This window comes from Neolamprologus multifasciatus, chromosome 9, assembly GCF_963576455.1.
Source record: "Neolamprologus multifasciatus chromosome 9, fNeoMul1.2, whole genome shotgun sequence".
Classification (NCBI taxonomy): domain Eukaryota; kingdom Metazoa; phylum Chordata; class Actinopteri; order Cichliformes; family Cichlidae; genus Neolamprologus; species Neolamprologus multifasciatus.
In genome coordinates this window covers 11,758,073-11,830,161 of record NC_140447.1, presented here as the reverse complement: position 1 = coordinate 11,830,161, position 72,089 = coordinate 11,758,073, and the positions used below count along the sequence as shown (strand labels likewise).

Genomic DNA, 72,089 nt, shown 5'->3' with positions numbered 1-72,089 from the left:
ACCCAGTTTGCACTTTTGTTTAAAGGGAGTTACACACCACGGTGTAAGAAGTCTTCAGTTTGCGTTCCAGTTTCATACATAAACACCCTCATCCTTATACAAAATATTATACTCGCTCCAAAAATAGTAAATCTAGCAACATCTGTGTCTGAAACACAACAGTTCTAATATGATTAGATCAAATTTGCACTGTTCTGAAAAGAGAGTGACACGTCCAGTTGTATAAAACCTTTTTCTATAGACATTAGCACAAACTCCAGCAGCTTTTCATCCCTTTGAACCCAAAAAGTAATTGCTCAGGACCCTAAACTTTCTAAATGTAATGCTTCCTTTGATGAGAACAATGTTTTTCAGTTTCTGAAATGCAGTTGCAGAAAACCTGAGCTATGCTATTTTCATCTGGAATGGCTTATTCTTTGTAGAAAGGTTTTTCTACTCATATATTATCCATCTGACCTGATAAACTTGGACACAGAATCACAATCTGAGATTACAACATACAGGAGTGATTGTTAGTAAAAGTGGGTTTCTGCATACCTGTGTAGATATTTCCTTAAACATCAGAAGTAATTTACAATGAATGATTCTGGTGGGTTTAAGTCAACCCTGCTGGTAAACAGAAACTGTTACTGAAAGCAGCCACACAGACACCTCAGTACGTTTTACTTGCAAGGGGAGCGTCGGAGAGCAGTGCTGCCGCTCGCCTGTCCAAGCAACTCCAACTCCTCTGCGTCCGCCTCACTCTTTTATTGACAACAGAGGTTACACACAATTCACTTAACCACCAAGACAAGCATATGTATGTGTGTGTGTCACTTCCTGACACCATACAAGGCATGATATCAATCAACGACCTAGCGTGTGTCATGCTGAAACAGCAGAAGTGAGCGTCTCGCTAAACTATAAAAACAGGAACTTGCCAAAGGTCACAGAAGTGTGAAATCGAAGTGTGTAATGGGGAATTATAGCATGTCTGCACAAAGCTGAAAATATAGCTTGTAATCGTCTAGCTCTTTCTGCACAATGACAACCATATTAGGACACATAAAAGCAATGGTTGTATATATCTTAGCACAAATGACAATCTTAAATGATCAATTCTGACATTCCCTCCTGTTTGTCGTTTGTGCAAGGCACTTCTATCGTTGGTGATCCACATCTGTTTTTCTGCTCTAGGGTTAGGGGCAGAGCACGTCCTACACCCCCGTAGTCTTCCTCAATGTCACCGCAGGATCACTTTCCACCTTTTTCGGATTTCACTGTTGTTCACAATCTCCTCATGACGATCTGTAGCAAGCCGAGTGGTACAGCCCTCTGCCTTAACTCCTCTCTGGATTGTTGGCTGTGCTGGAAATGGTCCCTGCTTCCCACTGGTCCTCTTGGAGCTTCCTCTCCTGGTCTCAGTCTGCACCTGCACCTCAGTCTCTCCTTTCATAACACTCACGTCATGGTACCTGCAATTTAAAAAAAAAAGCTCCCCCACAAAAGCCTCTTTTGCCACATGGTTGTTGCAATGTGTCAACTCAACACAATTAGAGATACACAATAAAGTTGCACATTCTCTATTAAAAGTTTCAGGACTTCTCCCCTGGAGTAGCTCTGCTCCAGGCCTGTAAACCTGCGTTAGGAGATGTTAGTGTGGTTTTCATGTTAAGTCTGTTTAACTTCTAGCTTCACCTGGAGCCTGCATCCTAGAAAACAAAATCTATAAGTTAATACAACTTCACATTTGCAAGCAACTGTAGGCCATAAGAGTAATAATGCATCCAACACCACAGACACCAGTGTGCCGTTTATTTCCCCAAATCATTAAAAACACTACTGTTGCCATAATTTCCCCAAATCATGGATCATCCCATTTATTCATTCCAAACTACTGTAACCAGTGACTTTTCTTAAGTAATGTCACTCACTTATTTTAACACTATGAGCTCAATAGTGGTGTGATAATGAGCCCAACACTAAAGTGTTCTGTAATCACTGCACATCTTGCACTCATGTCTGTCTGTGTCTGTGCCGAATCCTCCACAAGCACTCTTAGAGAGAAACAAAACATTAGCAGTGGAGCGTCCTGGAAGTCAGGCCTGGATTAACAGATTCCAGAGGTGCTGCTGTGAAAGGAGTGACACTGATTTTAACACAGTATGTATTTCACATTGCACACACATTTTTCCCACTGTGACATTTAACATTTTCCAACAATACAGTGTGATACTATAACCAACAAGCAGCCAGTGAAACAGTTTCCTTCACATGAAAATCACAGAAAAGTGGCAGTTAAAGGGTTACGTCTGCAGGGCCCACACACACTCATGTGAACCTACAGTCTTCCCCTCCTCTGGTCTCTGTCATCCTCCCGCTCCTGCAAAACCAAACAAACAACAAACAAACACATACATCCACCTTTTTTTTTTACTGTTTGGTGTGGATTAGGCATTAGAAGTGACTGATCCTAAAATGGTTACTGTCCTTAATCTCAATTTCAAGTCAGTCACACTTAGTCCACATCATCAGTCCAGTCACACGCATTCATACCAGTTATTGCTGAGAGTGGAAAACCGCACACTACTTTGAGCATCCACCCACAGCAATATGACATCATTACAAAAATAAAAACAGTTCACTATGATTTAGGAATAGACTCAATCGCTACAATCCTTTTAGACACTTACCATCTAATATGGTCAGCGTCCTAGGCAGGTGAATTTGCTCCGAAGCCCTTTGAAATCTGGAGAAGCTCACAGTATATTTGCTCTCAATGACAGATTTTATAGCGCTTTTAATTCCAATCTTGCAGGCCTGATAAAAGAGAGCTGACTATTAAATCATCAAACACACAAAACATCATCACCAGAGGGCTGACACCTGACAGGTTTTCTCTAAGTGCACTGTTACACAAATATTAGGCCCAATTCCAGACATCTCCACCTATAGAAACACTCTCTCTCTCAAAAAAACCCAGCCCAAACCTAACTGGCAGAATCACTCTATCACTAAAACAAAAACCTCAAATCTGCCAGATTAATCACAGAAAAGTTTTTGCTTCCTAGTACAACAATATGTTTGTACTAGGAAGCAAGGAACAATTGACTTATCTCACAAACGGACGGCTTATTGGAGCAGGACTCCAACAGGGTTGGAAATCAAGTCATGTTGAGCCATAAACAACATTCCTATAACAAGGTAGAAGACGCAATGAGTTTTTGGTATTGACTTTTATATGTGCTTTATTTATCTAGTTCCAAAAATGTGGTTGACATTAAAAAAAGTGTTTTTGAAGAGTAATGTGGGCAAGAGGACAGCAGGTTTTGCAAGAAATATAAGAATAGTTGTGTAAAGATATTTTAAGTGGACAAAGAGGATAAGGCGTTTGTAAACCCTGTTCAGTGAAGTCTATCTAGCAAGATATGCAAAGATATTGGAGAGAAAAAAAATAAAATAAAAAAATAAAAAAAACACAGGGAAACATAGGAAACATTTTTTGTCAGGCAATGACTTGTTGGCGCGAGAAGAGTGGTCCTTGGTAGCCATGACAACAAGGGGGTCCCATAAATCGGGCTGGGCTGTTTGTTGCTGGTAGGAAAAAGAAAACACACACAAAAACAAAGTCAGGGGAAGCCCAGGCTGAACAAGGTTCATCCCTTGGAATTTTCGCTCCAAGATCACCTGCCTGGATCTCTTTGTTACATCCTCTTAGCTAGCATCGATGACTGGACAAAAGAGCAACCCAGTGTTTTTCTCATCATTTCTTTAGTCACGCTCAATTCATTCACCTCTACGGATTAGCTAAACCAACTTTACAAAACAAGTTTCCCCGAAGAGCCCACTTCTCATCTTAGCTGCCTAGATTTCAGGACCTAGCTAAGGACAGTAGTTACTGACACAAACACATTTAACTTACCGAAAAATAGCGGCGGGGCCTCGGTCCGTCTGTGGGGTAGTCCAGTTTACTGAAGACACCCCAGGCTGTCCAATAAATATAAATATCATGCTTTATTGCAGCTTGAAAAACTCCATGCCCTTGGCTACAAACCAGCGCTGCTTCTTGGGAAGAAGAGCAAAAAAGGAGAAATCGGATGTGAAATATTAACTCCTGGCTGCAGACTAACAGCTTTGTGAAGGTAAGATTCAGATCCTGCAGTTTTAAAGTTATGATTTATGTTAGTGTCTAAAAATATTTTCTTATGTTTACCTGTTAGAAGACCATTTTACTGTAAAAACAGAAATTCAATCATCACTCCTTCTCCCATTTTCACAAAAGCAGCACATAATTTATACAGTGGGGCAAAAAAGTATTTAGTCAGCCACCGATTGTGCAAGTTCCCCCACTTAAAATGATGACAGAGGTCAGTAATTTGCACCAGAGGTACACTTCAACTGTGAGAGACAGAATGTGAAAAAGAAATCCATGAATTCACATGGTAGGATTTGTAAAGAATTTATTCGTAAATCAGGGTGGAAAATAAGTATTTGGTCACCTCAAACAAGGAAAATCCCTGGCTCTCACAGACCTGTAACGTCTTCTGTAAGAAGCTTTTCTGTCCCCCACTCGTTACCTGTATGAATGGCACCTGTTTGACCTCATCATCTGTATAAAAGACACCTGTCCACAGCCTCAACCAGTCAGACTCCAAACTCCGCCATGGCCAAGACCAAAGAGCTTTCGAAGGACACCAGGAAAAGAATTGTAGACCTGCACCAGACTGGGAAGAGTGAATCTACAATAGGCAAGCAGCTTGGTGTGAAAAAATCAACTGTGGGAGCAATCATCAGAAAATGGAAGACATACAAGACCACTGATAATCTCCCTCGATCTGGGGCTCCACGCAAGATCTCATCCCGTGGGGTCAAAATGATCATGAGAACGGTGAGCAAAGATCCCAGAACCACACGGGGGGACCTGGTGAATGACCTGCAGAGAGCTGGGACCAAAGTAACAAAGGTCACCATCAGTAACACACTACAACGGCAGGGAATCAAATCCCGCAGTGCCAGACGTGTTCCGCTGCTGAAGCCAGTGCATGTCCAGGCCCGTCTGAAGTTTGCCAGAGAGCACATGGATGATACAGCAGAGGATTGGGAGAATGTCATGTGGTCAGATGAAACCAAAGTAGAACTTTTTGGTATAAACTCAACTCGTCGTGTTTGGAGGAAGAAGAATACTGAGTTGCATCCCAAGAACACCATACCTACTGTGAAGCATGGGGGTGGAAACATCATGCTATGGGGCTGTTTTTCTGCCAAGGGGACAGGACGACTGATCCGTGTTAAGGACAGAATGAATGGGGCCAAGTATCGTGAGATTTTGAGCCAAAACCTCCTTCCATCAGTGAGAACTTTGAAGATGAAACGAGGCTGGGTCTTCCAACATGACAATGATCCAAAACACACCGCCCGGGCAACAAAGGAGTGGCTCCGTAAGAAGCATTTGAAAGTCCTGGAGTGGCCTAGCCAGTCTCCAGACCTCAACCCCATAGAAAATCTGTGGCGGGAGTTGAAAGTCCGTGTTGCTCGGCGACAGCCCCAAAACATCACTGCTCTTGAGAAGATCTGCATGGAGGAATGGGCCAAAATACCAGCTACTGTGTGTGCAAACCTGGTAAAGACCTATAGTAAACGTTTGACCTCTGTTATTGCCAACAAAGGTTATGTTACAAAGTATTGAGTTGTATTTTTGTTATTGACCAAATACTTATTTTCCACCCTGATTTACGAATAAATTCTTTACAAATCCTACCATGTGAATTCATGGATTTTTTTTTCACATTCTGTCTCTCACAGTTGAAGTGTACCTCTGGTGCAAATTACTGACCTCTGTCATCATTTTAAGTGGGGGAACTTGCACAATCGGTGGCTGACTAAATACTTTTTTGCCCCACTGTAAGTGTTGGTTCCTTCCTCAGCAGTAGTTAACAACATATGGTGGCTTATTTTTCCTTTCCAAATCTTGAGTGACAGCCACTTTTGCTGCTATCACGCTTAAAGATAGAAAGAAAGCAAAGTTATCAAAAGAATGATTTGCAGATTGCAGCTACTTAGACAACTGACAATCTGTTTGTGCCTGTTTTCTTCCTTCATTGATATATGTGTAACTGATACACGTGATGTGTAACTGATACACGTGATGTGTAACTGATACACGTGATGTGTAACTGATGTGTAACTGATACATGTGATGTGTAACTGATGTGTAACTGATACATGTGATGTGTAACTGATACATGTGATGTGTAACTGATACATGTGATGTGTAACTGATACACGTGATGTGTAACTGATGTGTAACTGATACATGTGATGTGTAACTGATGTGTAACTGACACATGTGATGTGTAACTGATGCATGTGATGTGTAACTGATACACGTGATGTGTAACTGATGTGTAACTGATACATGTGATGTGTAACTGACACATGTGATGTGTAACTGATACATGTGATGTGTAACTGATGTGTAACTGACACATGTGATCTGTAACTGATACATGTGATGTGTAACTGATACATGTGATGTGTAACTGACACATGTGATGTGTAACTGATACATGTGATGTGTAACTGATGTGTAACTGACACATGTGATGTGTAACTGATACATGTGATGTGTAACTGACACATGTGATGTGTAACTGATACACGTGATGTGTTACTGATGCATGTGATGTGTAACTGACACATGTGATGTGTTACTGATACATGTGATGTGTAACTGATACACGTGATGTGTAACTGATGTGTAACTGATACATGTGATGTGTAACTGACACATGTGATGTGTAACTGATACACGTGATGTGTTACTGATGCATGTGATGTGTAACTGATACATGTGATGTGTAACTGATACACGTGATGTGTAACTGATGTGTAACTGATACATGTGATGTGTAACTGACACATGTGATGTGTAACTGATACACGTGATGTGTTACTGATGCATGTGATGTGTTACTGATAATCTATGTTAATTAAAGTATTAAAGTACTTACACACTGTAAATGGTGTAAAATCAAGTGATGGTGTAGCTTAATAAAATAGTGATGGGTATAGATAATGTTGCATCAGAACCTTTGTGGATATTTAAATGTTAATAATCTGGGCAGAAATGATCACATTTTACTTTAGTTTGTTTAAAGGTTTAAGTAATGTTTTAAATATTTTATTGGATCTATAGCTACTTTTAGTTGCTCCCTTGTGACAAAGGATCGCTCCGCGTGTTTAATTCGGGACCTTTTTACACTGATGCTCTTCCTGTGGGCAGTTGTGTTCCTGACTGGGATCACACCAGTGACCCTTTGCTTAAATGTGGTAACCAGTACGCTGTTGATGAAGGAAAATGGAAATAACTGAGACAGTCCCTGAATAATTAAATGTTGTTGATCTATTGCTGAATGGTGTTTAAATGGCCATTACAAATCAGTTTAAGCTGAAAGTGCTGTAGTGTGTCTTATGGTCGTTGTTACATACCCATCTTTGTACAAATATATTGAAACATTATTAATAAAAAAAGTTACTTAAATTAACACATTCAGTAGCTGTTGTGAGATGAACTGGCATTTATAGTACATCTGTTCCAACACAGTGAAGTCACATGCAATTTAGATGGTCATCATAAGACGTTTTACCAAAAGCTTTTGTAATTCTTTTCAGTCTGTCAGTGTGGCATCTGTGTCTACACTTGGATTTGAAGTTTATAGAGGTTAAAGAGCACGTTGCACACGGGCCTTGAAGAAAAGGTATGTAGTCTTCAGCACGATGTTTTGGTGGAGTCAGGGGTCTGTAGCATTTTGCACTTCCAGTAGACTGACGTTTGGTCATCATCATCATCATCATCATCATCATCATCATCATCACTGAGTCACAACATCTTCTCCTTCACCCTCAAACTTTAACTCCACTCTGTTCCCTTTCATACGTCATATATACTTAGTCTGCTACAAACCAGGAGGCGTAAAGCAGGATAGAGTTAAAAGTTTGACCCATTGTGTAAACTAACTTGATCTATGAATGATCAACAACCAGGAGGAGGCAACGATTATGGAGGCACAACATTTAAAGGACTAACACAGACAAAGAATTAATCATACAATGAAGCAATGTCATTTTTAAATGTTTATTTATAAACAGGATAAAACCATTCAAGTATTGAGTCACAAATAAAACAGCAACCTCTGATCTGCTAATTGGGAAACAGAGGATGTCAGTGTATTTTTCAGTGCTAGTTGTCCAAATTGAGTGAGATGACTTTACATTTGAATAGATTTGATTTCTCGATATGCTAAAATTCCCACTGAGACTGGATAAGATTATTCTAAAACACAAAATCCCACCCAGTCCCACAACCCAGGATAAATATTCCTTGTGTGTTCTTGAGCTGGACAGAAATTCCTCTTGCTGAGCGGGGTCCACGTCAGCCTCGTGCCAGGCAGACGAGGAGCCTCCTGTCCCAGTCTCGTCCATCCACTGGGCCCATCACATCCCAGCCCAGTTCGCAATCTGCATTGGAGTCCGTCGCTCGATTCCACCGCGGCTCCCCTCACGCCATCACCTGTAAGTTAAAACAAATAGGAGCCAGAACCATCATCCCGGAAGCTGCCCTGGCTTATAGCCATGGCGACCCTCTCCCAACACGGCTGCACCCAGTGAACAACAGTGAGACACTATTCACAAATGCAGGCAGTGGTATACATCTGCCCTGATGTCAATCACACACGTTGTCTCCTACTGTCGCCGTTCCTGCTGTCGGGACTGGGTCACCACATCACGCTGACCGGTCTCGAGATGAGGCGTCGCACCCCGCACGATCAAACACAGCGGCTCCCTCTTTTCCACCTGGCCTTCATGCGTTCCTCTTCCAATCTAGGGCCTCTCTCCTTCCAGTGCTCAGCTTGCTTCCTTTTAATACGACCTTTAAACAGCTGAAAGGACACCTCTGGACACACCCATGCCTCAACATGTGATCACTATCAGCTAATTTGTCCCATTGCCAGCCAATCCACAGTGGATTAAAACAATGTAAAAATAAAAGACTAAAAACGTGATACAATGAACTCAGAATAAAAACAAAAAAAAATGATAAACAAAGATTTCTAATGTGTTAAACTTAAATGCATCACCAACTGAACCTTTTATGTAAACGTTTCATGTTGCAGCTTAACCTCATTTAATTTTGCTTAGCAAAGTACTTTTCAAATCAAATAATTAGTAAGAGTATATTTCTTATCATCTATTGGTCATCTCACCTGATAAACTTCAATGAACATTATAAAACAGGAGTGATTGTCTCTAAAAACTGGGCTCCTGCACGCTTGCAGACATTTTTCCATCACAACTTATGGATGATGAATGATTTGATTAAAGCTGTGAAAACATTACTGATAACCTTAATGTGATATTACATTAAAGCCAATTCTTTATTAAAATCAGGGACTTTTCTAACTGACCTCCAACCTTTGAGCAGCAGTGTGTACTGTATGTTTGTATGTAACTGTATCTGACCTGGATTTTATCACCAGTTTCAAATACGAATTTTCTTTAAAGTCTGTCTTTAAATACAAATGAAGTTCAACTTTAGCAAGGCTGATGGTAAACTGGCCCTAACAAGTCCACTGTATTGCGTGCTCATTGACTTTCTCCTATCAGAGCTGTTTAACAAGCCCACTTTTTTTTTTTTTTTTTTTTTTTTTTTTTTTTTTTTTTTCGCCTGTCCCATTTGGTTCTTTAGCCATCAGAATTGTTGTCTGAAGACCAACAAGGATACCCAATGGATTTATTTTGCCAAATGGATCATCATGGCATTGCCGTATTGGTCCATTTGATCGACCTTTGTTTTTATTATTTATTTTATTTTCAGTTGTTACAGACGGGACAGACATGAGTGAGGGATAGGAAAGGGAGAAAGAAAGAGGAAGGAAAAGAAAAACAGAAGGGGAGAGGGACAGTGAGAAAGGGGGGAAGAAAAAATATCTCCGGGATCACCTGTTGAGAGAAAAAGAATAGAAAACAAGCAAAAAAAACAAAACAAAGCAACATACTATACACAACACCATCGCATTAATCTAGCTAAGTGTAAACAGCAGTAAATACTAAATATTGAATGTTGTTGTGCAGCACGCAGGACAGACAGCGCACAATGTGCTTTGAAGTAGCAGCCAAGAAAGGTGTGATTTAAGTCTACGAACAGTGAACACCCATGTGCACACCTGTGTGGATCGGCACGCTTGTATTCAAATGGTTTCCCCATGTAATGGTCTGCTAGAGGATGTAGAGAGCCATACCAAGCCCACTTGATACATGCTGATTAATCTATCACACGTATCAGTGGCTCATGGTTGCTTATAGCCTATGTCTGAACTTGAGCACAGAGGCAGAGCATCATTCAATCCTTGAATCCCATCATTCAAGGATGACAAACTCCACTTTCTCTGCATCAAGACAGCTCATAACTTTTTAACAGTCTCTCCTGATGGTCTCATATCATCTGCTCTGATCAATAACCATACACTATAATTACAATGTAGACCACAGCTCAAAGGTCTGAGGTGAATTAGAAATGTCTTGTTTTCTGAATAGACTCAAATTTGGTTTCAGATTGAATCACAGCAATTAATCAGAAGTGTAAATAATCATATAAATGCTTAATATTAACACTGATCACAAATCATGAATGATTTTTAATAGAATATCTACAGAGGTGTTCAGAGACCCATTTTCAGCAATAATCCCTCCTGTGTTCAGTGGTACATTGTCTTATCTAATGCAAGCTTAACACATTAAAAGCCTAACTTATCACTCAAAACAGATTTTAAGACATTTTAGCACAAACTCAAACTATTGTGGGGATTAAAGAAACAATAAATGTGTCTGGATCATCCCAGTTTCTGTTTTTAACCTCATTAAACCAAGTTTACATTTTCCTCTAAAGGGGCTGCAACACCCAGCTGCACAAAACCTTCACTTTTCCAACAGTTTCACTCTTTGAATATTTTTTATTTCTTACAATCAGAATTTTCCAATAGATTTGTAGAAGAAAATAATTTTTCTTTCATGCATCACCAACTGAACCTTTTATGTAAACGTTTCAAGTTTCAGCCTAACCTCATTGAATTTTGCTTAGCAAAGTACGTTTCAACTCTAATAATTAGTAAGATTATATTTCTTATCACCAGAGGTGAAGGGAGCCACCAGGCTGAAGAAGGAGTCCTATCGGGCTTGGTTAGCCTGTGGGACTCCGGAGGCAGCCGACAGGTATCAACAGGCCAAGCGAAATGCGGCTCGGGCAGTGGCTGAAGCAAAAACTCGGGTGTGGGAGGAGTTCGGAGAGGCCATGGAAAAAGACTTTCGGACTGCCTCGAAGAGATTCTGCCAAACCGTCAGGCGTCTCAGGAGGGGAAAGCGGTGCTCTACCTGCACTGTGTATAGTGCTGGCGGAGCACTGCTGACATCAACTGAGAAAATTGTCAGGCGGTGGAAGGAATACTTGGAGGACCTCCTTAATCCCACTGACACGTCTTCCGAGGAGGAGGCAGAGTCTGGGGATGAGGGCAATGACCCGCCAATTTCCGGGGGCAAGGTCACTGAGGCAGTTAAACAACTCCTTGGTGGCAGAGCACCTGGTGTTGATGAGGTCCGCCCCGAGTTCCTGAAGGCTCTGGACGTTGTAGGGCTGTCCTGGTTGACACGCCTCTACAATGTTGCGTGGAGATCAGGGGCAGTACCCCTGGACTGGCAGACCGGGGTGGTGGTCCCCATCTTTAAGAAGGGAGACCGGAGGGTGTGTTCCAACTACAGGGGGATCACACTCCTAGGCCTCCCTGTGAAAGTCTATGCCAGGGTTCTGGAAAGGAGAGTTTGTCTGCTAGTCGAACCTCGGATACAGGAGGAACAATGCGGTTTTCGTCCTGGTCGCGGAACACTGGACCAGCTCTTTATCCTCTCGAGGATACTTGAGGGTGCATGGGAGTTTGCCCAACCAGTCTACATGTGTTTTGTGGACTTGGAGAAGGCATTCGACCGTGTCCCTCGGGGTGTCCTGTGGGAGGTGTTGCGGGAGTATGGGGTGTCTGGCCCATTGCTACGGGCCATTCGATCCCTATACAACCGTTGCAATAGCTTGGTTCGCATTGCTGGCAATAAGTCGGACTCGTTCCCGGTGGGTGATGGGCTCTGCCAGGGCTGCCCTTTGTCACCGGTTCTGTTCATAATTTTTATGGACAGGATTTCTAGGCGCAGCCAAGTGGCAGAGGGCTTTCGCTTTGGTGGCCTCAGAATCTCATCTCTGATCTTTGCGGATGATGTGGTTTTGTTGGCTTCATCGGGTGAAGGCCTCCAGCTTGCACTGGAACGGTTTGCAGCCGAGTGTGAAGCAGCGGGAATGAGGATCAGCACCTCCAAATCTGAGGCCATGGTTATCAGCCGGAAAAGGGTGGAGTGCCCACTCCGGGTCGGGGATGAGTTCCTGCCCCAAGTGGAGGAGTTCAAGTATCTCGGGTCTTGTTGGCGAGTGATGGGAGAAGGGAGCCGGAGATCGACAGACGGATTGGGGCTGCAGCTGCAGTAATGCGGACGCTGCACCGGTCCGTCGTGGTGAAGAGGGAGCTGAGTGTAAAAGCGAAGCTCTCAATTTACCGGTCGATCTACGTCCCTACCCTCACCTACGGCCACGAGCTGTGGGTAGTGACCGAAAGAACGAGATCGCGGATACAAGCAGCAGAAATGAGCTTCCTCCGAAGGGTGGCTGGCCTCTCCCTTAGAGATAGGATGAGAGGTTTGGCCATCCGGGAGGGGCTCAGAGTAGAGCCGCTGCTGCTCCACATCGAAAGCAGCCAGCTGAGGTGGTTTGGGCGTCTGACAAGGATGCCTCCTGGGCGCCTCCTGGGTGAGGTGTTCCAGGCATGTCCCACCGGGAGGAGGCCCCGGGGAAGACCCAGGACATGCTGGAGAGATTATATCTCTCGACTGGCCTGGGAACACCTTGGTGTTCCCCCAGATAAGCTGGAGGAGGTGGCTGGGGAGAGGGAGGTCTGGGCCTCTCTGCTTAGGCTGCTACCCCCGTGACACGGCCTCACATAAAGCGGATGAAGATGGATGGATATTTTTTATCATCTATTGGTCATCTCACCTGATAAACTTCAATGAACATTATAACACAGGAGTGATTGTCTCTAAAAATGGGCTCCTGCACGCTTGCAGACATTTTTCCATCACAACTTATGGATGATGAATGATTTGATTAAAGCTGTGAAAACATTACTGATAACCTTAATGTGATATTACATTAAAGCCAATTTTTTATTAAAATCAGGGACTTTTCTAACTGACCTCTGACCTTTGAGCAGCAGTGTGTACTGTATGTTTGTATGTAACTGTATCTGACCTGGATTTTATCACCAGTTTCAACTAAGAATTTTCTTTAAAGTCTGTCTTTAAATACAAATGAAGTTCAACTTTAGCAAGGCTGATGGTAAACTGGCCCTAACAAGTCCACTTTATTGCGTGTTCATTGACTTTCTCCTATCAGAGCTGTTTAACAAGCCCACTTGATACATGCTGATTAATCTATCACGCGTATCAGTGGCTCATGGTTGCTTAAAGCCTATGTCTGAACTTGAGCACAGAGGCAGAGCATCATTCAATCCTTGAATCCCATCATTCAAGGATGACAAACTCCACTTTCTCTGCATCAAGACAGCTCATAACCTTTTAACAGTCTCTCCTGAAGGTCTCATATCATCTGCTCTGATCAATAACCATACACTATCATTACAATGTAGACTACAGCTCAAAGGTCTGAGGTGAATTAGAAATGTCTTGTTTTCTTAATAGACTCAAATTTGGTTTCAGATTGAATCAAAGCAATTAATCAAAAGTGTAAATAATCATATAAATGCTTAATATTAACACTGATCACAAACCATGAATGATTTTTAATAGAATATCTACAGAGGTGTTCAGAGACCCATTTTCAGCAATAATCCCTCCTGTGTTCAGTGGTACATTGTCTTATCTAATGCAAGTTTAACATATTAAAAGCCTAACTTATCACTCAAAACAGCTTTTTAAGACATTTTAGCACAAACTCAAACTATTGTGGGGATTAAAGAAACAATAAATGTGTCTGGATCATCCCAGTTTCTGTTTTTAACCTCGTTAAACCAAGTTTACATTTTCCTCTAAAGGGGCTGCAACACCCAGCTGCACAAAACCTTTACTTTTTTTAACAGTTAATTTTTATCTGTGTCTATCATCAAAATTTGAGTTGATTGCAATCTCTCCCTAACAAGTTCACTTTATTGCATGCTCATCAATCTCCTCTACAGCTCAGCTAACTGAAGTCAGTTAGAAACGTCTTTTTATCTAAAAAAAAACAAGATTCTTTTTGATATTTTGTAAATTGGTTTTGAATGCAAATAAATATAATTGCTTAAAACTTGCATTGATCACCAATTATGATTAATGTTTGATAAAATATTTGCTGGTGTATGGATGCAACAATAATGGTGGTGTGTGGATTACAACAATAATAGTGAGTGTGCAGACTATATTACCTTCCCTCAGTTTATCACATTAAATCTCATCTTACTAGTGACCCAGCAGTTTTTCCAAATACAGCCGCACTAACCAACATCATTTTTTCAAGTAATATAAAAATCAATTTTATTTATTACCTTTTTAAACATCTGATTTTTCTTTCTAATGTCATTAAATCAAGTTTGCACATTTGTATAACAATAGTTGGACCTCCAGATCTTTTTAGCTTTCAGTTTTTTCTCAGTGTCACACATGGATTAGTTTTCGTCTCTTTCAATAAGAAAGTCAAATCTTCAGACCTTAAAGCAATCTTTGTTTATTTCAATCATCCTAATATTTTTAATCTCCTGTAATATAATTGCAGTTAACCAGAGCTTAGCTACTCTGATCTACAGTGATTTTGGGGGTTTGGATTTGTTTTTCACAGGTGCAGAGCCTTTTTCTACAAAATTATGAATAAACTGCATTTTTTAAAAGTACCATTAATCATGTAGACTGACAAGTAACTAAACATGTAACACAGTGATCAGTAGAGAGGAAAGAAAATAACCCATTTCAACATTTCTAGTTCAGATCAAAATTATTGTTCTGATTAAGGAAACAGTAAATTTGGCCACATTATTGTCCTGATCCTCCAATTTTCTCTTTCCAATGTGACTAAATAAAATTCAACTTTTTTAAAAAGAAAATAAAAGCAGATGCACACCCAGATATTTCTTACAGTAAGAATCCTCCAACAACCTTTCAAAAGAAACATTTTTTGTCTTTCCTCAATTTTGAGAGCAACTGAACCCACAAACCTGAAGCTCAAGACCCCAAACTAACCAAATGTAATGTTTCCTTAATCAGCACAGTAATTTTAACTTTTTGTGTGTTATGTTTACGCACAGTTTTGATGCTTGCTTCTTCGACTTGATCCATGATTAGCTCTGCACCGTCGCTCTGCTGTTTTCTCTCTCCTCATGCTTCTCCTTCATGCGTCCTGTCCTCAGATATAATCCAACCTGCCTCCTTGTTTCCTCCTTGACTTGTATTTGCAAAATTTCCAGGTAAATTAAGAGAAATCCAAAAAAGTTTTCCTGTTTCAAAAGCTCTTCCAGTTGCCTGTCGTCTTGTCCTCCTTCAAATATATATTGTATATTTGTATTTATTTGACACCATATTGCCATGACAACATATCACAGAGCATCATGGTAGTTTAAAGCAGGGGGTTCTGTCCTCTGCAGAAATGCTGGTGTTCCATAGTGATGTAAAAGTATGTTAATAGTCTTTAAACAGACACTCACTGATCCTGTAAGAGCAGGAATTTAACTACAAACCCTCACAGTCCCCATCAGTATTCTTCATTCTGCTCTGCAGCAATGGTCACAGTGGCTGCTTTAAGTACGTTTGCCCCATAGAAATCCACTGATGTTCAGTGAGTCCCTTTGACACATATTTAGACCTTCATAATTTTCAGGGTGCATGAGAGTTATATCTCCATCTCATCCTAAACATTTTACCAACATGTAAAAGGCACACGTCCACAAGATTCTAATGTGTTTGTGCTGAAATTCAGTTTTTTATATTCTAGTTTTTTTCTTCAATCAGCGGGCAGCTTAAATATCTTGAATGATAGTTGCTCATTATCAGAGCTCACATACATGTGTTTGCTTCTTTAACATGATTTCATTTGGATGCCTTAATATACACAAAGTGAAAATCCAGGTCAAATAAAGAATTTGTAACGCTGCAATTTTTATGGACAGCTGTCTGCACTGATGTTTACTGGGTACTTGTACACATTATGTTGACATCCTCCACGACACAAACAAAAAACCTGTTTTATTCTAAATAACTGTGTGAGATGGTCCTCAGGCCTCTAAATCCACGTCCAGGTTTGGGTGACTACTTGGATTAGGGGAGTATTATTTAGAGCAATGTTTGTCACTTTAGTTAATGGCTCAACTAAGGCCGTTTTTGTTCAGTCTTTTTCTGACTGAACTTTCACATTTAACATGCTAACTGAAGCCTGTAGAGTCTGAGATGTAGCTCTTTTATTTTCTGTATTGTACAGTCTGACTTAGGGGCGAATTTTCTGGGATTTCAACTCCTAGAAAGATTGGTGCCTCTGTTGAATGTTTTGAAGAATCTTCTTCAGAGTAGACCTTTGGTGTAAGTTGACAGTGAATGAAAAAAAGCATAAAAAGCTGCTGTAGTTTTAATTTTCCAAGAGAGGTAATGCACACAATGCAGAGACAAGCGCACGGGGAATATCCAAATTCTAGGAAGGCAGCCTGCTGCTGTACACAGGCGGATTCTTCTCAGTCATAGTTGTGAACAACTTGACTGTTTACTCAAACCACACAAAGAGTGCTTTTCCCATTCTGGGAGGTCTACTCATTGGTGTTTGTCCCTCTTAAAATTATAAGTAGCTATATATAAACAGCTTATTAGCTTTGGCTCTCGTAGGTTAAATAGTATACTTTCCTGTTTTAACATTTATGATGGCTCAAAATTAAAACCTTACAAATTAAAACCCTGAATCATCACTACAACCCTTGTGTGAACTACAAGGGGGCCATCTTTTTTCTTTTCAATCCATTAAGTACCACACTGAGCAAGAAAGGAATTAAGCTCTTCATGTTGACCCCAGAATGTATCACTTGGTATTCTTAGTTAAACTGTAGCAGGTGACAGTAATTAAAAGCTACACTTTAGCTGTGGTGTGTCAAACTTATTTTAAAACAATACAGATGTACACTACACTGTTATTGACTGCAACCACTTACTTATCTGCATGGCTGCAGTCAATGACAGTGTTTCAAACATCCTTTGTATGGAAGACAGTGGACCAAAGCCCACCTTTCTTTTCCAGCCCTGGTTGCAGTGACATGGCTCTGTTATCAGGGTGTTTTTGTTCAGCTCCAGCCTTGAGACCACAGCTGGCGCCAAAGTGATAGCCGCATGAAGTGATGGTGGTTTTTATTTTTTGGTTTGATATGTTTATTGATTAGCATTCAAATATCTCAGTGAAGACAGAACAAAGATTTACCACAAAGCAAGAAAGCATGAGACAAGGCTAATCAAAAGGTATTGGCTGAAGCATTTGCTTATTACGCCAACCCTTTTAACAAAAGATGTTTTAGCATGCAGCTCCTGTACACAGGGCTCGAAGCAAATAATAAAATTCAATTCAATTCAATTTCATTTATATAGCGCCAAATCACAACAAATGTCGCCTCAAGGCGCTTCATAGATACAGAGAGAAAAGCCCAACAATCATATGACCCCCTATGAGCAAGCACTTTGGCGACAGTGGGAAGGAAAAACTCCCTTTTAACAGGAAGAAACCTCCGGCAGAACCCTTTTACTTTAGTGCGAACAACTCATGTGAATTTCAAAGCTGTTCTAACAGTCCGACACTGGTCTCTCAATCTCCCGTTGGAGAGCCGTGAGCTTCTCCATGATGTTATCAAACTTGCGCTCCGTGATGTTGTCATTCTTGTGCTCAAAGAGCAGATTCTGAGAACTCACGACCGCAGTGAGCTTCTCCAAGATGTAATCCACATTGCGCTCAGAGGTCTTATTCTGAGTGTTCACGGCAGCCGCAAGCTTCTCCAAGATCTTATCCATGAGCCCATTTTGAGAACTCACAACTCGTCCCATCGTTTCAATCCCAGCGGGCAGCCTTGTGGGGGTTTTGAACAGCTGATTCTGCTTTCTTTAATCTTCGATAAGCCAGGGCCAAGCCAGCTCCGATCAGCAAGTTTCATTGTTTGAAATGAAACTTGCTGTTGATGAACAGTTGATGAACCAACTTGTTTCATCTCAAATGAAACAAGTTGGTTCATTGGTAACAATTTCAAGTTTCAAATCATGTCAGTGTGTGTTTATTGTAAAGGAGATGAAAATGCATGATAGGTTGAACCCACAAGAGGGACTCATAAAGTTTGATCTATGAATTCCTGATACATTTTTGCTTTATAGTGGCAGAAATGTTGACCATGAAAGCTTTTTGTAGTCATGCTGCTTTCACCTACAAAATCCAGAGCTCACAGTACATGTTGCTATACACTACACCACATAGCTGCTACAATTTAAACACACCAATGATTTGTGTATAATCGTTATGATCAGACTATGTCTCAAGAGCATATGATCTGTTGATAAAACTCACTGTTTTGAAGATAGATTGGTTCCAGTGTCTTCATGAGACGCTGGGCTTATCCATCTTCTGGGGCATGCCTGCAGTGGACTTCTGACGAGTTTCTTGTGAGGGAGCTGCTGGTGAAGATCACAAGGTCCTCCTTCATTCCTGCCATTAGCTTCAGTCTTCCTGATGTTTCTCAAAGATGCCTCTCTCAGTGGGTCAACAGAACATCTGGCACAGGACAGCTGTGATGAAAGACAAGGAAGAAGTTTCTCCAAACTTCTGGACCAAGGAAACCCAGCTGGGTCCTGATGGTCTCCCACACTACTTTCACCCCGGCTGGATGTAGCTGTTGATAATAATCTGCACTCTGTTCACTATTATGAAATGAAAAGAACAAGAACAAGTTACACTACAGTACTGATACCTTCTGCTGCTCTTTTCAAACTTTCCATGTTACCAGGCTGTAGAGTGCTTTGAACATTTCAACACTTTTAAATCCATTACACACTCACATTACATTACATTAAATCATTACATTACATTTAAATCCATTACACACTCACAGTCTTATGTGAAAATCTCCAAGGACAGCATTACACTTTTGCTATGAACAGTAACTCTGGACCTCTGTGGAGTGTGCAGCTGATCTCATTACTGTCTAAAAATGGATAAGAAAACCGAAGGAGTGCTGAATCATTGAAAAATACACAGTAACAGGTGTGTAGCATCGCTAACTAGGTAGCAAGAAGCCTCTAACACAGTGTGTATGCTAGCGGCTAATCTAGCAAACAAATGAACAGAGTGATTTTAGGTGTTGTAGAAGGATAAGATGATAAGCTGTGTGTGTTTTTCCTAATGACCTGGTTGTATTTACCTTAATTGAAGGAGTGGTGAGTGTGGGTAGAGCCATGAGCAGATAAAGCGGATAAGTGGGACTAGGTAGGTGTGCTGAAATGAGGTAAAAAAGCTGATGCTGAAGAATCTGGTGAAAACATAGTGGCGCTGCCAGCAGGTTTCCAAGCAGGGTAGCAGCAAGGCTTTAGCACAGTAACCCCTCCAACATTGGCAGTCCCATTTTGTGAAAGCCAATAAAAAAAATATGTATGTTGTCATGTGTAAAGAAACTTAATATATACTTCAGGCGTTAAGAGGCCAGCAGGTGAATCTCAGAGTTAAACGACGCAGGATCGATTCTCTGGCAGGCCGTCTGCTATGGGGGTAGGCCGAGTGCCAAGAAAAAAAAAAAGCTCTGGACTCCCTCTCTTTTTGGGTGTTTTGCTTCTTCTTTTTTCTTTCTTCTTCCGACCCATACATATTCTACACTGCAATCATCGAGTCCATCCTCACCTCCTCCATCACCGTGTGGTACGCTGGAGCCACTACCAGGGACAAACAGAGACTGCAGCGTGTTGTGCGCTCTGCTGAGAAGGTGATTGGCTGCAGACTCCCATCTCTGCAGGACCTGTACACCTCCAGGACACTGGGGCGTGCAGCTCGGATCACAGCTGACCCTTCTCACCCTGGACACAGTCTGTTTGACCTGCTCCCCTCAGACTCCGGTCCATTCGCACCAGAACCTCTCGCCATAAGAACAGTTTCTTCCCCTGTGCTGTTGGACTCATGAACAATAACCATATGACTGTTCCCACCACTAACACATGACCCTACACTGTGTTCACTGCATCATTCCATGTTTGCACTGATCACCACCTGCACTCATGTATATATCTATCTACTTAGCATGTTTAATTTTAATTTTTATGTTTATTTAAGTGTTATCTGACAGTATGTTTGCACTAAGTACCGCAGCAATTTCCTAATGTTGTAAACCTGCTCAACATTTGGCAATAAAACCCTTTCTAATTCTGATTCTGATTCTGATTCTGATTTTGAACACAATCTTGTAGAGGGATTGGCTGTTAGTTCAGTGAGAGAGTTATTTGTAAAGAAAACAATTTTTACCAGCAGTCAAAAAAGAATGTGTACACTTATCTCTGCATTTTTTTTTTTTTGTTAAATACGAACATAATTATAACAGAAGTGCTGCCATGTCAGAAAGAGAGTACCAATTTGTTTATTTGGTAGTTCAATGAAGGGCTTTAGTGAGTTAAGAGTGAGAAAAAAAGAACTTTGGTTCATGTTGGCAGGTTTGTCTTCTTGTACAAGATTTGAAATTTAAAAAAACAAAAACAAAACCACATGTTCGAAAATATTTTTGTGGGGTTTCTCTTGTTTGTTTATTTGTTTTTTGTACTACTTGAACAGTAAAGTGGTCCTCACATGAGATGACAGTGCCAGCAGTGGCCCACAGCTCATTGAAGTTTGAGACCCCTGCCATAGACCAACGAACCACAGGTGAGAAGCAGCTGTGACTATGTTGAATGTCAGAGCAAACAGATGAAGTACGAGAGAAGAATGTATAAAAGATTGTATTGAAATGTGCTGGAGCTGTATGTGAGGCATTCAGGGAACATCGGTCATTTATGTGGAGAGAAATCTGTCTCAAAAGTGTTACAAATGAATACAGTATGATCCACAAATATAAACTAAGATTTAAAAAATATGTGCAGTGATTGATGCGCTCTCAGGCATGTGCTTCAATCCACACACAAATACAAAACAATCTGACCACATGTACAACTGTTTCACAAACTCTATAAAGCATTCACACTCCAATGGATGCATCAGAAAGCAACTTGGGATTACGATCTTGTCCAAGGATATTTGGCTCTCAGACTGGAGCAGCCAGGGATCAAACCAGAAAACTTTCTGATCAAAAGCTGACTTGTGCTAAATCCTGAACGGCAGCCACCCCATTTTAGCCAGCCAAGATTAAATGGCACATTCTTTAATTACAGAGTTAGGGATTGTTACATGGAACTCAAAAGAAATGTTGAACCCATCTCGTGTCCTGTGTCTTCTAAAGCTGTCTGTACTTTTACCTCCAAAGTTCATCAGCAAACAGTTTGCAGGCCTGTAATTATCAGGCTGTACTCAAGCGCTTGAATTCAACCTAAAAGCTGTGCTGTCATACAGAACCAAGTACTCTCCGCGGAAACTATAGCTAATGTCACAACTGGATCTGATGAGACAGCTATGATTTCTGGACTCGAAGTAAATAATCCTGAATCAATGTATACAACATCAGTTTGTTTGTTTTGCTTTCATAACAAATAGATTGAGCCATATACAAATACAGAAGTGACAAATTGAAACATATTTACAATCCAAAGTAACGGTTTTCAGTAGCACAGTCTTTTATTTACAGTCTGCTTCTCCTGGTGGTAAACCTCTATCACATGTTTGGATTAAAACTTAGGACTACATTTAAGCAATATTTAAAAAATACTAAATTCTTCATTGATTTGAGCTGTGGGGTTTGCTATACACTGGCAAAAAATTGTAGAGTAAATGGTGAAAACAAAGAAACCAAATCACAAGATCCTTGAATTCCATCTTTTCTATTAACAGAAACTCCAACAAATTTGTGACCAATTGATGATGTTTAGGATATGAAAAGTCCAGTCCAGCAGGTGGCGGTAATGTGCCTGAAAGCTTTAACTGCCAAAAAATCCAAAAGCAGAAGAAGAAGAAGCCGAGTTCCCGCTTTATGGCGTTTTTCTCTCTGATTATTGTCAAGACTGATTTAAAGGTAAGCACCAAGCTAACGTTAATCCGAGTTTAGTTAATCTTGAGTTTAGCTCCTGAATGAGTCTTTCTGTTGCTCTCTTCGGTGTCTGTTCTCAGGTTTTTGTGAACCAGTTGAAAAAAAATCTGACTAAATTAACTCAAGCTGCTATAAACTAATTCACAGAAAGATATCAGCAAAAGGTTGTGAAACACAGAGAAGAAAATAATTTTATTAGACCAAAGCTTTTAAATGAGCTCATTGTAATCAGAGTTTCTGTTATTTTATTAGTCTGTTATTAAGCGCTAATTAGCATCTCTGTGGCACCTGCACAGTTTATGAATGCAGCCTGCTAACCAAGCTAGCTAGCGGCACCGTTCATCCATATAAGGTCACTTCCGGCTCCAAAAGCCCCAACATGTTGGCGGTAAAAATGCTATAATGAAATCCATTTAAAAGATAGGTAAAAATAAATGTATTCCAGGCTAAAACACAGCTGCCTTTATCAGCTGTTTTGTGTCGGCCCACAGGGCATTTGATTGTAAAAACTGGCCTCACTCTGAGACGCCTGTTATTAAAATCATTTCAAAGATAATTTGATATATTCTGATCAGTATTCAGTAAATGAGTCCGATTAACTGTTAGCAAAATAATAATGATAGGCCAGAGATGCATTTTAAAAACAAATACAGCCTCGAACCCTAAGAGGGGATCTGTGTTCTTATCACATTTAAATGTACTGCAGATTTTTTAAAGCTCCAAACAAAACTGAAATGGAGGAACAAAGATATATAGAATAGTCTTTTATTGTCTTTGTACATATTCAGCTAAATTGTGGGTGCTCCACACCAACTGTGCATGGAAAACAATATAAATAGAAAGACGGTAAGAATAAATAACATATAAGAGGAGTATATACAAAGAGGAGGAAGGCACACATTAGAGGACAGAATGCTTGAAAGTAGTGCAATGGACTTGATACAAGTAGAGAATCGGAGGGTGACCGAGTGATGAGAGTTACTCAGATCATGGCTCACATTTCTAAACCCACTCAGATGGGATAATCTTCCACGGCACACCTGATCAGTTCTCACGGCACACGTATATGCCGCGGCAAAGTGGTTGGGAAACACTGTACTCGTTTATGCAGCTCCATCGATTGTTCTGTTTTTGTTCTTGGCCAGGGCATTTTTTAAAGAGGAATTGCTCTCCTGGTACTGGTGTGCCATACTGCTGAATTTGGTATCGGTGCTCAAACCTTTTGTGTCTGTTTCAAACAAGTTGTCCACCCAAGGAAGCTAAAATTGGTTCTTTGTTTGGTCAGATGAACATATGAGACACTTTGACTCTTCAGTGCAGTGTGGAGCCTAACAAAGTTCTGTTTTGTGTCCCAGCTGATCAGCAGGAGGAGAAGAGTCTGACGGAGCAGCAGAGGAAATTTCAGCTACTTGGACTCAGCTCAGCCACTGCAGAGAAAACAATGAGTTTGACACAGAAGGTGACAGATACTAGTGTTAAGAAATACTCCATGAAAAGCTGAAGTACTGATACATATTTTTTGCAAAACCAACTGAACCTTGTGCTATATTATTGTAATGTAGCCAGCTGTAATGGCTCAGTGTGGGGAAAAGAGTCACAGCTCACAATCATTTCTATTGAGAGCTCCAGTCGATTTTCTTAATGTACAGGCTGTGATCAGCTGACCTGCTGCTCTCTGTGGATGTACACAACTGAATTCAGCCAGATGTCTGCAGATGTTTCATGAGTTGTCCTGGCTGATTTCCATCCTCTACACCAGGGGTGTCAAACTCAATTGCACAGGGGGCCAAAACTCAAGGCACACTTTAGGTCGCGGGCCAAACAAGATAAACATTTATTGAACACACTAAAAAATATTTTTTAAACATAAATATGAATAAAAACAGACAGGAATATTATTCCAGAATAAATAAACTTAAAAAATCAACTTTACCTTTAAATATTTTGAGCTTCATAAAAATATACCCTGTCAAAATTATGCAAGTTAGAAATATGAACATGCTGCCAAAAACCCCAGAAAAAAGAAATGAAAACATACACAAGGTTCGAGCTGCATGTAGACGGAGCTGGGGCATTGCTGCAGGAATGGAACTAATAAACTCTGCGGGCCATTCAGTGTCGTACTTTGCCTTGAGTGTACCATTACACTGCAGCTCCATCTGAATCTGCACAGGTGCAGTTTCCACATAAATGGGTTGAGAAGAAGCTCGAAATTCTCTGTTTGTGCTTCACAGTCACCAAAGCGCCGTGCGAACTCAGTGCGCTCAGTTTATCAGCAAAGTGCGCCGACGTGGTTCAACATTACTTAACAGGGAAAGTGAGGCAGGTTGCACTGGTGCATTTGTGACAGCTCCACTTGAAATGCCTTCACCGCATCATACATGTCCATGAACTGACAGATTTCCTTGCTGACCTCAGAAACTCTTATTGAGAACTTTTCCCCAACTCAGCCGATGGACCTCTGTATGATAAGGAATGTCGGCAAACTCTGAATCTATTTCCCACATAGAAGGATGAAACTGACGGTGATTTAAACCTTTCAGCTCAGATAAAATTTACGGTTTGCATTACGGTGATCGTTACATGCTCCATTTTGAGGACTTTACCACACATGTATGATGCAGGATTGGATTTCATGTGTTACTGTTCAGGCTCAAATCAATTTGATCTTTGATGCCCACAGTGATGCAATAACTCCCCTCAAATGACTTAATCCAAATGTAACAAGCCTGTTTTAAAAATGTAAGGAGTAGAAAATACAGATATATATATTTTTAATGTAGCGAGTAAAAGAAAAAAAAAAACCCTCAGGTTACAGTCAGACTCTGACTTCATCCTTCACTGAACCAAGCTAGTAACTGTTACATTTGATTTATTATTATTGAATATATTAGACAATTATAGAAATATAAAATAGAAAACAGCAACAGGAAATATAAAAAAAGTACAGACCTGGTAAACATTTATTACTATTCTGAGTGTTAGCATTAATATTTGTCTACAAGCAGGAGGGATGGGCATGATTTTGAACAATGTGAACAACAGTGTTTGAACAATGATTAATTATCTTTAACACCAGGTTGGATGTAATGTGTTACTTAGAGCTGGTCGATATAAGATTTTTTCATATCACGATATGTTTTTTTCATTTCAGGCGATAACGATATATATCACGATATAAGCCAAATAACTATATTTGTACGATTTAAATGTGCCGTTGCTCACAAGTAAAATGTGAAATAATCAGCAGCTTGTTTTGATTTAAATATTTATTTCCCATAATAAGTTCAACAGGGTAGATGTACTTAAGGAACATGAGACTTTTTCAGATAAATAAAGGCAAATATTGCAAACTACACAAAAGGCAGCCGCTAAAGCGTTTAAGTTTCAAAATAGAACAAACAAAACAGACTACTAAATTGTCAATTCCACTTAGAAACAAAATATTAATTCTAAAAATAAATTTGTTTGTTTTACAGAAGAACAGACAAAATTGACTAACTTTTGTCAATATCAAATAAACTGAGAACTAAAAGGAAATTCTCAATCTCTCCTTGTTGTATAGCTTAGCTTTTCAAACAGTTTTAACAGTTACTTTAGTCTGACAAAAGCCGAATGACGAATTAGCGCTTTATTTATTGTATTTCCAGACTTGCTTTCGGCACAATTTACAGTGCGCGCTACTCTGTTTTTTGTCAGACTTGAAATAGCCGAAATACCTTCACACTACGGAACGTCTATGGCTCTTCTGTTCGACAATCTCTCCGGCCTTGGAACCATCATCTGTTTTCTCTTCGGTAACCTTCGGTCACGCTCTCGGTTGATTTTTTTCTAGTCGGCACACTCATTTCCTCCATCACCTGGGCGGCACGGCGGCTGGCTGCTTCCCAAACAAATATACATGTGCGGCTTGGCACTTGTGCTGTCTGTAACAAGTCACGTGACGTGACGCTGCGGCTGTGATTGGTTCGGCTCTGCGCTAGTTAATTTGGATTGGCTGTTCTTGTTCTTTTTTTTTAAGAGGACAAGAGAGATGAGGCCTATCGCAATAGTTTAATTTTTCTATCAAGAAAAAGTTATTTCGCAATACATATCGTTATCGTTCTATCGCCCAGCTCTAGTGTTACTACTACCAGTAGGTGGGGAAAAGAGACCTTTAACGTGTTTGGTGCCACACTCCACCTTCAGGTTTAAAACTAGTGTTAATGGAGGGAGTTTAAAGCTTCAGTTTGTTCAATGAATGCATTTCACTCATTGCCTCTGTTTGTATCTCTGTCACTGCAGGACCAACATGGACCGAGAAGTCAGCGCTCTCAGGAGGCCGACAAACCTCACAGAAGAAAGAGAGAGAAAAAAAACACCTGTGACGAGTGTGGGAAGGATTTTACTTTGAAGTCTAAACTAAAACAACATCAGCTCATCCACACTGGAGAGAGACCGTTCAGCTGTGACTTGTGTGGAAAGTCGTTTTCCTGGAAGAAAGCCCTAAAAACACACCAAGTCATCCACAGTGGAGTTAAAGCTTACAGCTGTGATCAGTGCGGCAGAGCTTTTACTCACAGTAGCCACTTACAGAGTCATCTAGTTACCCACTCTGGAATTAAGGCATACAGCTGTGACATCTGTGGAAAAACTTTCAGCCGGCTATGGAGCCGAAATATACACCTACGCATTCACTCCGGAGAAGATGTGTACTGGTGTGATCAGTGTGGCAAATACTTTACAACAGACGCACACTTACAAAGGCACATGTTTACCCACACTGAGGAGAGACCTTATCAATGTGACCTGTGTGAGAAGACTTTTAAAGCTCCACATCACCTGAGACGACACCAACAGATCCACACCAGAAAGAGACTCTACAAGTGCAGTTACTGTGAGGTATGTATTTTTATTTTATTCTTGTAAGTTCAGTCTGACTGTTTGGAACAAGTCTGCTCATTAAATTGTGTTAGCATGTTAGCACTTCTACTGCACCGAAGAGTAGCTCTGAGCCATTATTCAGATTTTCATTTCACTTATGATTTTTGTTTACACGATCATGAAAAATTAACTAATTGATATGTTGCTGTTATTTAATCTTCAGGCAGCTTTGTGGTATATCATGGTGTTGTTATTTTTTCTGTATAAATGGCCTTTGGTTTACAGCGGCTCATTCCTCTGTCAGGTGTAAATGGAATAAAATAAAACATAAAATAAGTACAAAACCAAACCATTCAGTAATCTTCTCTTATGGTTAACAAAGTTGTATCGTTACGTAATGGTGTTACAGCTGTAGTATCATTGCTTACATATAGCTTTAGTACTTTTAAACATTAGTGTTAAAATACCCATTTAATGTTATAATTGCAGCGTCATTGGGGGTAATAGTTTTTCTTGTATCCCGTCAGCTGAGTGTTATAACTGCACAATTACAGTGTTGTTAATGCAGTATTAAATTAGTATTATTGCAGTGTTACAGTAGTTTACCATGGGTACCCTAAAAACAGTAGTGTGGTAGTACTTAAGTGTAAGTCAGATGTTACTGTAATATTAAAGAAGTATTCCTGTAGTATTATGGTGGTAGTATTGTAGTTATTGTAGCCCAGTAAACTGAGTGTGTTAATCAAAACAGTAAAATGTTATTGGACATCTGCTGAGATGCTCTTTATTTCAGGCGACGTTCAGGATAAAAGTGTTGAAGGACTGACTTACACTGTCTTTGTGTCTTTGTTTAGAAGCAGAGCGACACAGATGGATCCACTTCTCAACCCTGTCATCGCTGTGGTGGTGGGAAAGACTTTCGTTGTGACATCTGTGGAAAAACTTTCAGTCAGCAAGACGGCCTAAAAATACATCAACGTAAACACACTGGAGACAAACTGAAATACTGCAAAGAATGTGGGAGAAGCTTCCCCACATCAGGTGACTTAAAACAACATAAACTCTTTCACAGTGGGGTCAAAAAGCACCTCTGTGATCAGTGTGGGTCATCCTTCACCACTGCAGGTGACCTTAAAACACACAAACGAGTCCACACAGGAGAGAAACCATACAAGTGCAGACACTGTGACAAAAGCTTCTCACGTTCAGGTAATCGTAACGAGCATGAACGTACACACATGGAAGGAAACTACAGCTGTGAGCAGTGTGACAAGAGCTTCAGTAATCTCAGTTCATACTCTGCACACAAACGATCCCACGTTACTAATAAACTGTTTCACTGTTACCAATGTGCCAAAACATTCACTTCATTATCTGCTCTTTGCAAACATCAGCGTGATCACGCAGGGCTGAAATCGTTCCCATCACAGGATGACAGCAAATCTGAAGAGAAAGAAACATCCTCTTCTGGTTTCAGGGTCCAACTTAAAACCCTGGAGATCAGGCTCCACAGAGTTCAGATAGACTCTCCTTAAAGTTCAAATGAGGCTATGAATCAAACTGTTCATGTAGTTCAATGTTAATCTTTATAAATTGTTCTTCTGTAGTGTTTGTGTTCAGTGGTTACCTTCCTTTTTTTTTTTTTCAGTGGCTGGAGGAAAAATCAGTTTCCTGTTCAAGTTTTTATTGAATGTAGTTTGTTAAATAAAGTTCTTAAATAAAGTTTAAAAAAAGTTAAATAAAGAATTGGTTTAACGACAAAGATTTTGAGCCGTGATGTCATTTCCTGTATTTCAGAGTAAAGACTGAAGTGACAAATGGAAACATGTTTACAGTCATGGAATAAACACTGATGGGTCATCTGTAGGAAGTACTATTGCTGACCTGACAGACTCGTAAATAAAAATAAGTAAAACTGATTTCGTAACATCTGTAAATGATCTTTTGGCTATAGTAGATCTTTGACTTTTTCCTTTTTTAATTGTTTGTTTAAAATAGTTTTCTCTAGGTAAAGGCGTATGGTCCAGGCCTTCAGAGCAGTGGTCTGACTGTTGGAAAACCCACTGAATTCACAGTTGATGCCAAGCAAGGAGGAAAAGCTCCTCTGAAAATTATAAATTATAGCCCAGCAATATCTGGCTTTGTATATGATCACAAATATATTAAATATATTGCATGTACCGTATTTTTCGGACTATGAGTCGCACTTAAAATCCTTTAATTCTCTCAAACATCGACAGTGCGCCTTATGTATGAATTCTGGTTGTGCTTACTAACCTTGAACTGATTTTATGTAACACACGGCGCTCAAAAATCTGTCAAAAAAAGTTTTAGTATGACTTTGGTAAGCCACGAAGTCGCACCGCTTGATGGATTGTCGGAGCATTACGGCTACGTAGTCAGGAGCCTCACGGAGTGATACGTACTGCGCTTCAACATAATATTACTGTATTGTGTGTGGATAAGGACCCCAAAATGGCACCTGTTAAGAGACATTCTTACGAAGCAGATTGCAAACTCAAGGCTGTCAGTCACGCAGTAGAACATGAGAATAGAGCAGCTGCGAGAGATTTCAACATGAATGAATCAATGGTACGGAAGTGGAGGAAGCAAGAAGAAAGAGTTGAGTAAAGTTTGACTTATCTGACTGTTTTGTTTCGCTTAATGCGTTTTATAGTCCAGTGTGCCTCATGTATGAAACCAGACCTGTTCATCAAAAGTGCGCCTTATAAACTGGTGCGCCTTATGGTCCGAAAAATACGGTGTGTTAAATCTGATTGAACTTATCCCTCGTCTTCTGCAAAGGATGTTGAAGTCAATTCTGTGGATGTCTAGGTTAAGGATAATGACAACAGCACATACGCCTGCACCTACACCCCACGTAAGCCTGTGAAGCACACTGATGGTCTCCTGGGGAGACTGAGAGTCCATTCAGGGTGAGTATGCACTCACACACGCTCTCACTTTCACTCTGACATGCAGGGTTTGTCTTTTCTTCTCACTGAAAAGTCTCTTGAGTTTTGGTGTTTGTGCCCACAGATGAATGTTGGAGCAGGCTGTCATCCAAACAAGGTGAAGGTCTCTGACCCTGGAGTGGCAAAGACGGGCCTCAAAGCCTTCCAGCCAACATACTTCACTGTTGACTGCTCAGAGTCTGGTCAAGGTAAAGCTCCATAAATCTGTGTGTGTGAGAGTAAAGAGCGCAAACATATGATCATGTCAAAGAAATATTCCAAACAACAGTAACATGTTTAGAAACAGATGTTACAGGGAAACTTATTTAACCCACCTGCTGTCTGAGGCTAAAAATGACTGTAGAGCATTACCTGCAAAGGTAACATGCTAACACAGCCTTTGTCCTCTGCCATCAGGACAAAGGCTGTTTGTGTTTAGGCTATTCCAATGACACCGTTCAGGGTCAAAGTGGATCCTTCTCAAGGCAGAGGGACCAGGACTCAGCTGCAGTGGTAAGAATACTACTGCCTCACAGAGAGTACTAACAAAAAACACTCTGTTTATTTAGTTTATTGGTCTATAATACGGTCTGAATGTTTTCCGTCATACTACATGGAACAACTCTTCATAACACTTTTATGAAAATGTTTGACGAAATTGACAAGATCAAAATTAAAATCACAATCGCAAGGACTTAAAAACAAGAATAAACATGAATAAACAGGGTTATAGTTGGTATGCTAATGTAAACAAGTCCTTTTGAGCTGTCATTTGAACTGTTTACCAGTCAAAGCAGTAGTAGCAGCAGGCTGTGAAAGACTTTGAAATCATCAACAACCACAACAAAACACATGCTGTTAAATATACACCTGTGCAACAGGCGAGAGAAGAAATGCTCACAAATGCGGGCGTGGACAAGGAAGCGTTCTTCTGGCTGTTATGCATCATATTAAATGGGAGAATGTGGATCGCTTCCCTTTCCCGTGACAGGGTCCCCTGGGAGTTGCGTGACCTACGGTGGAGATCACATTCCCAGGAGCCCTTTCAGTGTCGTCATGGCAGCCACACTGGACCTTAGCAAGGTCAAGGTGACAGGCCAGGGAGACAGTATGTACCTCTGTCATTGTTCTTGGACATCCACACCTTCTGACACCAAACCTCAGGCTACATAAAGCCTAGTGATAACCTATGAAACCATTATTTGCTTTTAAATGTTTGTCTAAGCATGAATGTTTTTACGATGGCTTTTTCCCCCTTGTACAGTTGCCAGTATATTGATGTTTTTATTTAATTTTTTTAAATGAATCTAAGCTTTTCAAGCAGATCAGAGGTGTCAGTGTATTTTCTTTGGTCTCTGTTCTGGCAGAGATAGCTGTTGGCAAAGACCAGCTTGTGCTGGTGCTTGTTTATTCAAAGAAGATGATCTGATCTTTTGGCTCGTCTGTCCAATGGTGTAGATTTCTGGTGAGTATCAGCTGAACTGGGTATGTAAATCGGGCCATCCAGCTGCGGTGTTAATCTGACGCCACTTGTGCCAAAAGTCCAGACAAATGTCATTTGATCAAGGAGCAAATCTGAGCCAAATAGACTGATCATTTTTTTCCTGTTCCAAGCTCCTGTAGAACTCGGGGAGGGAAAGCTGCTTCTTCAGAGAATCATCACACTGGATTTTGATGAGCTCTAATTGCAGATTCTCTTCCACTTCTTCGGCATCCACCAAGAAAGGAGTGGCTAATAGCTTGATTTCTTTTTCAATGACAGAAAAATCCTGGAAGCGCTGTCTGAATTCTGTTTCGAGACATGCAATCCCAGACACATATTTCCCTTTTTTAGCAGAAAGGTTGGCCTGTGGATAAGCAGTTCTGATCTCAGTGTGGGGAAGTGCACAACGTTGAAGTTGTGCAGTTGTGTCTTAAAGAGATTGAGCTTCACACAAAATGCTTTCATGAGTGCATAAAGTTGTGGTACAAGCTGCTCTTTCCCTTGTAGGCTCTTGTTCAGGGTGGTTAAATGATCAGTAAGATCAACTAAAAATGCTAGGTCTGCCAACCATAGCGGGTCATTGATCTCATGAAGAGGTCGGTCCTTCTCTTTCACACATGGTCCATTTCTGACCTCAGACAGTAAAAACGCTTCGGCACGGCGCCACAACTTAGCCAGCGCGCCTCCGAGTGGTAGAGTAGATCCCCATATTCAGCATCCACATCAGAAAGGAAAGCCTGAAATTCTCTGTGGTACAGTCCTCTTGCTCGAATTATGTTGACAGTTGTAACAATTGTGTTCATTACATCTCCAAGATTGACTGTCTTGGCACAAAGGGCTTCTTGGTGAACAGTACAGTGCATTTTAACAGCCTCACCTCCAGTCTCTTTCACCTGAGCGCACATCATAGACGCCATTCCTTTGTGTGCACCTGCCATAGCTGGAGCCCCGTCTGTTGTATCTCCACACAGCTTGTCCCATTTAAGTCCCATTTTGTCAGTTGAGCCTGACACAGCTTCAGAAATATCCATACCCGTTGTTGTGCCTTTTAGACTCTTAAGATCGAGCAGCTCCTCTGTAACTCCATGTCTTGGGCGACCTCATAGCTGGCTATTGGAGCCTTTTCCTGGACTTTTTGAGCACAAAAAAATGCTGTTGCTGACCCTGCAGGACAGCTACCATTTACTTTACTTTCTGCTCTCGCTCAGCACCACTGTAGGATGCATAGGCCTGATGTTTGGTTTCATAATGACGTCGTACATTATACTCTTTCATAACTGCCACAGTTTCAGTGCAGGTCAAACAGACACACTTCTGCTTGAATTCTTTGAAGAAATATTCACTCTCCCACCGTGTCTGAAATTTTCTGCACTCACCTTCTACCTTTCGCTTCTTTGGTTCTGACCTGTTTAGTAACTTGGGGTAAATTTCTTCTAGGATTGTCCTTTTTGGTGGAGCAACTGCTTTGATCAACAGTAGCTTCCCCTGGTGTTAAAACTAAGAAGTGCAGTACACTCAAGCAAAAGTTGAAGTGTGGGCCAATTAAAAATGGACCGTGGGCCGTAGTTTGGACACCCCTGCTGTAGACATTAGCACACACTCCAACAGGTTTTCATCCTCTAGAGTCACTTGGATGAAACTGAAAACACTACGTCCAGATAAACTCTGTGTATATAGTGTATTATCTTACAAAAAATACAAACAAATGTAAAATAAGTCTTTTATTTTATAAATGTAATGCTTCATTTTAGGAGGAAGGTGGAGGAGCAGCTCCAGCAGAGCAACACCAGAGGTGTGCGGAGAGGACTGAACACCATCACTGGACGGAGCACTGTGAGCGGAGGGGGTCCAGAGTCTGGAGACCAGGTTCTGGCTAACAGATTGAACCAGTTTTTTAACAGGTTTGATTCAGTAGCTCTTCCCTCCCCCATCCACCAGAGCTCTTCACACCTCTCTGCAACCCCCCATAGCACCGGGGACATGAAATGCACCTCATGGCAGAGAGGGACAGGGGGAAACTCAACAAACTGGTCAGGAGGGCCAGCTCTGTCCTGGACTGTCCGCTGAAGTCCATCGAGCAGGTTGGGGAGGAGAGGATGTTGTCTAAGCTAACATCCATCATGGACAACACCTCCCACCCCCTGCATGAGACTGTAGGAGCACTGAGCAGCTCGTTCAGCAGTGGACTTTTACACCCACAGTGCAGGAAGGAGCGCTACCGCAGGTCATTCTTACCAGCAGCTGTCAGACTCTATAATGCAGCTTAACATTCCTGTGGTCGTCTTACTCACCAGCTTGTTTCTTCTTAAAGTCTTATCTTATCTTCTCTTACAGAATGAACTTTTGGGATTTAGTTACCTGGATGATTGAGCATGCATCAAGACATAACTGGACCCAGTTTGCACTTTTGTTTAAAGGGAGTTACACACCACGGTGTAAGAAGTCTTCAGTTTGCGTTCCAGTTTCATACATAAACACCCTCATCCTTATACAAAATATTATACTCGCTCCAAAAATAGTAAATCTAGCAACATCTGTGTCTGAAACACAACAGTTCTAATATGATTAGATCAAATTTGCACTGTTCTGAAAAGAGAGTGACACGTCCAGTTGTATAAAACCTTTTTCTATAGACATTAGCACAAACTCCAGCAGCTTTTCATCCCTTTGAACCCAAAAAGTAATTGCTCAGGACCCTAAACTTTCTAAATATAATGCTTCCTTTGATGAGAACAATGTTTTTCAGTTTCTGAAATGCAGTTGCAGAAAACCTGAGCTATGCTATTTTCATCTGGAATGGCTTATTCTTTGTAGAAAGGTTTTTCTACTCATATATTATCCATCTGACCTGATAAACTTGGACACAGAATCACAATCTGAGATTACAACATACAGGAGTGATTGTTAGCAAAAGTGGGTTTCTGCATACCTGTGTAGATATTTCCTTAAACATCAGAAGTAATTTACAATGAATGATTCTGGTGGTTTAAGTCAACCCTGCTGGTAAACAGAAACTGTTACTGAAAGCAGCCACACAGACACCTCAGTACGTTTTACTTGCAAGGGGAGCGTCGGAGAGCAGTGCTGCCACTCGCCTGTTCAAGCAACTCCAACTCCTCTGCGTCCGCCTCACTCTTTTATTGACAACAGAGGTTACACACAATTCACTTAACCACCAAGACAAGCATATGTATGTGTGTGTGTCACTTCCTGACACCATACAAGGCATGATATCAATCAACGACCTAGCGTGTGTCATGCTGAAACAGCAGAAGTGAGCGTCTCGCTAAACTATAAAAACAGGAACTTGCCAAAGGTCACAGAAGTGTGAAATTGAAGTGTGTAATGGGGAATTATAGCATGTCTGCACAAAGCTGAAAATAAAGCTTGTAATCGTCTAGCTCTTTCTGCACAATGACAACCATATTAGGACACATAAAAGCAATGGTTGTATATATCTTAGCACAAATGACAATCTTAAATGATCAATTCTGACATTCCCTCCTGTTTGTCGTTTGTGCAAGGCACTTCTATCGTTGGTGATCCACATCTGTTTTTCTGCTCTAGGGTTAGGGGCAGAGCACGTCCTACACCCCCGTAGTCTTCCTCAATGTCACCGCAGGATCACTTTCCACCTTTTTCGGATTTCACTGTTGTTCACAATCTCCTCATGACGATCTGTAGGAAGCCGAGTGGTACAGCCCTCTGCCTTAACTCCTCTCTGGATTGTTGGCTGTGCTGGAAATGGTCCCTGCGTCCCACTGGTCCTCTTGGAGCTTCCTCTCCTGGTCTCAGTCTGCACCTGCACCTCAGTCTCTCCTTTCATACCACTCACGTCACTGTACCTGCAATTTAAAAAAGAAAGCCCCCCACGAAAGCCTCTTTTACCACATGGTTATTGCAATGTGTCAATTAGAGATACACAATAAAGTTGCACATTCTCTATTAAAAGTTTCAGGGCTTCTCCCCTGGAGTAGCTCTGCTCCAGGCCTGTAAACCTGCGTTAGGAGATGTTAGTGTGGTTTTCATGTTAAGTCTGTTTAACTTCTAGCTTCACCTGGAGCCTGCATCCTAGAAAACAAAATCTATAAGTTAATACAACTTCACATTTGCAAGCAACTGTAGGCCATAAGAGTAATAATGCATCCAACACCACAGACACCAGTGTGCCGTTTCTTTTCCCCAAATCATTAAAAACACTACGTGTTGCCATAATTTCCCCAAATCAGGATCATCCCATGTATTTATTCCAAACTACTGTAAGCAGTGACTTTTCTTAAGTAATGTCACTCACTTATTTTAACACTATGAGCTCAATAGTGGTTGTGATAATGAGCCCAACACTAAAGTGTTCTGTAATCACTGCACATCTTGAACTCATGTCTGTCTGTGTCTGTGCCGAATCCTCCACAAGCACTCTAGTGTTATGTGATGGCTGTGTGCAGGCAGGAGAAGGACCCAAAGTGCAGACTCCGGAGACAAAACTTAAACTCAAAACCGCTTTAATGTTAAACTCAAATATAACATAACTGAAATATCAAAATAAACTTACAACAAGCGGATAGAAAAAACACACAGCTAAATAAACGGTAGATCGCGACAATGACAAAACTGAAACACAGGGCTTAAATACATAGAGGGAGCAAATCAGGGAATAGACAACAGGAGGGGAACACAGCTGGGGCAAATCAGAACTGACGAGACAAAGGAAGCGTAAACTGAACACACTGAGATAAGACAGAGACCTTCAAGTAAAACAGGAACACATACACAGACTGAACAAAAGACACAGACTCACATGCAGGCACTACAACAGAGGGAACAGAAATGTGGGACCAGGACAGACACAGACACCGACTGACACGGGGATATAACAGACAGGGGAGACAGCAACTAAGGATTACACAGAGACAAACCGTAAGACATGACTCTAATGAAAACACAAAGACTAGAAATTATAAATAATATAATAAACTCAAAACCCCTGGGGTCAACGACCCAGGCATCCTAAACACTTAGAGAGAAACAAAACATTAGCAGTGGAGCGTCCTGGAAGTCAGGCCTGGATTAACAGATTCCAGAGGTGCTGCTGTGAAAGGAGTGACACTGATTTTAACACAGTATGTATTTCACATTGCACACACATTTTTCCCACTGTGACATTTAACATTTTCCAACAATACAGTGTGATACTATAACCAACAAGCAGCCAGTGAAACAGTTTCCTTCACATGAAAATCACAGAAAAGTGGCAGTTAAAGGGTTACGTCTGCAGGGCCCACACACACTCATGTGAACCTACAGTCTTCCCCTCCTCTGGTCTCTGTCATCCTCGCTCCTGCAAAACAAACAAACAACAAACAAACACATACATCCACCTTTTTTTTACTGTTTGGGTGGATTAGGCATTAGAAGTGACTGATCCTAAAATGGTTACTGTCCTTAATCTCAATTTCAAGTCAGTCACACTTAGTCCACATCATCAGTCCAGTCACACGCATTCATACCAGTTATTGCTGAGAGTGGAAAACCGCACACTACTTTGAGCATCCACCCACAGCAATATGACATCATTACAAAAATAAAAACAGTTCACTATGATTTAGGAATAGACTCAATCGCTACAATCCTTTTAGACACTTACCATCTAATATGGTCAGCGTCCTAGGCAGGTGAATTTGCTCCGAAGCCCTTTGAAATCTGGAGAAGCTCACAGTATATTTGCTCTCAATGACAGATTTTATAGCGCTTTTAATTCCAATCTTGCAGGCCTGATAAAAGAGAGCTGACTATTAAATCATCAACACACAAAACATCATCACCAGAGGGCTGACACCTGACAGGTTTTCTCTAAGTGCACTGTTACACAAATATTAGGCCCAATTCCAGACATCTCCACCTATAGAAACACTCTCTCTCTCAAAAAAACCCAGCCCAAACCTAACTGGCAGAATCACTCTATCACTAAAACAAAAACCTCAAATCTGCCAGATTAATCACAGAAAAGTTTTTGCTTCCTAGTACAACAATATGTTTGTACTAGGAGCAAGGAACAATTGACTTATCTCACAAACGGACGGCTTATTGGAGCAGGACTCCAACAGGGTTGGAAATCAAGTCATGTTGAGCCATAAACAACATTCCTATAACAAGGTAGAAGACGCAATGAGTTTTTGGTAGTGACTTTTATATGTGCTTTATTTATCTAGTTCCAAAAATGTGGTTGACATTAAAAAAGTGTTTTTGAAGAGTAATGTGGGCAAGAGGACAGCAGGTTTTGCAAGAAATATAAGAATAGTTGTGTAAAGATATTTTAAGTGGACAAAGAGGATAAGGCGTTTGTAAACCCTGTTCAGTGAAGTCTATCTAGCAAGATATGCAAAGATATTGGAGAGAAAAAAATAAAAAAAATAAAAAAACACAGGGAAACATAGGAAACATTTTTTGTCAGGCAATGACTTGTTGGCGCGAGAAGAGTGGTCCTTGGTAGCCATGACAACAAGGGGGTCCCATAAATCGGGCTGGGCTGTTTGTTGCTGGTAGGAAAAAGAAAACACACAAAACAAAGTCAGGGGAAGCCCAGGCTGAACAAGGTTCATCCCTTGGAATTTTCGCTCCAAGATCACCTGCCTGGATCTCTTTGTTACATCCTCTTAGCTAGCATCGATGACTGGACAAAAGAGCAACCCAGTGTTTTTCTCATCATTTCTTTAGTCACGCTCAATTCATTCACCTCTACGGATTAGCTAAACCAACTTTACAAAACAAGTTTCCCCGAAGAGCCCACTTCTCATCTTAGCTGCCTAGATTTCAGGACCTAGCTAAGGACAGTAGTTACTGACACAAACACATTTAACTTACCGAAAAATAGCGGCGGGGCCTCGGTCCGTCTGTGGGGTAGTCCAGTTTACTGAAGACACCCCAGGCTGTCCAATAAATATAAATATCATGCTTTATTGCAGCTTGAAAAACTCCATGCCCTTGGCTACAAACCAGCGCTGCTTCTTGGGAAGAAGAGCAAAAAAGGAGAAATCGGATGTGAAATATTAACTCCTGGCTGCAGACTAACAGCTTTGTGAAGGTAAGATTCAGATCCTGCAGTTTTAAAGTTATGATTTATGTTAGTGTCTAAAAATATTTTCTTATGTTTACCTGTTAGAAGACCATTTTACTGTAAAAACAGAAATTCAATCATCACTCCTTCTCCCATTTTCACAAAAGCAGCACATAATTTATACAGTGGGGCAAAAAAGTATTTAGTCAGCCACCGATTGTGCAAGTTCCCCCACTTAAAATGATGACAGAGGTCAGTAATTTGCACCAGAGGTACACTTCAACTGTGAGAGACAGAATGTGAAAAAGAAATCCATGAATTCACATGGTAGGATTTGTAAAGAATTTATTCGTAAATCAGGGTGGAAAATAAGTATTTGGTCACCTCAAACAAGGAAAATCCCTGGCTCTCACAGACCTGTAACGTCTTCTGTAAGAAGCTTTTCTGTCCCCCACTCGTTACCTGTATGAATGGCACCTGTTTGACCTCATCATCTGTATAAAAGACACCTGTCCACAGCCTCAACCAGTCAGACTCCAAACTCCGCCATGGCCAAGACCAAAGAGCTTTCGAAGGACACCAGGAAAAGAATTGTAGACCTGCACCAGACTGGGAAGAGTGAATCTACAATAGGCAAGCAGCTTGGTGTGAAAAAATCAACTGTGGGAGCAATCATCAGAAAATGGAAGACATACAAGACCACTGATAATCTCCCTCGATCTGGGGCTCCACGCAAGATCTCATCCCGTGGGGTCAAAATGATCATGAGAACGGTGAGCAAAGATCCCAGAACCACACGGGGGGACCTGGTGAATGACCTGCAGAGAGCTGGGACCAAAGTAACAAAGGTCACCATCAGTAACACACTACAACGGCAGGGAATCAAATCCCGCAGTGCCAGACGTGTTCCGCTGCTGAAGCCAGTGCATGTCCAGGCCCGTCTGAAGTTTGCCAGAGAGCACATGGATGATACAGCAGAGGATTGGGAGAATGTCATGTGGTCAGATGAAACCAAAGTAGAACTTTTTGGTATAAACTCAACTCGTCGTGTTTGGAGGAAGAAGAATACTGAGTTGCATCCCAAGAACACCATACCTACTGTGAAGCATGGGGGTGGAAACATCATGCTATGGGGCTGTTTTTCTGCCAAGGGGACAGGACGACTGATCCGTGTTAAGGACAGAATGAATGGGGCCAAGTATCGTGAGATTTTGAGCCAAAACCTCCTTCCATCAGTGAGAACTTTGAAGATGAAACGAGGCTGGGTCTTCCAACATGACAATGATCCAAAACACACCGCCCGGGCAACAAAGGAGTGGCTCCGTAAGAAGCATTTGAAAGTCCTGGAGTGGCCTAGCCAGTCTCCAGACCTCAACCCCATAGAAAATCTGTGGCGGGAGTTGAAAGTCCGTGTTGCTCGGCGACAGCCCCAAAACATCACTGCTCTTGAGAAGATCTGCATGGAGGAATGGGCCAAAATACCAGCTACTGTGTGTGCAAACCTGGTAAAGACCTATAGTAAACGTTTGACCTCTGTTTTGCCAACAAAGGTTATGTTACAAAGTATTGAGTTGTATTTGTTATTGACCAAATACTTATTTTCCACCCTGATTTACGAATAAATTCTTACAAATCCTACCATGTGAATTCATGGATTTTTTTTTCACATTTCTGTCTCTCACAGTTGAAGTGTACCTCTGGTGCAAATTACTGACCCTCTGTCATCATTTTAAGTGGGGAACTTGCACAATCGGTGGCTGACTAAATACTTTTTTGCCCCACTGTAAGTGTTGGTTCCTTCCTCAGCAGTAGTTAACAACATATGGTGGCTTATTTTTCCTTTCCAAATCTTGAGTGACAGCCACTTTTGCTGCTATCACGCTTAAAGATAGAAAGAAAGCAAAGTTATCAAAAGAATGATTTGCAGATTGCAGCTACTTAGACAACTGACAATCTGTTTGTGCCTGTTTTCTTCCTTCATTGATATATGTGTAACTGATACACGTGATGTGTAACTGATACACGTGATGTGTAACTGATACACGTGATGTGTAACTGATGTGTAACTGATACATGTGATGTGTAACTGATGTGTAACTGATACATGTGATGTGTAACTGATACATGTGATGTGTAACTGATACATGTGATGTGTAACTGATACACGTGATGTGTAACTGATGTGTAACTGATACATGTGATGTGTAACTGATGTGTAACTGACACATGTGATGTGTAATGACATGTGATGTGTAACTGATACGTGATGTGTAACTGATGTGTAACTGATACATGTGATGTGTAACTGACACATGTGATGTGTAACTGATACATGTGATGTGTAACTGATGTGTAACTGACACATGTGATTGTAACTGATACATGTGATGTGTAACTGATACATGTGATGTGTAACTGACACATGTGATGTGTAACTGATACATGTGATGTGTAACTGATGTGTCTGATACATGATGTGTAACTGACACATGTGATGTGTAACTGATACATGTGATGTGTAACTGACACATGTGATGTGAATACTGTGATGTGTAACTGATCACTGTGATGTGTAACTGATCACATGTGATGTGTAACTGTGATGTGTTACTGTGATGTGTAACTGCATGTGATGTGTAACTGACACATGTGATGTGTTACTGATACATGTGATGTGTAACTGATACACGTGATGTGTAACTGATGTGTAACTGATACATGTGATGTGTAACTGACACATGTGATGTGTAACTGATAACGTGATGTTACTGATGCATGTGATGTGTAACTGATACATGTGATGTGTAACTGATACACGTGATGTGTAACTGATGTGTAACTGATACATGTGATGTGTAACTGACACATGTGATGTGTAACTGATACACGTGATGTGTTACTGATGCATGTGATGTGTTACTGATAATCTATGTTAATTAAAGTATTAAAGTACTTACACACTGTAAATGGTGTAAAATCAAGTGATGGTGTAGCTTAATAAAATAGTGATGGGTATAGATAATGTTGCATCAGAACCTTTGTGGATATTTAAATGTTAATAATCTGGGCAGAAATGATCACATTTTACTTTAGTTTGTTTAAAGGTTTAAGTAATTTTAAATATTTTATTGGATCTATAGCTACTTTTAGTTGCTCCCTTGTGACAAAGGATCGCTCCGCGTGTTTAATTCGGGACCTTTTTACACTGATGCTCTTCCTGTGGGCAGTTGTGTTCCTGACTGGGATCACACCAGTGACCCTTTGCTTAAATGTGGTAACCAGTACGCTGTTGATGAAGGAAAATGGAAATAACTGAGACAGTCCCTGAATAATTAAATGTTGTTGATCTATTGCTGAATGGTGTTAAATGGCCATTACAAATCAGTTTAAGCTGAAAGTGCTGTAGTGTGTCTTATGGTCGTTGTTACATACCCATCTTTGTACAAATATATTGAAACATTATTAATAAAAAAAGTTACTTAAATTAACACATTCAGTAGCTGTTGTGAGATGAACTGGCATTTATAGTACATCTGTTCCAACACAGTGAAGTCACATGCAATTTAGATGGTCATCATAAGACGTTTTACCAAAAGCTTTTGTAATTCTTTTCAGTCTGTCAGTGTGGCATCTGTGTCTACACTTGGATTTGAAGTTTATAGAGGTTAAAGAGCACGTTGCACACGGGCCTTGAAGAAAAGGTATGTAGTCTTCAGCACGATGTTTTGGTGGAGTCAGGGGTCTGTAGCATTTTGCACTTCCAGTAGACTGACGTTTGGTCATCATCATCATCATCATCATCATCATCATCACTGAGTCACAACATCTTCTCCTTCACCCTCAAACTTTAACTCCACTCTGTTCCCTTTCATACGTCATATATACTTAGTCTGCTACAAACCAGGAGGCGTAAAGCAGGATAGAGTTAAAAGTTTGACCCATTGTGTAAAACTAACTTGATCTATGAATGATCAACAACCAGGAGGAGGCAACGATTATGGAGGCACAACATTTAAAGGACTAACACAGACAAAGAATTAATCATACAATGAAGCAATGTCATTTTTAAATGTTTATTTATAAACAGGATAAAACCATTCAAGTATTGAGTCACAAATAAAACAGCAACCTCTGATCTGCTAATTGGGAAACAGAGGGTCAGTGTATTTTTCAGTGCTAGTTGTCCAAATTGAGTGAGATGACTTTACATTTGAATAGATTTGATTTCTCGATATGCTAAAATTCCCACTGAGACTGGATAAGATTATTCTAAAACACAAAATCCCACCCAGTCCCACAACCCAGGATAAATATTCCTTGTGTGTTCTTGAGCTGGACAGAAATTCCTCTTGCTGAGCGGGGTCCACGTCAGCCTCGTGCCAGGCAGACGAGGAGCCTCCTGTCCCAGTCTCGTCCATCCACTGGGCCCATCACATCCCAGCCCAGTTCGCAATCTGCATTGGAGTCCGTCGCTCGATTCCACCGCGGCTCCCCTCACGCCATCACCTGTAAGTTAAAACAAATAGGAGCCAGAACCATCATCCCGGAAGCTGCCCTGGCTTATAGCCATGGCGACCCTCTCCCAACACGGCTGCACCAGTGAACAACAGTGAGACACTATTCACAAATGCAGGCAGTGGTATACATCTGCCCTGATGTCAATCACACACGTTGTCTCCTACTGTCGCCGTTCCTGCTGTCGGGACTGGGTCACCACATCACGCTGACCGGTCTCGAGATGAGGCGTCGCACCCGCACGATCAAACACAGCGGCTCCCTCTTTTCCACCTGGCCTTCATGCGTTCCTCTTCCAATCTAGGGCCTCTCTCCTTCCAGTGCTCAGCTTGCTTCCTTTTAATACGACCTTTAAACAGCTGAAAGGACACCTCTGGACACACCCATGCCTCAACATGTGATCACTATCAGCTAATTTGTCCCATTGCCAGCCAATCCACAGTGGATTAAAACAATGTAAAAATAAAAGACTAAAAACGTGATACAATGAACTCAGAATAAAAACAAAAAAAAATGATAAACAAAGATTTCTAATGTGTTAAACTTAAATGCATCACCAACTGAACCTTTTATGTAAACGTTTCATGTTGCAGCTTAACCTCATTTAATTTTGCTTAGCAAAGTACTTTTCAAATCAAATAATTAGTAAGAGTATATTTCTTATCATCTATTGGTCATCTCACCTGATAAACTTCAATGAACATTATAAAACAGGAGTGATTGTCTCTAAAAACTGGGCTCCTGCACGCTTGCAGACATTTTTCCATCACAACTTATGGATGATGAATGATTTGATTAAAGCTGTGAAAACATTACTGATAACCTTAATGTGATATTACATTAAAGCCAATTCTTATTAAAATCAGGGACTTTTCTAACTGACCTCCAACCTTTGAGCAGCAGTGTGTACTGTATGTTTGTATGTAACTGTATCTGACCTGGATTTTATCACCAGTTTCAAATACGAATTTTCTTTAAAGTCTGTCTTTAAATACAAATGAAGTTCAACTTTAGCAAGGCTGATGGTAAACTGGCCCTAACAAGTCCACTGTATTGCGTGCTCATTGACTTTCTCCTATCAGAGCTGTTTAACAAGCCCACTTTTTTTTTTTTTTTTTTTTTTTTTTTTTTTTTTTTCGCCTGTCCCATTTGGTTCTTTAGCCATCAGAATTGTTGTCTGAAGACCAACAAGGATACCCAATGGATTTATTTTGCCAAATGGATCATCATGGCATTGCCGTATTGGTCCATTTGATCGACCTTTGTTTTTATTTTATTTTCAGTTGTTACAGACGGGACAGACATGAGTGAGGGATAGGAAAGGGAGAAAGAAAGAGGAAGGAAAAGAAAAACAGAAGGGGAGAGGGACAGTGAGAAAGGGGGGAAGAAAAAATATCTCCGGGATCACCTGTTGAGAGAAAAAGAATAGAAAACAAGCAAAAAAAACAAAACAAAGCAACATACTATACACAACACCATCGCATTAATCTAGCTAAGTGTAAACAGCAGTAAATACTAAATATTGAATGTTGTTGTGCAGCACGCAGGACAGACAGCGCACAATGTGCTTTGAAGTAGCAGCCAAGAAAGGTGTGATTTAAGTCTACGAACAGTGAACACCCATGTGCACACCTGTGTGGATCGGCACGCTTGTATTCAAATGGTTTCCCCATGTAATGGTCTGCTAGAGGATGTAGAGAGCCATACCAAGCCCTTGATACATGCTGATTAATCTATCACACGTATCAGTGGCTCATGGTTGCTTATAGCCTATGTCTGAACTTGAGCACAGAGGCAGAGCATCATTCAATCCTTGAATCCCATCATTCAAGGATGACAAACTCCACTTTCTCTGCATCAAGACAGCTCATAACTTTTTAACAGTCTCTCCTGATGGTCTCATATCATCTGCTCTGATCAATAACCATACACTATAATTACAATGTAGACCACAGCTCAAAGGTCTGAGGTGAATTAGAAATGTCTTGTTTTCTGAATAGACTCAAATTTGGTTTCAGATTGAATCACAGCAATTAATCAAAAGCCTAAATAATCATATAAATGCTTAATATTAACACTGATCACAAATCATGAATGATTTTTAATAGAATATCTACAGAGGTGTTCAGAGACCCATTTTCAGCAATAATCCCTCCTGTGTTCAGTGGTACATTGTCTTATCTAATGCAAGTTTAACATATTAAAAGCCTAACTTATCACTCAAAACAGATTTTAAGGCATTTTAGCACAAACTCAAACTATTGTGGGGATTAAAGAAACAATAAATGTGTCTGGATCATCCCAGTTTCTGTTTTTAACCTCATTAAACCAAGTTTACATTTTCCTCTAAAGGGGCTGCAACACCCAGCTGCACAAAACCTTCACTTTTCCAACAGTTTCACTCTTTGAATATTTTTTTATTTCTTACAATCAGAATTTTCCAATAGATTTGTAGAAGAAAAATTTTTTTCATGCATCACCAACTGAACCTTTTATGTAAACGTTTCAAGTTTCAGCCTAACCGCGTTTAATTTTGCTTAGCAAAGTACTTTCAACTCTAATAATTAGTAAGATTATTTCTTATCACCAGAGGTGAAGGGAGCCACCAGGCTGAAGAAGGAGTCCTATCGGGCTTGGTTAGCCTGTGGGACTCCGGAGGCAGCCGACAGGTATCAACAGGCCAAGCGGAATGTGGCTCGGGCAGTGGCTGAAGCAAAAACTCGGGTGTGGGAGGAGTTCGGAGAGGCCATGGAAAAAGACTTTCGGACTGCCTCGAAGAGATTCTGCCAAACCGTCAGCGTCTCAGGAGGGGAAAGCGGTGCTCTACCTGCACTGTGTATAGTGCTGGCGGAGCACTGCTGACATCAACTGAGAAAATTGTCAGGCGGTGGAAGGAATACTTGAGGACCTCCTTAATCCCACTGACACGTCTTCCGAGGAGGAGGCAGAGTCTGGGGATGAGGGGAATGACCCGCCAATTTCCGGGGGCAAGGTCACTGAGGCAGTTAAACAACTCCTTGGTGGCAGAGCCCTGGTGTTGATGAGGTCCGCCCCGAGTTCCTGAAGGCTCTGGACGTTGTAGGGCTGTCCTGGTTGACACGCCTCTACAATGTTGCAGGAGATCAGGGGCAGTAGCCCTGGACTGGCAGACCGGGGTGGTGGTCCCCATCTTTAAGAAGGGAGACCGGAGGGTGTGTTCCAACTACAGGGGGATCACACTCCTAGCCTCCCTGGGAAAGTCTATGCCAGGGTGCTGGAAAGGAGAGTTCGTCTGCTAGTCGAACCTCGGATACAGGAGGAACAATGCGGTTTTCGTCCTGGTCGCGGAACACTGGACCAGCTCTTTATCCTCTCAAGGATACTTGAGGGTGCATGGGAGTTTGCCCAACCAGTCTACATGTGTTTTGTGGACTTGGAGAAGGCATTCGACCGTGTCCCTCGGGGTGTCCTGTGGGAGGTGTTGCGGGAGTATGGGGTGTCTGGCCCATTGCTACGGGCCATTCGATCCCTATACAACCGTTGCAATAGCTTGGTTCGCATTGCTGGCAATAAGTCGGACTCGTTCCCGGTGGGTGATGGGCTCTGCCAGGGCTGCCCTTTGTCACCGGTTCTGTTCATAATTTTTATGGACAGGATTTCTAGGCGCAGCCAAGTGGCAGAGGGCTTTCGCTTTGGTGGCCTCAGAATCTCATCTCTGATCTTTGCGGATGATGTGGTTTTGTTGGCTTCATCGGGTGAAGGCCTCCAGCTCGCACTGGAACGGTTTGCAGCCGAGTGTGAAGCAGCGGGAATGAGGATCAGCACCTCCAAATCTGAGGCCATGGTTATCAGCCGGAAAAGGGTGGAGTGCCCACTCCGGGTCGGGGATGAGTTCCTGCCCCAAGTGGAGGAGTTCAAGTATCTCGGGTCTTGTTGGCGAGTGATGGGAGAAGGGAGCCGGAGATCGACAGACGGATTGGGGCTGCAGCTGCAGTAATGCGGACGCTGCACCGGTCCGTCGTGGTGAAGAGGGAGCTGAGTGTAAAAGCGAAGCTCTCAATTTACCGGTCGATCTACGTCCCTACCCTCACCTACGGCCACGAGCTGTGGGTAGTGACCGAAAGAACGAGATCGCGGATACAAGCAGCAGAAATGAGCTTCCTCCGAAGGGTGGCTGGCATCTCCCTTAGAGATAGGATGAGAGGTTTGGCCATCCGGGAGGGGCTCAGAGTAGAGCCGCTGCTGCTCCACATCGAAAGCAGCCAGCTGAGGTGGTTTGGGCGTCTGACAAGGATGCCTCCTGGGCGCCTCCTGGGTGAGGTGTTCCAGGCATGTCCCACCGGGAGGAGGCCCCGGGGAAGACCCAGGACACGCTGGAGAGATTATATCTCTCGACTGGCCTGGGAACACCTTGGTGTTCCCCCAGATAAGCTGGAGGAGGTGGCTGGGGAGAGGGAGGTCTGGGCCTCTCTCCTTAGGCTGCTACCCCCGTGACCCGGCCTCACATAAAGCGGATGAAGATGGATGGATATTTTTTATCATCTATTGGTCATCTCACCTGATAAACTTCAATGAACATTATAACACAGGAGTGATTGTCTCTAAAAATGGGCTCCTGCACGCTTGCAGACATTTTTCCATCACAACTTATGGATGATGAATGATTTGATTAAAGCTGTGAAAACATTACTGATAACCTTAATGTGATATTACATTAAAGCCAATTTTTTATTAAAATCAGGGACTTTTCTAACTGACCTCTGACCTTTGAGCAGCAGTGTGTACTGTATGTTTGTATGTAACTGTATCTGACCTGGATTTTATCACCAGTTTCAACTAAGAATTTTCTTTAAAGTCTGTCTTTAAATACAAATGAAGTTCAACTTTAGCAAGGCTGATGGTAAACTGGCCCTAACAAGTCCACTTTATTGCGTGCTCATTGACTTTCTCCTATCAGAGCTGTTTAACAAGCCCACTTGATACATGCTGATTAATCTATCACGCGTATCAGTGGCTCATGGTTGCTTAAAGCCTATGTCTGAACTTGAGCACAGAGGCAGAGCATCATTCAATCCTTGAATCCCATCATTCAAGGATGACAAACTCCACTTTCTCTGCATCAAGACAGCTCATAACCTTTTAACAGTCTCTCCTGAAGGTCTCATATCATCTGCTCTGATCAATAACCATACACTATCATTACAATGTAGACTACAGCTCAAAGGTCTGAGGTGAATTAGAAATGTCTTGTTTTCTGAATAGACTCAAATTTGGTTTCAGATTGAATCAAAGCAATTAATCAAAAGTGTAAATAATCATATAAATGCTTAATATTAACACTGATCACAAACCATGAATGATTTTTAATAGAATATCTACAGAGGTGTTCAGAGACCCATTTTCAGCAATAATCCCTCCTGTGTTCAGTGGTACATTGTCTTATCTAATGCAAGTTTAACATATTAAAAGCCTAACTTATCACTCAAAACAGCTTTTTAAGACATTTTAGCACAAACTCAAACTATTGTGGGGATTAAAGAAACAATAAATGTGTCTGGATCATCCCAGTTTCTGTTTTTAACCTCGTTAAACCAAGTTTACATTTTCCTCTAAAGGGGCTGCAACACCCAGCTGCACAAAACCTTTACTTTTTTTAACAGTTATTTTTATCTGTGTCTATCATCAAAATTTGAGTTGATTGCAATCTCTCCCTAACAAGTTCACTTTATTGCATGCTCATCAATCTCCTCTACAGCTCAGCTAACTGAAGTCAGTTAGAAACGTCTTTTTATCTAAAAAAAAACAAGATTCTTTTTGATATTTTGTAAATTGGTTTTGAATGCAAATAAATATAATTGCTTAAAACTTGCATTGATCACCAATTATGATTAATGTTTGATAAAATATTTGCTGGTGTATGGATGCAACAATAATGGTGGTGTGTGGATTACAACAATAATAGTGAGTGTGCAGACTATATTACCTTCCCTCAGTTTATCACATTAAATCTCATCTTACTAGTGACCCAGCAGTTTTTCCAAATACAGCCGCACTAACCAACATCATTTTTTCAAGTAATATAAAAATCAATTTTATTTATTACCTTTTTAAACATCTGATTTTTCTTTCTAATGTCATTAAATCAAGTTTGCACATTTGTATAACAATAGTTGGACCTCCAGATCTTTTTAGCTTTCAGTTTTTCTCAGTGTCACACATGGATTAGTTTTCGTCTCTTTCAATAAGAAAGTCAAATCTTCAGACCTTAAAGCAATCTTTGTTTATTTCAATCATCCTAATATTTTTAATCTCCTGTAATATAATTGCAGTTAACCAGAGCTTAGCTACTCTGATCTACAGTGATTTTGGGGGTTTGGATTTGTTTTTCACAGGTGCAGAGCCTTTTTCTACAAAATTATGAATAAACTGCATTTTTTAAAAGTACCATTAATCATGTAGACTGACAAGTAACTAAACATGTAACACAGTGATCAGTAGAGAGGAAAGAAAATAACCCATTTCAACATTTCTAGTTCAGATCAAAATTATTGTTCTGATTAAGGAAACAGTAAATTTGGCCACATTATTGTCCTGATCCTCCAATTTTCTCTTTCCAATGTGACTAAATAAAATTCAACTTTTTTAAAAAGAAAATAAAAGCAGATGCACACCCAGATATTTCTTACAGTAAGAATCCTCCAACAACCTTTCAAAAGAAACATTTTTTGTCTTTCCTCAATTTTGAGAGCAACTGAACCCACAAACCTGAAGCTCAAGACCCCAAACTAACCAAATGTAATGTTTCCTTAATCAGCACAGTAATTTTAACTTTTTGTGTGTTATGTTTACGCACAGTTTTGATGCTTGCTTCTTCGACTTGATCCATGATTAGCTCTGCACCGTCGCTCTGCTGTTTTCTCTCTCCTCATGCTTCTCCTTCATGCGTCCTGTCCTCAGATATAATCCAACCTGCCTCCTTGTTTCCTCCTTGACTTGTATTTGCAAAATTTCCAGGTAAATTAAGAGAAATCCAAAAAAGTTTTCCTGTTTCAAAAGCTCTTCCAGTTGCCTGTCGTCTTGTCCTCCTTCAAATATATATTGTATATTTGTATTTATTTGACACCATATTGCCATGACAACATATCACAGAGCATCATGGTAGTTTAAAGCAGGGGGTTCTGTCCTCTGCAGAAATGCTGGTGTTCCATAGTGATGTAAAAGTATGTTAATAGTCTTTAAACAGACACTCACTGATCCTGTAAGAGCAGGAATTTAACTACAAACCCTCACAGTCCCCATCAGTATTCTTCATTCTGCTCTGCAGCAATGGTCACAGTGGCTGCTTTAAGTACGTTTGCCCCATAGAAATCCACTGATGTTCAGTGAGTCCCTTTGACACATATTTAGACCTTCATAATTTTCAGGGTGCATGAGAGTTATATCTCCATCTCATCCTAAACATTTTACCAACATGTAAAAGGCACACGTCCACAAGATTCTAATGTGTTTGTGCTGAAATTCAGTTTTTTATATTCTAGTTTTTTTCTTCAATCAGCGGGCAGCTTAAATATCTTGAATGATAGTTGCTCATTATCAGAGCTCACATACATGTGTTTGCTTCTTTAACATGATTTCATTTGGATGCCTTAATATACACAAAGTGAAAATCCAGGTCAAATAAAGAATTTGTAACGCTGCGATTTTTATGGACAGCTGTCTGCACTGATGTTTACTGGGTACTTGTACACATTATGTTGACATCCTCCACGACACAAACAAAAAACCTGTTTTATTCTAAATAACTGTGTGAGATGGTCCTCAGGCCTCTAAATCCACGTCCAGGTTTGGGTGACTACTTGGATTAGGGGAGTATTATTTAGAGCAATGTTTGTCACTTTAGTTAATGGCTCAACTAAGGCCGTTTTTGTTCAGTCTTTTTCTGACTGAACTTTCACATTTAACATGCTAACTGAAGCCTGTAGAGTCTGAGATGTAGCTCTTTTATTTTCTGTATTGTACAGTCTGACTTAGGGGCGAATTTTCTGGGATTTCAACTCCTAGAAAGATTGGTGCCTCTGTTGAATGTTTTGAAGAATCTTCTTCAGAGTAGACCTTTGGTGTAAGTTGACAGTGAATGAAAAAAAGCATAAAAAGCTGCTGTAGTTTTAATTTTCCAAGAGAGGTAACGCACACAATGCAGAGACAAGCGCACGGGGAATATCCAAATTCTAGGAAGGCAGCCTGCTGCTGTACACAGGCGGATTCTTCTCAGTCATAGTTGTGAACAACTTGACTGTTTACTCAAACCACACAAAGAGTGCTTTTCCCATTCTGGGAGGTCTACTCATTGGTGTTTGTCCCTCTTAAAATTATAAGTAGCTATATATAAACAGCTTATTAGCTTTGGCTCTCGTAGGTTAAATAGTATACTTTCCTGTTTTAACATTTATGATGGCTCAAAATTAAAACCTTACAAATTAAAACCCTGAATCATCACTACAACCCTTGTGTGAACTACAAGGGGGCCATCTTTTTTCTTTCAATCCATTAAGTACCACACTGAGCAAGAAAGGAATTAAGCTCTTCATGTTGACCCCAGAATGTATCACTTGGTAATTCTTAGTTAAACTGTAGCAGGTGACAGTAATTAAAAGCTACACTTTAGCTGTGGTGTGTCAAACTTATTTTAAACAATACAGATGTACACTACACTGTTATTGACTGCAACCACTTACTTATCTGCATGGCTGCAGTCATGACAGTGTTTCAAACATCCTTTGTATGGAAGACAGTGGACCAAAGCCCACCTTTCTTTTCCAGCCTGGTTGCAGTGACATGGCTCTGTTATCAGGGTGTTTTTGGTTCAGCTCCAGCCTTGAGACCACAGCTGGCGCCACAAGTGATAGCCGCATGAAGTGATGGTGGTTTTTTATTTTTTGGTTTGATATGTTTATTGATTAGCATTCAAATATCTCAGTGAAGACAGAACAAAGATTTACCACAAAGCAAGAAAGCATGAGACAAGGCTAATCAAAGGTATTGGCTGAAGCATTTGCTTATTACGCCAACCCTTTTAAACAAAAGATGTTTTAGCATGCAGCTCCTTGTACACAGGGCTCGAAGCAAATAATAAAATTCAATTCAATTCAATTTCATTTATATAGCGCCAAATCACAACAAATGTCGCCTCAAGGCGCTTCATAGATACAGAGAGAAAAGCCCAACAATCATATGACCCCCTATGAGCAAGCACTTTGGCGACAGTGGGAAGGAAAACTCCCTTTTAACAGGAAGAAACCTCCGGCAGAACCCTTTTACTTTAGTGCGAACAACTCATGTGAATTTCAAAGCTGTTCTAACAGTCCGACACTGGTCTCTCAATCTCCCGTTGGAGAGCCGTGAGCTTCTCCATGATGTTATCAAACTTGCGCTCCGTGATGTTGTCATTCTTGTGCTCAAAGAGCAGATTCTGAGAACTCACGACCGCAGTGAGCTTCTCCAAGATGTAATCCACATTGCGCTCAGAGGTCTTATTCTGAGTGTTCACGGCAGCCGCAAGCTTCTCCAAGATCTTATCCATGAGCCCATTTTGAGAACTCACAACTCGTCCCATCGTTTCAATCCCAGCGGGCAGCCTTGTGGGGGTTTTGAACAGCTGATTCTGCTTTCTTTAATCTTCGATAAGCCAGGGCCAAGCCAGCTCCGATCAGCAAGTTTTCATTGTTTGAAATGAAACTTGCTGTTGATGAACAGTTGATGAACCAACTTGTTTCATCTCAAATGAAACAAGTTGGTTCATTGGTAACAATTTCAAGTTTCAAATCATGTCAGTGTGTGTTATTGTAAAGGAGATGAAATGCATGATAGGTTGAACCCACAAGAGGGACTCATAAAGTTTGATCTATGAATTCCTGATACATTTTTGCTTTATAGTGGCAGAAATGTTGACCATGAAAGCTTTTTGTAGTCATGCTGCTTTCACCTACAAAATCCAGAGCTCACAGTACATGTTGCTATACACTACACCACATAGCTGCTACAATTTAAACACACCAATGATTTGTGTATAATCGTTATGACCAGACTATGTCTCAAGAGCATATGATCTGTTGATAAAACTCACTGTTTTGAAGATAGATTGGTTCCAGTGTCTTCATGAGACGCTGGCTTATCCATCTTCTGGGCATGCCTGCAGTGGACTTCTGACGAGTTTCTTGTGAGGGAGCTGCTGGTGAAGATCACAAGGTCCTCCCTTCATTCCTGCCATTAGCTTCAGTCTTCCTGATGTTTCTCACAGATGCCTCTCTCAGTGGGGTCAACAGAACATCTGGCACAGGACAGCTGTGATGAAAGACAAGGAAGAAGTTTCTCCAAACTTCTGGACCAAGGAAACCCAGCTGGGTCCTGATGGTCTCCCACACTACTTTCACCCCGGCTGGATGTAGCTGTTGATAATAATCTGCACTCTGTTCACTATTATGAAATGAAAAGAACAAGAACAAGTTACACTACAGTACTGATACCTTCTGCTGCTCTTTTCAAACTTTCCATGTTACCAGGCTGTAGAGTGCTTGAACATTTCAACACTTTTAAATCATTACACACTCACATTACATTACATTAAATCATTACATTACATTTAAATCCATTACACACTCACAGTCTTATGTGAAAATCTCCAAGGACAGCATTACACTTTTGCTATGAACAGTACTCTGGACCTCTGTGGAGTGTGCAGCTGATCTCAATTACTGTCTAAAAATGGATAAGAAAACGAAGGAGTGCTGAATCATTGAAAAATACACAGTAACAGGTGTGTAGCATCGCTAACTAGGTAGCAAGAAGCTCTAACACAGTGTGTATGCTAGCGGCTAATCTAGCAAACAAATGAACAGAGTGATTTTAGGTGTTGTAGAAGGATAAGATGATAAGCTGTGTGTGTTTTTCCTAATGACCTGGTTGTATTTACCTTAATTGAAGGAGTGGTGAGTGTGGGTAGAGCCATGAGCAGATAAAGCGGATAAGTGGGACTAGGTAGGTGTGCTGAAATGAGGTAAAAAGCTGATGCTGAAGAATCTGGTGAAAACATAGTGGCGCTGCCAGCAGGTTTCCAAGCAGGGTAGCAGCAAGGCTTTAGCACAGTAACCCCTCCAACATTGGCAGTCCCATTTTGTGAAAGCCAATAAAAAAAATATGGTATGTTGTCATGTGTAAAGAAACTTAATATATACTTCAGGCGTTAAGAGGCCAGCAGGTGAATCTCAGAGTTAAACGACGCAGGATCGATTCTCTGGCAGGCCGTCTGCTATGGGGGTAGGCCGAGTGCCAAGAAAAAAAAAAAAGCTCTGGACTCCCTCTCTTTTTGGGTGTTTTGCTTCTTCTTTTTTCTTTCTTCTTCCGACCCATACATATTCTACACTGCAATCATCGAGTCCATCCTCACCTCCTCCATCACCGTGTGGTACGCTGGAGCCACTACCAGGGACAAACAGAGACTGCAGCGTGTTGTGCGCTCTGCTGAGAAGGTGATTGGCTGCAGACTCCCATCTCTGCAGGACCTGTACACCTCCAGGACACTGGGGCGTGCAGCTCGGATCACAGCTGACCCTTCTCACCCTGGACACAGTCTGTTGACCTGCTCCCCTCAGACTCCGGTCCATTCGCACCAGAAACCTCTCGCCATAAGAAGAGTTTCTTCCCCTGTGCTGTTGGACTCATGAACAATAACCATATGACTGTTCCCACCACTAACACATGACCCTACACTGTGTTCACTGCATCAATTCCATGTTTGCACTGATCACCACCTGCACTCATGTATATATCTATCTACTTAGCATGTTTAATTTTAATTTTTATGTTTATTTAAGTGTTATCTGACAGTATGTTTGCACTAAGTACCGCAGCAATTTCCTAATGTTGTAAACCTGCTCAACATTTGGCAATAAAACCCTTTCTAATTCTGATTCTGATTCTGATTCTGATTTTGAACACAATCTTGTAGAGGGATTGGCTGTTAGTTCAGTGAGAGAGTTATTTGTAAAGAAAACAATTTTTACCAGCAGTCAAAAAAGAATGTGTACACTTATGTCTGCATTTTTTTTTTTTTTGTTAAATACGAACATAATTATAACAGAAGTGCTGCCATGTCAGAAAGAGAGTACCAATTTGTTTATTTGGTAGTTCAATGAAGGGCTTCAGTGAGTTAAGAGTGAGAAAAAAAGAACTTTGGTTCATGTTGGCAGGTTTGTCTTCTTGTACAAGATTTGAAATTTAAAAAAACAAAAACAAAACCACATGTTCGAAAATATTTTTGTGGGGTTTCTCTTGTTTGTTTATTTGTTTTTTGTACTACTTGAACAGTAAAGTGGTCCTCACATGAGATGACAGTGCCAGCAGTGGCCCACAGCTCATTGAAGTTTGAGACCCCTGCCATAGACCAACGAACCACAGGTGAGAAGCAGCTGTGACTATGTTGAATGTCAGACCAAACAGATGAAGTACGAGAGAAGAATGTATAAAAGATTGTATTGAAATGTGCTGGAGCTGTATGTGAGGCATTCAGGGAACATCGGTCATTTATGTGGAGAGAAATCTGTCTCAAAAGTGTTACAAATGAATACAGTATGATCCACAAATATAAACTAAGATTTAAAAAATATGTGCAGTGATTGATGCGCTCTCAGGCATGTGCTTCAATCCACACACAAATACAAAACAATCTGACCACATGTACAACTGTTTCACAAACTCTATAAAGCATTCACACTCCAATGGATGCATCAGAAAGCAACTTGGGATTACGATCTTGTCCAAGGATATTTGGCTCTCAGACTGGAGCAGCCAGGGATCAAACCAGAAAACTTTCTGATCAAAAGCTGACTTGTGCTAAATCCTGAACGGCAGCCACCCCATTTTAGCCAGCCAAGATTAAATGGCACATTCTTTAATTACAGAGTTAGGGATTGTTACATGGAACTCAAAAGAAATGTTGAACCCATCTCGTGTCCTGTGTCTTCTAAGGCTGTCTGTACTTTTACCTCCAAAGTTCATCAGCAAACAGTTTGCAGGCCTGTAATTATCAGGCTGTACTCAAGCGCTTGAATTCAACCTAAAAGCTGTGCTGTCATACAGAACCAAGTACTCTCCGCGGAAACTATAGCTAATGTCACAACTGGATCTGATGAGACAGCTATGATTTCTGGACTCGAAGTAAATAATCCTGAATCAATGTATACAACATCAGTTTGTTTGTTTTGCTTTCATAACAAATAGATTGAGCCATATACAAATACAGAAGTGACAAATTGAAACATATTTACAATCCAAAGTAACGGTTTTCAGTAGCACAGTCTTTTATTTACAGTCTGCTTCTCCTGGTGGTAAACCTCTATCACATGTTTGGATTAAAACTTAGGACTACATTTAAGCAATATTTAAAAAATACTAAATTCTTCATTGATTTGAGCTGTGGGGTTTGCTATACACTGGCAAAAAATTGTAGAGTAAATGGTGAAAACAAAGAAACCAAATCACAAGATCCTTGAATTCCATCTTTTCTATTAACAGAAACTCCAACAAATTTGTGACCAATTGATGATGTTTAGGATATGAAAAGTCCAGTCCAGCAGGTGGCGGTAATGCGCCTGAAAGCTTTAACTGCCAAAAAATCCAAAAGCAGAAGAAGAAGAAGCCGAGTTCCCGCTTTATGGCGTTTTTCTCTCTGATTATTGTCAAGACTGATTTAAAGGTAAGCACCAAGCTAACGTTAATCCGAGTTTAGTTAATCTTGAGTTTAGCTCCTGAATGAGTCTTTCTGTTGCTCTCTTCGGTGTCTGTTCTCAGGTTTTTGTGAACCAGTTGAAAAAAAATCTGACTAAATTAACTCAAGCTGCTATAAACTAATTCACAGAAAGATATCAGCAAAAGGTTGTGAAACACAGAGAAGAAAATAATTTTATTAGACCAAAGCTTTTAAATGAGCTCATTGTAATCAGAGTTTCTGTTATTTTATTAGTCTGTTATTAAGCGCTAATTAGCATCTCTGTGGCACCTGCACAGTTTATGAATGCAGCCTGCTAACCAAGCTAGCTAGCGGCACCGTTCATCCATATAAGGTCACTTCCGGCTCCAAAAGCCCCAACATGTTGGCGGTAAAAATGCTATAATGAAATCCATTTAAAAGATAGGTAAAAATAAATGTATTCCAGGCTAAAACACAGCTGCCTTTATCAGCTGTTTTGTGTCGGCCCACAGGGCATTTGATTGTAAAATCTGACCTCACTCTGAGACGCCTGTTATTAAAATCATTTCAAAGATAATTTGATATATTCTGATCAGTATTCAGTAAATGAGTCCGATTAACTGTTAGCAAAATAATAATGATAGGCCAGAGATGCATTTTAAAAACAAATACAGCCTCGAACCCTAAGAGGGGATCTGTGTTCTTATCACATTTAAATGTACTGCAGATTTTTTAAAGCTCCAAACAAAACTGAAATGGAGGAACAAAGATATATAGAATAGTCTTTTATTGTCTTTGTACATATTCAGCTAAATTGTGGGTGCTCCACACCAACTGTGCATGGAAAACAATATAAATAGAAAGACGGTAAGAATAAATAACATATAAGAGGAGTATATACAAAGAGGAGGAAGGCACACATTAGAGGACAGAATGCTTGAAAGTAGTGCAATGGACTTGATACAAATAGAGAATCGGAGGGTGACCGAGTGATGAGAGTTACTCAGATCATGGCTCACATTTCTAAACCCACTCAGATGGGATAATCTTCCACGGCACACCTGATCAGTTCTCACGGCACACGTATATGCCGCGGCAAAGTGGTTGGGAAACACTGTACTCGTTTATGCAGCTCCATCGATTGTTCTGTTTTTGTTCTTGGCCAGGGCATTTTTTAAAGAGGAATTGCTCTCCTGGTACTGGTGTGCCATACTGCTGAATTTGGTATCGGTGCTCAAACCTTTTGTGTCTGTTTCAAACAAGTTGTCCACCCAAGGAAGCTAAAATTGGTTCTTTGTTTGGTCAGATGAACATATGAGACACTTTGACTCTTCAGTGCAGTGTGGAGCCTAACAAAGTTCTGTTTTGTGTCCCAGCTGATCAGCAGGAGGAGAAGAGTCTGACGGAGTAGCAGAGGAAATTTCAGCTACTTGGACTCAGCTCAGCCACTGCAGAGAAAACAATGAGTTTGACACAGAAGGTGACAGATACTAGTGTTAAGAAATACTCCATGAAAAGCTGAAGTACTGATACATATTTTTTGCAAAACCAACTGAACCTTGTGCTATATTATTGTAATGTAGCCAGCTGTAATGGCTCAGTGTGGGGAAAAGAGTCACAGCTCACAATCATTTCTATTGAGAGCTCCAGTCGATTTTCTTAATGTACAGGCTGTGATCAGCTGACCTGCTGCTCTCTGTGGATGTACACAACTGAATTCAGCCAGATGTCTGCAGATGTTTCATGAGTTGTCCTGGCTGATTTCCATCCTCTACACCAGGGGTGTCAAACTCAATTGCACAGGGGGCCAAAACTCAAGGCACACTTTAGGTCGCGGGCCAAACAAGATAAACATTTATTGAACACACTAAAAAATATTTTTTAAACATAAATATGAATAAAAACAGACAGGAATATTATTCCAGAATAAATAAACTTAAAAAATCAACTTTACCTTTAAATATTTTGAGCTTCATAAAATATACCCTGTCAAAATTATGCAAGTTAGAAATATGAACATGCTGCCAAAAACCCCAGAAAAAAGAAATGAAAACATACACAAGGTTCGAGCTGCATGTAGACGGAGCTGGGGCATTGCTGCAGGAATGGAACTAATAAACTCTGCGGGCCATTCAGTGTCGTACTTTGCCTTGAGTGTACCATTACACTGCAGCTCCATCTGAATCTGCACAGGTGCAGTTTCCACATAAATGGGTTGAGAAGAAGCTCGAAATTCTCTGTTTGTGCTTCACAGTCACCAAAGCGCCGTGCGAACTCAGTGCGCTCAGTTTATCAGCAAAGTGCGCCGACGTGGTTCAACATTACTTAACAGGGAAAGTGAGGCAGGTTGCACTGGTGCATTTGTGACAGCTTCACTTGAAATGCCTTCACCGCATCATACATGTCCATGAACTGACAGATTTCCTTGCTGACCTCAGAAACTCTTATTGAGAACTTTTCCCCAACTCAGCCGATGGACCTCTGTATGATAAGGAATGTCGGCAAACTCTGAATCTATTTCCCACATAGAAGGATGAAACTGACGGTGATTTAAACCTTTCAGCTCAGATAAAATTTACGGTTTGCATTACGGTGATCGTTACATGCTCCATTTTGAGGACTTTACCACACATGTATGATGCAGGATTGGATTTCATGTGTTACTGTTCAGGCTCAAATCAATTTGATCTTTGATGCCCACAGTGATGCAATAACTCCCCTCAAATGACTTAATCCAAATGTAACAAGCCTGTTTTAAAAATGTAAGGAGTAGAAAATACAGATATATATTTTTTAATGTAGCGAGTAAAAGAAAAAAAAAACCCTCAGGTTACAGTCAGACTCTGACTTCATCCTTCACTGAACCAAGCTAGTAACTGTTACATTTGATTTATTATTATTGAATATATTAGACAATTATAGAAATATAAAATAGAAAACAGCAACAGGAAATATAAAAAAAGTACAGACCTGGTAAACATTTATTACTATTCTGAGTGTTAGCATTAATATTTGTCTACAAGCAGGAGGGATGGGCATGATTTTGAACAATGTGAACAACAGTGTTTGAACAATGATTAATTATCTTTAACACCAGGTTGGATGTAATGTGTTACTTAGAGCTGGTCGATATAAGATTTTTTCATATCACGATATGTTTTTTTCATTTCAGGCGATAACGATATATATCACGATATAAGCCAAATAACTATATTTGTACGATTTAAATGTGCCGTTGCTCACAAGTAAAATGTGAAATAATCAGCAGCTTGTTTTGATTTAAATATTTATTTCCCATAATAAGTTCAACAGGGTAGATGTACTTAAGGAACATGAGACTTTTTCAGATAAATAAAGGCAAATATTGCAAACTACACAAAAGGCAGCCGCTAAAGCGTTTAAGTTTCAAAATAGAACAAACAAAACAGACTACTAAATTGTCAATTCCACTTAGAAACAAAATATTAATTCTAAAAATAAATTTGTTTGTTTTACAGAAGAACAGACAAAATTGACTAACTTTTGTCAATATCAAATAAACTGAGAACTAAAAGGAAATTCTCAATCTCTCCTTGTTGTATAGCTTAGCTTTTCAAACAGTTTTAACAGTTACTTTAGTCTGACAAAAGCCGAATGACGAATTAGCGCTTTATTTATTGTATTTCCAGACTTGCTTTCGGCACAATTTACAGTGCGCGCTACTCTGTTTTTTGTCAGACTTGAAATAGCCGAAATACCTTCACACTACGTAACGTCTATGGCTCTTCTGTTCGACAATCTCTCCGGCCTTGGAACCATCATCTGTTTTCTCTTCGGTAACCTTCGGTCACGCTCTCGGTTGATTTTTTTCTAGTCGGCACACTCATTTCCTCCATTACCTGGGCGGCACGGCGGCTGGCTGCTTCCCAAACAAATATACATGTGCGGCTTGGCACTTGTGCTGTCTGTAACAAGTCACGTGACGTGACGCTGCGGCTGTGATTGGTTCGGCTCTGCGCTAGTTAATTTGGATTGGCTGTTCTTGTTCTTTTTTTTTAAGAGGACAAGAGAGATGAGGCCTATCGCAATAGTTTAATTTTTCTATCAAGAAAAAGTTATTTCGCAATACATATCGTTATCGTTCTATCGCCCAGCTCTAGTGTTACTACTACCAGTAGGTGGGGAAAAGAGACCTTTAACGTGTTTGGTGCCACACTCCACCTTCAGGTTTAAAACTAGTGTTAATGGAGGGAGTTTAAAGCTTCAGTTTGTTCAATGAATGCATTTCACTCATTGCCTCTGTTTGTATCTCTGTCACTGCAGGACCAACATGGACCGAGAAGTCAGCGCTCTCAGGAGGCCGACAAACCTCACAGAAGAAAGAGAGAGAAAAAAAACACCTGTGACGAGTGTGGGAAGGATTTTACTTTGAAGTCTAAACTAAAACAACATCAGCTCATCCACACTGGAGAGAGACCGTTCAGCTGTGACTTGTGTGGAAAGTCGTTTTCCTGGAAGAAAGCCCTAAAAACACACCAAGTCATCCACAGTGGAGTTAAAGCTTACAGCTGTGATCAGTGCGGCAGAGCTTTTACTCACAGTAGCCACTTACAGAGTCATCTAGTTACCCACTCTGGAATTAAGGCATACAGCTGTGACATCTGTGGAAAAACTTTCAGCCGGCTATGGAGCCGAAATATACACCTACGCATTCACTCCGGAGAAGATGTGTACTGGTGTGATCAGTGTGGCAAATACTTTACAACAGACGCACACTTACAAAGGCACATGTTTACCCACACTGAGGAGAGACCTTATCAATGTGACCTGTGTGAGAAGACTTTTAAAGCTCCACATCACCTGAGACGACACCAACAGATCCACACCAGAAAGAGACTCTACAAGTGCAGTTACTGTGAGGTATGTATTTTTATTTTATTCTTGTAAGTTCAGTCTGACTGTTTGGAACAAGTCTGCTCATTAAATTGTGTTAGCATGTTAGCACTTCTACTGCACCGAAGAGTAGCTCTGAGCCATTATTCAGATTTTCATTTCACTTATGATTTTTGTTTACACGATCATGAAAAACTAACTAATTGATATGTTGCTGTTATTTAATCTTCAGGCAGCTTTGTGGTATATCATGGTGTTGTTATTTTTTCTGTATAAATGGCTTTTGGTTTACAGCGGCTCATTCCTCTGTCAGGTGTAAATAGAATAAAATAAAACATAAAATAAGTACAAAACCAAACCATTCAGTAATCTTCTCTTATGGTTAACAAAGTTGTATCGTTACGTAATGGTATTGCAGTATTGTAGCCGTAGTATCATTGCTTACATATAGCTTTAGTACTTTTAAACATTAGTGTTAAAATACCCATTTAATGTTATTAATGTTATTTAATATTACCCCCAGCGTCATTGGGGGTAATAGTTTTTGTTGTATCCCGTCAGCTGAGTGTTATAACTGCACAATTACAGTGTTGTTAATGCAGTATTAAATTAGTATTATTGCAGTGTTACAGTAGTTTACCATGGGTACCCTAAAAACAGTAGTGTGGTAGTACTTAAGTGTAAGTCAGATGTTACTGTAATATTAAAGAAGTATTCCTGTAGTATTATGGTGGTAGTATTGTAGTTATTGTAGCCCAGTAAACTGAGTGTGTTAATCAAAACAGTAAAATGTTATTGGACATCTGCTGAGATGCTCTTTATTTCAGGCGACGTTCAGGATAAAAGTGTTGAAGGACTGACTTACACTGTCTTTGTGTCTTTGTTTAGAAGCAGAGCGACACAGATGGATCCACTTCTCAACCCTGTCATCGCTGTGGTGGTGGGAAAGACTTTCGTTGTGACATCTGTGGAAAAACTTTCAGTCAGCAAGACGGCCTAAAAATACATCAACGTAAACACACTGGAGACAAACTGAAATACTGCAAAGAATGTGGGAGAAGCTTCCCCACATCAGGTGACTTAAAACAACATAAACTCTTTCACAGTGGGGTCAAAAAGCACCTGTGTGATCAGTGTGGGTCATCCTTCACCACTGCAGGTGACCTTAAAACACACAAACGAGTCCACACAGGAGAGAAACCATACAAGTGCAGACACTGTGACAAAAGCTTCTCACGTTCAGGTAATCGTAACGAGCATGAACGTACACACATGGAAGGAAACTACAGCTGTGAGCAGTGTGACAAGAGCTTCAGTAATCTCAGTTCATACTCTGCACACAAACGATCCCACGTTACTAATAAACTGTTTCACTGTTACCAATGTGCCAAAACATTCACTTCATTATCTGCTCTTTGCAAACATCAGCGTGATCACGCAGGGCTGAAATCGTTCCCATCACAGGATGACAGCAAATCTGAAGAGAGAGAAACATCCTCTGGTTTCAGGGTCCAACTTAAAACCCTGGAGATCAGGCTCCACAGAGTTCAGATAGACTCTCCTTAAAGTTCAAATGAGGCTATGAATCAAACTGTTCATGTAGTTCAATGTTAATCTTTATAAATTGTTCTTCTGTAGTGTTTGTGTTCAGTGGTTACCTTCCTTTTTTTTTTTTTCAGTGGCTGGAGGAAAAATCAGTTTCCTGTTCAAGTTTTTATTGAATGTAGTCTGTTAAATAAAGTTCTTAAATAAAGTTTAAAAAAAGTTAAATAAAGAATTGGTTTAACGACAAAGATTTTGAGCCGTGATGTCATTTCCTGTATTTCAGAGTAAAGACTGAAGTGACAAATGGAAACATGTTTACAGTCATGGAATAAACACTGATGGGTCATCTGTAGGAAGTACTATTGCTGACCTGACAGACTCGTAAATAAAAATAAGTAAAACTGATTTCGTAACATCTGTAAATGATCTTTTGGCTATAGTAGATCTTTGACTTTTTCCTTTTTTAATTGTTTGTTTAAAATAGTTTTCTCTAGGTAAAGGCGTACGGTCCAGGCCTTCAGAGCAGTGGTCTGACTGTTGGAAAACCCACTGAATTCACAGTTGATGCCAAGCAAGGAGGAAAAGCTCCTCTGAAAATTATAAATTATAGCCCAGCAATATCTGGCTTTGTATATGATCACAAATATATTAAATATATTGCATGTACCGTATTTTTCGGACTATGAGTCGCACTTAAAATCCTTTAATTCTCTCAAACATCGACAGTGCGCCTTATGTATGAATTCTGGTTGTGCTTACTAACCTTGAACTGATTTTATGTAATACATGGCGCTCAAAAATCTGTCAAAAAAAGTTTTAGTATGACTTTGGTAAGCCACGAAGTCGCACCGCTTGATGGATTGTCGGAGCATTACGGCTACATAGTCAGGAGCCTCGCGGAGTGATACGTACTGCGCTTCAACATAATATTACTGTATTGTGTGTGGATAAGGACCCCAAAATGGCACCTGTTAAGAGACATTCTTACGAAGCAGATTGCAAACTCAAGGCTGTCAGTCACGCAGTAGAACATGAGAATAGAGCAGCTGCGAGAGATTTCAACATGAATGAATTAATGGTACGGAAGTGGAGGAAGCAAGAAGAAAGAGTTGAGTAAAGTTTGACTTATCTGACTGTTTTGTTTCGCTTAATGCGTTTTATAGTCCAGTGCGCCTCATGTATGAAACCAGACCTGTTCATCGAAAGTGCGCCTTATAAACTGGTGCGCCTTATGGTCCGAAAAATACGGTGTGTTAAATCTGATTGAACTTATCCCTCGTCTTCTGCAAAGGATGTTGAAGTCAATTCTGTGGATGTCTAGGTTAAGGATAATGACAACAGCACATACACCTGCACCTACACCCCACGTAAGCCTGTGAAGCACACTGTGATGGTCTCCTGGGGAGACTGAGAGTCCATTCAGGGTGAGTATGCACTCACACGCGCTCTCACTTTCACTCTGGCATGCAGGGTTTGTCTTTTCTTCTCACTGAAAAGTCTCTTGAGTTTTGGTGTTTGTGCCCACAGATGAATGTTGGAGCAGGCTGTCTTCCAAACAAGGTGAAGGTCTCTGACCCTGGAGTGGCAAAGACGGGCCTCAAAGCCTTCCAGCCAACATACTTCACTGTTGGCTGCTCAGAGTCTGGTCAAGGTAAAGCTCCATAAATCTGTGTGTGTGAGAGTAAAGAGCGCAAACATATGATCATGTCAAAGAAATATTCCAAACAACAGTAACATGTTTAGAAACAGATGTTACAGGGAAACTTATTTAACCCACCTGCTGTCTGAGGCTAAAAATGACTGTAGAGCATTACCTGCAAAGGTAACATGCTAACACAGCCTTTGTCCTCTGCCATCAGGACAAAGGCTGTTTGTGTTTAGGCTATTCCAATGACACCGTTCAGGGTCAAAGTGGATCCTTCTCAAGGCAGAGGGACCAGGACTCAGCTGCAGTGGTAAGAATACTACTGCCTCACAGAGAGTACTAACAAAAAACAGTCTGTTTATTTAGTGTATTGGTCTATAATACGGTCTGAATGTTTTCCGTCATACTACATGGAACAACTCTTCATAACACTTTTATGAAAATGTTTGACGAAATTGACAAGATCAAAATTAAAATCACAATCGCAAGGACTTAAAAACAAGAATAAACATGAATAAACAGGGTTATAGTTGGTATGCTAATGTAAACAAGTCCTTTTGAGCTGTCATTTGAACTGTTTACCAGTCAAAGCAGTAGCAGCAGCAGGCTATGAAAGACTTTGAAATCATCAACAACCACAACAAAACACATGCTGTTAAATATACACCTGTGCAACAGGCGAGAGAAGAAATGCTCACACATGCGGGCGTGGACAAGGAAGCGTTCTTCTGGCTGTTATGCATCATATTAAATGGGAGAATGTGGATCGCTTCCCTTTCCCGTGACAGGGTCCCCTGGGAGTTGCGTGACCTACGGTGGAGATCACATTCCCAAGAGCCCTTTCAGTGTCGTCATGGCAGCCACACTGGACCTTAGCAAGGTCAAGGTGACAGGCCAGGGAGACCGTATGTACCTCTGTCATTGTTCTTGGACATCCACACCTTCTGACACCAAACCTCAGGCTACATAAAGCCTAGTGATAACCTATGAAACCATTATTTGCTTTTAAATGTTTGTCTAAGCATGAATGTTTTTACGATGGCTTTTTCCCCCTTGTACAGTTGCCAGTATATTGATGTTTTTATTTAATTTTTTTAAATGAATCTAAGTTTTTCAAGCAGATCAGAGGTGTCAGTGTATTTTCTTTGGTCTCTGTTCTGGCAGAGATAGCTGTTGGCAAAGACCAGCTTGTGCTGGTGCTTGTTTATTCAAAGAAGATGATCTGATCTTTTGGCTCGTCTGTCCAATAGTGTAGATTTCTGGTGAGTATCAGCTGAACTGGGTATGTAAATCGGGCCATCCAGCTGCAGTGTTAATCTGACGCCACTTGTGCCAAAAGTCCAGACAAATGTCATTTGATCAAGGAGCAAATCTGAGCCAAATAGACTGATCATTTTTTTCCTGTTCCAAGCTCCTGTAGAACTCGGGGAGGGAAAGCTGCTGATGCTGATTCTTCAGAGAATCATCACACTGGATTTTGATGAGCTCTAATTGCAGATTCTCTTCCACTTCTTCGGCATCCACCAAGAAAGGAGTGGCTAATAGCTTGATTTCTTTTTCAATGACAGAAAAATCCTGGAAGCGCTGTCTGAATTCTGTTTCGAGACATGCAATCCCAGACACATATTTCCCTTTTTTAGCAGAAAGGTTGGCCTATGGATAATCAGTTCTGATCTCAGTGTGGGGAAGTGCACAACGTTGAGGTTGCGCAGTTGTGTCTTAAAGAGATTGAGCTTCACACAAAATGCTTTCATGAGTGCATAAAGTTGTGGTACAAGCTGCTCTTTCCCTTGTAGGCTCTTGTTCAGGGTGGTTAAATGATCAGTAAGATCAACTAAAAATGCTAGGTCTGCCAACCATAGCGGGTCATTCAGCTCATGAAGAGGTCAGTCCTTCTCTTTCACACATGGTCAATTTCTGACCTCAGACAGTAAAAACGCTTCGGCACGGCGCCACAACTTAGCCAGCACGCCTCCGAGTAGTAGAGTAGATCCCCATATTCAGCATCCACATCAGAAAGGAAAGCCTGAAATTCTCTGTGGTACAGTCCTCTTGCTCGAATTATGTTGACAGTTGTAACAATTGTGTTCATTACATCTCCAAGATTGACTGTCTTGGCACAAAGGGCTTCTTGGTGAACAGTACAGTGCATTTTAACAGCCTCACCTCCAGTCTCTTTCACCTGAGCGCACATCATAGACGCCATTCCTTTGTGTGCACCTGCCATAGCTGGAGCCCCGTCTGTTGTATCTCCACACAGCTTGTCCCATTTAAGTCCCATTTTGTCAGTTGAGCCTGACACAGCTTCAGAAATATCCATACCCGTTGTTGTGCCTTTTAGACTCTTAAGATCGAGCAGCTCCTCTGTAACTCCATGTCTTGGGCAACCTCATAGCTGGCTATTGTAGCCTTTTCCTGGACTTTTTGAGCACAAAAAAATGCTGTTGCTGACCCTGCAGGACAGCTACCATTTACTTTACTTTCTGCTCTCGCTCAGCACCAGTGTAGGATGCATAGGCCTGATGTTTGGTTTCATAATGACGTCGTACATTATGCTCTTTCATAACTGCCACAGTTTCAGTGCAGGTCAAACAGACACACTTCTGCTTGAATTCTTTGAAGAAATATTCACTCTCCCACCGTGTCTGAAATTTTCTGCACTCACCTTCTACCTTTCGCTTCTTTGGTTCTGACCTGTTTAGTAACTTGGGGTAAATTTCTTCTAGGATTGTCTGCTTTGATCAACAGTAGCTTCCCCTGGTGTTAAAACTAAGAAGTGCAGTACACTCAAGCAAAAGTTGAAGTGTGGGCCAATTAAAAATGGACCGCGGGCCGTAGTTTGGACACCCCTGCTGTAGACATTAGCACACACTCCAACAGGTTTTCATCCTCTAGAGTCACTTGATGACACTGAAAACACTACGTCCAGATAAACTCTGTGTATATAGTGTATTATCTTACAAAAAATACAAACAAATGTAAAATAAGTCTTTTATTTTATAAATGTAATGCTTCCTTTTAGGAGGAAGGTGGAGGAGCAGCTCCAGCAGAGCAACACCAGAGGTGTGCGGAGAGGACTGAACACCATCACTGGACGGAGCACTGTGAGCGGAGGGGGTCCAGAGTCTGGAGACCAGGTTCTGGCTAACAGATTGAACCAGTTTTTTAACAGGTTTGATTCAGTAGCTCTTCCCTCCCCCATCCACCAGAGCTCTTCACACCTCTCTGCAACCCCCTATAGCACCGGGGACATGAAATGCACCTCACCTGTCCCCCTTTTCCTTTTCCTTCAACGACTCTACTGGGTCTAAGTCGTCTCCACCTGCTACGGCGGCTGAGATCTTTTGGGGTGAACAGGACACTCCTCAGGACATTTTATGACACTGTGGTGGCGTCTGCTATTTTCTGTGCTGTGGTCTGCTGGAGTGGTGGAATGGCAGAGAGGGACAGGGGGAAACTCAACAAACTGGTCAGGAGGGCCAGCTCTGTCCTGGACTGTCCGCTGAAGTCCATCGAGCAGGTTGGGGAGGAGAGGATGTTGTCTAAGCTAACATCCATCATGGACAACACCTCCCACCCCCTGCATGAGACTGTAGGAGCACTGAGCAGCTCGTTCAGCAGTGGACTTTTACACCCACAGTGTAGGAAGGAGCGCTACCGCAGGTCATTCTTACCAGCAGCTGTCAGACTCTATAATGCAGCTTTACATTCCTGTGGTCGTCTTACTCACCAGCTTGTTTCTTCTTAAAGTCTTATCTTATCTTCTCTTACAGAATGAACCTTTTGGGATTTAGTTACCTGGATGATTGAGCATGCATCAAGACATAACTGGACCCAGTTTGCACTTTTGTTTAAAGGGAGTTACACACCACGGTGTAAGAAGTCTTCAGTTTGCGTTCCAGTTTCATACATAAACACCCTCATCCTTATACAAAATATTATACTCGCTCCAAAAATAGTAATTCTAGCAACATCTGTGTCTGAAACACAACAGTTCTAATATGATTAGATCAAATTTGCACTGTTCTGAAAAGAGAGTGACACGTCCAGTTGTATAAAACCTTTTTCTATAGACATTAGCACACACTCCAGCAGCTTTTCATCCCTGCTCAGGACCCCAAACTTTCTAAATATAATGCTTCCTTTGATGAGAACAATGTTTTTCAGTTTCTGAAATGCAGTTGCAGAAAATCTGAGCTATGCTATTTTCATCTGGAATGGCTTATTCTTTGTAGAAAGGTTTTTCTACTCATATATTATCCATCTGACCTGATAAACTTGGATCAAGAATCACAATCTGAGATTACAACATACAGGAGTGATTGTTAGTGAAAGTGGGTTTCTGCATACCTGTGTAGATATTTCCTTAAACATCAGAAGTAATTTACAATGAATGATTCTGGTGGGTTTAAGTCAACCCTGCTGGTAAACAGAAACTGTTACTGAAAGCAGCCACACAGACACCTCAGTACGTTTTACTTGCAAGGGGAGCGTCGGAGAGCAGTGCTGCCACTCGCCTGTCCAAGCAACTCCAACTCCTCTGCGTCCGCCTCACTCGTTTATTGACAACAGAGGTTACACGCAATTCACTTAACCACCAAGACAAGCATATGTATGTGTGTGTGTCACTTCCTGACACCATACAAGGCATGATATCAATCAACGACCTAGCGTGTGTCATGCTGAAACAGCAGAAGTGAGCGTCTCGCTAAACTATAAAAACAGGAACTTGCCAAAGGTCACAGAAGTGTGAAATCGAAGTGTGTAATGGGGAATTATAGCATGTCTGCACAAAGCTGGAAATAAAGCTTCTAATCGTCTAGCTCTTTCTGCACAATGACAACCATATTAGGACACATAAAAGCAATGGTTGTATATATCTTAGCACAAATGACAATCTTAAATGATCAATTCTGACATTCCCTCCTGTTTGTCGTTTGTGCAAGGCACTTCTATCGTTGGTGATCCACATCTGTTTTTCTGCTCTAGGGTTAGGGGCAGAGCACGTCCTACACCCCCGTAGTCTTCCTCAATGTCACCGCAGGATCACTTTCCACCTTTTTCGGATTTCACTGTTGTTCACAATCTCCTCATGACGATCTGTAGCAAGCCGAGTGGTACAGCCCTCTGCCTTAACTCCTCTCTGGATTGTTGGCTGTGCTGGAAATGGTCCCTGCGTCCCACTGGTCCTCTTGGAGCTTCCTCTCCTGGTCTCAGTCTGCACCTGCACCTCAGTCTCTCCTTTCATAACACTCACGTCATGGTACCTGCAATTTAAAAAAGAAAGCTCCCCCACAAAAGCCTCTTTTGCCACATGGTTGTTGCAACATCAACACAATTAGAGATACACAATAAAGTTGCACATTCTCTATTAAAAGTTTCAGGGCTTCTCCCCTGGAGTAGCTCCGCTCCAGGCCTGTAAACCTGCGTTAGGAGATGTCAGTGTGGTTTTCATGTTAAGTCTCTTTAACTTCTAGCTTCACCTGGAGCCTGCATCCTAGAAAACAAAATCTATAAGTTAATACAACTTCACATTTGCAAGCAACTGTAGGCCATAAGAGTAATAATGCATCCAACACCACAGACACCAGTGTGCCGTTTATTTCCCCAAATCATTAAAAACACTACTGTTGCCATAATTTCCCCAAATCAGGGATCATCCCATGTATTTATTCCAAACTACTGTAAGCAGTGACTTTTCTTAAGTAATGTCACTCACTTATTTTAACACTATGAGCTCAATAGTGGTGTGATAATGAGCCCAACACTAAAGTTGTTGTTCAGTTTCTTCATTTTTTTAAGAGCTGTAGATTATACTAAGTTATACCAGCTTTTTGGCTAACAGCTCATTGGAAATCACCTTCTGGTGCAAAAATATTGATTTATGTATGTCAAACAGTGCTTTTTTGTCATTTTTCATAGATTTAACAAAATAAATGGGAACAAATTATTTATTTCTGGAACAAGCTGCAAATAACAAAGTGCCTAAAGATAAGTTAACTGGTTCCTCTCTTGAGTTAGTTTTTCTTTTTTTAAATGCGCGAATGATTAATATGTCAGTGTAAATTGCCCTAACAAATAAAACCATTCCACTGAAACTGCTCAGGCACAAGGACTGGTCTGAAAATAAGTGGAAAAACAGCCAGAGTTCAAAGAAAATTTTGAAAGAAGGAAGTCCTAGAAGTAGGTCTGGCTCCTTGGAAGCAAAATATAAAGAAATGAGGATAGTCTGAGACTTTTGCACAGTACTGTACTTTCAGTTGAATCAGCTGAACTAGCAACTGAATTTGCAACAGGGAGATGTGAGCACTTAGAAGACTTAGTCAGAAGCCTGCAGACATCCCAAGGTTTTTTTTTTTTTTTTAAAGACAAGTGAACAATGAATTACAATAATTCAGACATGATGAAATAAAGGCATGAATAACAGTAATTCTGAGCATGACACACTAAAGTGCGACTTGGAAATATTTCTTGAGTGATAAAAGCAAGAGAGCTCAGAGATTTAACATTAACACCCAAAGTAACAGCAGAAGGGGTTTAACGTTAGAGTTGCCCTGATTCCTGTACGCACCAGAACCATTGTGGTACCTGTTCAATAACGAACCCAACACCTGACCTAGCTGGTCGAAGCACAAGCAAGTGGACACAACATAGATCATGTGCAATTACAACACAATCCATAATCCATACACCTCTGCAAAAGAACAGTGGACTCTCAAAGCACTGGATAACCATTCAGAGTGATTCCGGGATTAATAGTTAAAAGACACAGAGACAACTTTTCTTTTTGTTTGTTTGTTTGTTTAAGGGGTTATTCAGCCTTTTGCTGAATTGTTTTCAGTTTTTTACATTTTTTTGTTCTTTGTAATTTATCTTTGGTCAACCTTATATTTTAACACTGTAATGGTGTTAACAGAAATGTAAATAATTTTGTTGGGTTAAAACAACATAAGAAATGGTTGAAATCTAAGGGTGAACTAGACCAAGATTAAATTAAATCTTGGGCCTAAAGAACTAAACTTGATTTAAAATAACACAGTGTTAATTCAAATAGATTAAAGTATAAACTCGAACTTAGACCTTAAAATAAATAAAACAATAACC

The 72,089-nt window shown here is 40.8% G+C and overlaps 1 pseudogene across 1 annotated transcript; it reads left to right on the top strand.

Annotated features, from left to right (window-relative positions):
- Nucleotides 1-20,881: 20,881 nt before the first annotated feature.
- Nucleotides 20,882-63,355, top strand: LOC146511099 (uncharacterized; annotated as a pseudogene). Its single transcript, XR_014876136.1, has 5 exons — nt 20,882-21,019; nt 23,687-23,790; nt 26,616-27,212; nt 61,226-61,822; nt 62,684-63,355. The product of XR_014876136.1 is annotated as an uncharacterized LOC146511099 (transcript).
- Nucleotides 63,356-72,089: the final 8,734 nt, after the last annotated feature.